Below are 72,089 nucleotides of genomic sequence, written 5' to 3'. Positions count from 1 at the left end.
CTTCCATGCCCTTGCTCCTACCCCTCAATAGTCCCAACGCCCTCTCCACAATCACCTTGACCTTTTCGCCACATAGTGTAACTAGTGGCTAATCAAAATCAATCCTTCAATAACCCAGACAATCATTGTAGGTCATACTACTTGCTCCTTCCAGCCCCTTGACTTTTCCCTTACCATCTGCGCCCATCCTGTCTGCCTCTCCCCCACCCTCATCTACCTTGGACTCACCATTGACTATCACCTCACCTGGATCCCTCATCCAGTCCAAAGCCCACAACCACTTCTGCCTCCAGTTTAAACTACAGACCTATGCCCTTCCTGCCAACTATGTCCATGTGATTGCCTCCTCCCTCTCGGGCCAAACTGGAGGTTGAACCCCTTTACCAGTCTTCTCACCTACAAATGCTTAATCCGTCCCTTCCTCTGTTATACCAATCCTTCCTGCATATCTGACTCCCCACATTCTATAAGTCCCTCCAGATACTCGAGCATCATGCACTCTGCCTCATCTTCCGTATATGCCTCCTGTCCCCCACACAGATCCTCTATGACCTGATTCCTTTCCACAATCTATGCCTTTTCCTTGTACATACCTGCATCCTCTACACCTCCCGCCAACTTAATCCCCCCATCCCCTGGTTGCTCTGCTCCTCTCTGACCTCCACCCAATGCTGCACCTTCACCATTGTGTCCCACCTACCCTCCACCCCTACATCCTTCATTTCCTTTGCCAAGGTGGCTTCCGTCAACTCCCCCTCCAGGTTGACGCTCTCTCTCTCTCTCTCTCTCCATTTATCCCTCCTATCAACTCTGATCCTCACCTCCCCCTCCCTCCCTCTTTCCTTTTCCCAAGCTCCCTCTCCTTCCCCTTCCATCCTGTTTTTCCCTGCCTACCCTCTCTATGACTCCATTCTCTCCCTCAAGTCCTTTTGCTTTCCCCTCCTCTGCCTTCCCCACTCCTACCCTCATCTGCCCTGCCCCTCCCCTTTTATGTGTCCTCTCCCTCCATTGGCTGCCCCCCTTTTCATTTCCTCTCCCCCCTTTTTCTCCCCTTCGTCAGTCCAGGTCATCCCCCCCCCCACCACCACCATCTGCCGTCGTGTCTCCTCTATGGTGCAATTTTGAGTGTGTGGTGTTGTGCGCCCCCTTTCAGTGTTGTGGACAGACACCATACCGTCGCTAGGTGTGTTTTTTTAACTCCTGTGAACAGAAACCAGACTGTCGCCATGTTTTTTAATTGTGCCTGTCTAATTACTGATTTAATCAGCATGACAAACCCTTTGTTTTTTATTTTCACTTCTCAACTTTTCGCCATGTTTCAGTTTTAGCCTGTCACCGTTTTGTTCCCTGCTTTTATTGTTTTATTATCTCCTCATCATGTTTTTAACATCTGTATGCTGCAGAGTGGCGTATTACGCTGCTGCCGGCCCCCCACCCCCTTCCTCTGGGCGGCGGGGATGTAAATTCAATACAGAAAAAAAAGAAAAATCATCATCATCATCATCTGTATACAATCTAAGAGTGCTATTCAGATTTCCTCCAAAACCGTTTATGTAGATCAGGAAGAGCTGGGGACGTAACACTTCTTGGCGACCGATAGATATTACTTCTGTTTTACTCGATGATTTTCCGTCAATTACTACGAACTGTGATCTTTCTGGCAGAAAATCATGAATCCAGTCACACAACTGAGACGATATTTTATAATTACGCAGTTTAATTAGAGGTCGCTTGTGTGTCAAGGTTTTGAAAATCTTTCTAAAAGAATGGAAACAATTTGACATCCCCTGTTAATAGCACTCATTACTTCGTGAGAATTAAGAACTAGTTGTGTTTCACAAGAATCGTATTTTCCAAATCCGCGTTGACTGTTTGTCAATAAATCGTGTTTTTCAAGATAAATCACTATGTTCTAACACAGCATGTTCCAGAATCCTACAGCAAATCGACGTCAGCGATATGCGTTTGTAATTTAGTGATTAATTCCATTCCATTCCTCATGCAACTTCTTAGTTGGTTTCAACCAGCGGTCGCTTGTTTGTGGTTGCTAGATATGGCACTGCTGTATTGACATACTCTGAGACGAACCTAACTAGTATACAATCATGACTGGAGGCCTTGCCTTTATTAAGTGACTTAAGCTGTTTTGCTACCCCGAAGATATCTGCTTCTAAGTTACTCGTGTTGGTAGTCGTTTTTGGATCGAATTCTGGAATATTTTCTTCGTCTTCTTTGATGAAGAAATTTCAGAAAACCATATTTACTAACTCTCCTTTAATGGCTCTGTCATCAGTAGCATCATCATTGTTATCGTGCAGTGAAGGTATTGATTGCATCTTACCGCTGGTGTAATTTACATATAACCAGAATCTCTTTGCATTTTCTGCCAGAATTCGACACAGAGCGTCGATGTGGAAAATATTAAAAGCATCTCGCAATGAAGTTTGCTACGTTTAGAGCTTCTGAGATATATCGCTAATATTGAGGGTTTTGCTTTCTTTTCAATTTGGCAGCCTTTTTTCGCTGTTTCTGCAAGCAGTCTGCCCTGTTTAGTGTACCATAAAGGATCAGTACCATCACTTATTGATGTATTTGGTATATGTCTCGCAATAGCCGTCGATGTTATTTCTTTGAGTTTAAACCACATCTGGTTATGCTTAGATAATCAGATTGGAAGGAGTGGAGACTCTGTTACGAAGACCTCAAGCGGATCTGTATTTGCTTTCTTAAAGAGATGTACTTTGCGCCTATTTTCAGTTGGTTTGGATGTTACGGAATTCAGTCTCACTACAGTAACCTTGCAGTCACTGACTCCGTAAGGCATGGTGCTCCCTATTTTCTCAGGATTATTTGTTCCTAAGAGATCAAGTATGTTTTCTCAATCAGTTCCACTTCCATACTGCAGTCCCTGTGTTATTCAAACTTACAATGCAAATTCGTTCACGAGATAAGGAAGTTTGGGTCTAATCGTGAGTCCTGCTCGGATAACAAAATGGTTGCTGACCGCTCGCAATATGCCGAAATTCCAGGTTCGAGTCCCTGTCGGGCACAAATTTTCACTGCCGTCATTCCATTATACAGCTGCCGGTTGCCCATATTCGTAACTGCGAATACATTTTGTTCATTTACACTTCGAATGGGCTCCTGAACTAAGTGTTCGAAGTTCTGAGAACGCATTCAGAATGATTTTGGACGATGTTTAATGTCTATCTTTTAATGTCTATCTCCGACTTTAAACACATATTTTCACCGACATATCGAGGTTAGATTGATGCCACAACCAATTTTAATTGTACGAGGTGGGGAGGGGGGTACCTGTTTGAATGATACTCAAAATGTTTTTCTTCTTTTTTGAACTGTTCGGCTACAGTACCATATGAGTCGGAGGGGGGGGGGAGGGGAGGTAAAAGGAACCAATTATTAATTTATTCTTGTTGTCAAATGTAATCTGTGCCCATATTAACTCACAGGAACTACTTCGATTTCACTACAAGTTAAACTACGTCTGACAGCAATAAATATCACACCACCAGTTCTATTCAATCTATCTTTCTGATCACGATTACGTCCTTTGTAAGAATTTCGGGTGCGCTTATTTTCTGCTTTAGCCAGCTTACGATATCTATATCTTAGCAGGTGGAGGTCGCAAAGCAACATGCTCTGAGGACGTGCATGAGCTGCTTACCGCCATTTCTCTGGCTTTGAGAAATGTCGAACCACTGGCATGAGGTAACCACTGGCATGAGGTATTGGGAACTTCATACCGTCACATCACACAGAGAGTAGACTATTGTCCAATGAGTCCTGAACGAGTGGTGATGAGACGGACTCAGAACAACAGTGTGGAAGGAACAGCGGGCACAGTTCCTTCCAGAAGAACTACATATGGGATTGTTCGATTGACACTGACGAAAAGAGGGAAGGCAACAGCGGAAATTCGCGCAGAAGGTAGAGCCGGGGTTCCATCAGAAACTGTTGGGGACAGACGACTGGAAACTAGGTTGATATTTCAAGTTGCTTTATGTCGTTTTTGTTGGCACCAAACCACACACAACAGCAACTCTTCCAGTGTTAAGCCAGAATCAACTTGGACTTTGGGTGACGTTCTGTGATGTTCAGCGATGAGTCTTGCTTCAGTCTGTGCTGGTCGGATAGACAACAATGTATCTGTAAACGATATTGTGAAAGGCCGCTGGCAGGAACGATTCTCGGCACTCACAGCTCTCATCTCCTGGAATCATGTTGTGGTGATCTGTTTGATTTGACAACGAAACTCATTTGGTAATTGTTAGAGGGACACTTAACGCTCGCCTGTACGTGATAAGAATGGCAAAATCTGTATTCGCTTCATAATCGGGATACCAAGTGGCATATTCCAGCACGATAATGCAAGATTGCAGTTCACACCACAGTTGCCTTGAGGGATGTACGGATCCTTAACTGGTCTGCCTGGATCCATGCAGTGTCACCTGTCGTGCCTCAGTTCATACATCGTAGGGTCAGTTGGACAGGGGAAGAGACCGTCTATGTGGACTGAGAGGTTGAATGTAGCAGACTGCTAATTGTAGAACTCGTAAGTTCTCTTCCACGGTGTCTCATTCACCTCTTCTTTCGATGTCTTGTACGCCCTCACCTTTAGTTCAGGGACGAAGTTGCGCTGAGATCCACAACGAGGTCAGTCGAGATGGAGCACGTACTCGAACTGTGTAAGGGCGGAGAAAGGGACTGGAGTATCGTTTTCAAGATATCCTTATCGGCATTCGCTTTTATCTATGCAAAGAAACCACGCAGAACTTCCGTATTGATAAGGAGACGAGGATCTGAACTTCCTGCGATAGTATGAAGAGTCTTCACTCCCGACAAATGTGGGTTGGGTATCGCTTGATTAAGAAAAGAAGCGACCGTTGAGAGACAGAAAGCGGTAAGTGTAAATCATTCCAGAATACTTGTAAGGAGTGAATGTGCTGCGTGTCAACAAACAGAGCTATGGTCACGGCCAAAGTGGCAAATGAATGGTGTTGTCCACAAGGAGAAGTCGCAGGAATCTGGTGAAGAACCAGACCATTTCGGGGGTTGAATTTTCTCTTTTCAACGGCCATTGATCTTCCTACTCCTGCCCACTAGCCATTCTCCAACCAAGGATTGCTCAACTTCTTTTTGATAGCACTTTTGTCAAGCGATTTGGTCAGCTGATTCTTGTATGGCGTCCAGTGATGAGGCTGGTGCTTGGCTCAGATCGTTCAAATATCTCTGAGCACTATGGGACTTAACATCGGAAGTCATCAGTCCCCCAGAACGTAGAACTACTGAAATCTAACTAACCTAAATACATCACACACATCCATGCCCGAGGCAGGATTCGAACCTGCGACCGTAGCAGTCGCGCGGTTCCGGACTGAAGCGCCTAGAACCGCTCGGCTTGAAGATTTTCATCCTCGTGTGGTGGTCCTCCTCTTAACGGGACAGGAGACACGCCGAAACCAGGACCTTCATTTGAACTCCTCATAAATAATGTGGTTAAATCAGGATTCATATTTTAACTGACCATTCTACGCAAGATGGCCTCTATCGCTTGTAACCTAGAGACGCTGGTGAGTAAAGACGATCTTCTAAAAGTAGCTTATGATTCTGATTTCCGGATATCATTGTGAAGTTACTTTAGCTGACCATAAGGGTATGAAAAAAACAAAAGAAAAACGTTTTCACAGACCTGCGAAAGGTTTGCAGTCTAGAAAAAATTCCAGTTCTAACGAAAATCGACGTCTCATTCACACTAAATGAAAGAACGTTTGGCCGGCCGGTATGGCCCAGCGGTTCTAGGCGCTTCAGTCTGGAACCGTGCGACCGCTACGGTCGAAGGTTCGAATCCTGCCTCGGGCATGGATGTGTGTGATGTCCTTAGGTTAGTAGTCCTAAAGTTCTAGGGGACTGATGATCTCAGATGTTAAAAGTCCCATAGTGCTCAGAGCGATTTGAACAATTTTTGAAAGAACGTTTCCAAATGCTGATGGTATCTTTTTTCAGCAAGTTGTACCGTTTACAGTCCTGACCAACAGTCTGCAGCATGTCCCATGCTCCTTTGGCGAGGGGTTCTCACATTTACAAATAGCTCTGAGCACTATAGGACTTAACTCCCACATTTACACCTCTATCCCTCTTTTTACCTTCTCTCTCTTCAGTCAAGGCGCAATATATATTTTTGCACATTTGGCACGTGACTTATTTAACCCACACTTCTCAGCAAATATCTTGAAAGAATTTTTCATGTCCAAGATACAGGTTCCGTCGGACAATCTGTTATGTCCTCTATACAGGTTGATCAGAAATTGTGCATTAGGTTTGTAAGGGTGTTGCAGGGTAGGTTGTGCTGAGAAATAATTCTTAAGAAAAAAATAGATACATTGTACAGTTTCCGAATTATTTATCATTGAAGATAGCCTATCAAGTCATCACGCAATCTCAAGCAGCCTGCCAATGGTGGTGTCGCCAAACGTTCTTTTAGTTTGCTTTCCTCCATCCGAAAAAAGCTTAACTAGCTTCAATTGATCACTTCCGAAAACGGCATATTTTAACTGACAATGAACGTCTGAACAAGTTGTAACTCACGAACCACCAGATGTCTGTGCATTACCGCCTACTAGCCCGTTCAAGTGCTTGAATTTCCGCGCGCAACGATCTGATTGGCTAACTTAAATGCTAAATAACGGAAACGGTGCAACATACCTATTTTCTCCTTAACATTTATGACTCACAGCAACCTCCACTGGAACACCATTACAAGATTTACAGACTGTTTTTGACCATTCTGCATATAGAAGGTGTTTCAAAGACTTTTCATCACTCTGTACCTTACCCAAGCTCACTAGCTTATCAAAAGTATGCAGACACCTATTAGACGACATTAATAAGTGCTGTGCTCACCCTTTGCCTTTAGGACGGTTTGAACTTATAAGATGCCCAATGGGATGGTATGGTAATGTGTCCCTCGGCACAGAACCACTCTCAAGAAACACTACTGAAATCTGTGCGCAGTAGACTACGTGAACGCTCATTAATATTACCTGGCACTAGTAATAAACCCTAGTTGACCACTTGTGCGAAAACGATAAATATCATGAAAGATACCACGTAAAAAAACAAAAATTATTAAATGATCAACGTATATTCACTACTGAAATAAGAAAGACAACTCATTGAAACGATTACCATAATATAAATGTGCACTGAATATAACAGAGAAAAACAGATCCAGCAAATCACTTGAAATGATAATTATGTCAATAACAATGGCAAAGCTGCATGACGAGATGGGATTCCCTATATGATACCTGCTTCCGTGTGTATTCGAGAAAATGATGTATGACTACCTTACGTGCCACTGACTGGGAACGGCTAAACTGACAGGGTATGCAACATCCATTAACTGACCAGCCGATGCCGCAAGTGCAAGTGACACGCCACTGGTGGTGTAAAGCAACAAAGGAAAGACTTTATATGTCCGAGCAACCAAGACGCTCGCCATGGACAGCGAATTGTAGTCCGTGAACTCAGTGCTCGCCGCTTTGAAGAATCTGCCCATGACCACGATGCCTGTGCTCAGGCTTGCACTTTGGGCTTCGCCCCGATCGCTGCCCGTGGACGAAACTCTCCTGCACGGCGTCCCCAAACGAACACTTCACCTCGGTGTCCCAGAATAAAGTATACGGTGCGTAAACCGTGCCATCCCAGAATAAACTCCTCACCTTTGTGTCCCGGGATGAACTATATGATGCGTACGCCACACCATCCATGAATGAACCCTCTAATGTTTTCCGAAATCCCCTCTTCCACAAAATGTATCCCACGTGGAGCACCTCTAAAAGCTCATTCCACCAACGGCACGAAGCAAAAATTCTTGCACGTCAATCGTGTAGTCAAATCTCAGCACACAGTCTCCCTTCGAGTACACCAACAGAATGACTTGTCGCCAAAAGTTACTGACGCCACAGGTACGTCTCTGACGCTTATTTTTTTAATACACGTGGTTAACCACTTGCTGTGGGAACCGAATTTTCTGAAAAATGCACCTGCAGCATAGGGCCTGTCTCAGATTCAGAGAAGAAACGTTTTACAATGCTATCACGTAAGCTGCTCTCAGAAAAGGATCTTGGCCATCCGGCCTGCAGACACATCAACTTTTCGAAAAAGTTGCTCTCCCAACAGAGAACAACTTCGAGGACGCTGATCCGTCGCGCGAGACGACTTCAAAACAGCAAACAGCACTCCGGATGGTATTGGGAAGAATACTTAAGATACAAGCCACTGTTGGTGACATGGCTACTCCCTGTGGGCATCGTCCGGGCCCTTGAGCAAACTCCAATGCCGTGAATGCTGTCACTTGCCCCCACGTGCTTTGAGAAATGCTGCCTCTGGTTGTCCGCTTCGCCTTCCCAGAACTGGGCTCATTAAAGTGGCTCTATGGTGGCACTCTCTCCACGTAACGACAGCACAGATATATCACAAATCTTACTCAATAAAGGGAAACACCCATCACCTCCAATTAGCCAGTGCAACTAGATACTAAGGTATGCAATACGCAATCGCTGTCATCCCATCTCATTAAACGTTATGATAGTAATAAAAATGAAATGGAGACAAGTCCTCAGGAGTTTTCTTCTTTCAAACTCTGAGGGGTCACATTCAATGAGGTGTCCAAATGTCTTCCTCAAGACGCAAAACCATAAAAGGTACGGATGTAGGATTCTTGGATCTAGAGCGATGTTGACGATCTAACACATCACATTCGAACTCACGAGAGAATCCTTGCCCTGATTTCTTGTGATGTTGTACAACAACATTCCACAATGATTAACAGACCTTTCGGCCAGTACATGGGGCCTGGCTGCTTAGCTCTAGTTGTTCCTTCTCGTTTCCACAATACCATCAGTGGACCTAAGCAAGTGTAGATGGGTATAAATGACGCTGATGGGTTTGTTACTCAGGTGACATATAATGACTCGTCCATGTTTCAAGTCAATGAGCGTTCCTGACCATCCAGTGCTGGTGTTACTGCTTATTTATTGACAACGCAAACGCCCACCTACTTTTATCCTGGAAGATTTGCCTATGTAACTTCTAGTTGTCAATTTCGCATTACATAAGGGCGTCCAGATACTTTTTGATCAGATAGTGTGCGTCGGCTGCTACTTTAATTCCTATGCGTATTTTATGTGCCTCCAGTGGAAAGTCATTTTTGGAATCGGCCATTACCGACGAAGTCCTATAGCATTCGCGCTACGAGTTGCCTTCTAGAGGTGAGTGTGGCATGTTTTAACGTTTTACAGCAAGGTTAGAGGAAATCTCCATCTCGGCTCCTACAGAGTCTCAGAATTGTTTTAGATTTGGCGAATTTTAAGAAAGACTGCACTCTCATTTTTACGTTTTAATTTCTGCTTTTCAGCATTTTACAAAGGTACAATTTTAAAATTGTGTATACAGATGGCTCCCAATAAGGGGACTCCTTTAGCTATTCGGTCGGTGTATACAAATGGCTCCCAATAAGGGGAATCCCTTAGCTGTTCAGTCGTCTGTCCCGAATATGTCTTTAGGGTTCGCCTTCCCCACATCCATACCGTATTTTCTGCAGATGTCCATGCGATCCCGAAAGCAATAGAGCGATTGAGGCGTCTTCAGGGCAAACTACTTTCATCTGCTTCTACTTCCGCAGAGCCCTCTAGTCTTGCGGCGCACGTACCTAACAGAGAAATTTGTGCAGCTCATACAGGACAAACTGTGCTTCCTACAGCGGCGGAATTGTTATTCTGATAGGTACCAGGGGGCGGGTGAATTTGGGGAAATGAACAAACTGATAAGGCTGCGAACGGAACTACTGGAAAAGGCCGTTACAAATTATGTCATTGGCATGTACGCTACTATAGTATCACTTCTTAACCTGAAATATCGCTTTCGTCTGGGAGAGCGTAGCTTTGTGCATAACATCGTTGGCTTATTAGAGTTCCGTGGATTTTTAACACACTTGTGTATTCCGATTTTTTTTTTATAGTTGACTTGACTACGAAAGGACGTATTTTCAAAGGAGGTGTACTTCTATTGTTAAAAAAGAAACGACAGCTGCCATTGCTGAGAGATATAAGAAAATATTAATTTTTATCAGTATACGCTCTTGTAAGTATGCTGTAATAGTTGATCACTGAGAAGATCGTTTTTATGAAATCATTTTCTCATTTTCTAAGTGAATATTATGCTCATCTTTCCTCTCCTAGTAATTACGAAACAAAGTGCAAGCAAACAGAAGACTTAGGATATTGAATGCTAGGTAGTACTGTGCGATCACCGTTTAATATCACGGTCTTTTGCAATGAACAGATTCTCTTTTGTGAAAAGCGAAAATTTTTGTTACTTACCCTACCGACACAGACTATCACAGTTATTAACTGCTCGAAGAAACGATTCTGAGGTATTCACCGTGATGATACTAACAAATGTGTGCTCTATCCTATCATCCTTTTATATTCTTCTTTATTAATAAAATTGCAACCTTAAATTATTGTTATTTTTAAAAGTATTACTCTTTGTAAATATAGATAAAACAAAAGAAAAGAAAACTGAAAAAAGATCAAACATGATTGCTTCGTATATTGTCAGTAATCCAGTCGTTTGCTTCGAGAGAACGGAGCTAGCCAGAGTTCCTGGTTCACATCTAAAGGTTTTTTTTTTGCTGAAAATCACTACAGTTTACTGAGGTAGGTAGTATGCAATTGTAGCACATGTGGCTGGTAGACCCTGCTTCACTAAGAAAAGATCACTTTTTCGAAACCCCATCCGTGACGCATGACTTTGAAAATTGGCTCAAAAGTTCCTACGTCCTTATTCTGCAAATTGGTGGCACCTCGCAGTATCAACCGCGGACTCGACAGTGATTCAGACAACAAGGCGTCGACACATACGAAAGAAAGGCCCCAATTCAGACATTCGTGTCAGGCATAAGGTAGATTACTGGTGTCATACTGCCACCTTATTTAAAGATAACTGTTCCAAACGTCATCAGGGAGTATCACACAATAGGAAGATCGTCACACCCTGTCTTACCCACCTTCCACCCTTGGTTTTGACGCCTCTGTGATGGAGGTCAGAACCACAACACCCAGCGTTAAAATCAAACGGTTCTCTTATACACACATCAAAAAAGTTTTGCATCACCTCGGTTCCGAGAGTTCCGGAACCTGTACAGAAAACTGGTATAGAGATCAACATAAACAACATTTCCGCTCTTTTTATTGGTCATCAAAACCACACGTTGCATGTTGTACCACCATACAGCGAGGCCTTGAGAGGTGGTGGTCCAGATTGCTGTACACACCGGTACCTCTAATACCCAGTAACACGTCCTCTGGCATTGATGCATGCCTGTATTCGTCGTGGCATCCTATTCACTAGTTCATCATGGCACTGTTGGTCCAGATGTCCCACTCCTCAATGGCGATTCGGCGTAGATCACTCAGAGTGGTTGGCGGGTCACGTCTTCCATTAACAGCCTTTTTCAATCTATCCCAAGCATGTCGATAGGGTTCATGTCTGGAGAACATGCTGGCGACTCTAGTCGAGCGATACTGTTATCCTGAAGGAAGCCATTCACAAGATGTGCACGACGGGAGCGCGAATTGTCGTCCATGAAGACGAATGCCTCGCCAATATGGTGCCGATATAGTTGCACTATCGGTCGGAGGACGGCATTCACGTATCGTACAGCGCTTACGGCAACTTCCATGACCACCAGCGGGGTACGTCGGCCCCACATAATGCCACTCCAAAAAATCAGGGAACCTCTATCTTGCTGCACTCGCTGGACAGTGTGTCTAAGATGTTCAAGCTGACCGGGTTGCCTCCAAACACGTCTTCGATGACTGTCTGGTTGAAGGCATATACGACACTAAACGGTGAAGAGAACGTGATCGGTCCATTCGGCATATTGTTGGGCCCATGTGTACGGCGCTGCATAGTGTCGTGGTTGCAAAGATGTACGTCGCCATTGACGTCGGGAGTGAAGTTGCGCATCTTGCAGCCTATTGTGCACAGTTTGAGTCGTAACACGACGTTCTTGGCTGCACGAAAAGCATTACTGAACATGGTGGCGTTGCTGTCAGGGTTTATCCGAACCATAATCCGTAGATAGCGGCCGTCCACTGCAGTAGTAGCCTTCGGACGGCCTGAGCGATGCATGTCAGCGACCATGTCTCTCTGCACTCCTCCATGTCCGAACAACATCGGTTTGGTTCACTCCGAGACGCCTGGACACTTCTCTTGTTGAGAGCGCTCCTTGGCAGAAAGTAACAATGCGGACGCGATTGACCCGCGGTATTTGACAGCAGTATTGATTGTGTAGGCACGGTTGAATTACAGACAACACGAGCCGTATACCTCCTTGCTGATGGAATGACTGGAACTGATAGGCTGTCGGAACCCCCCCTCCCCCCTGTCTAATAGGCGCTGCTCTTGTATGGTTGTTTACATCTTTGGGCGGTTTTAGTGACATCTGTGAACAGTCAAAGGACTGTGTCTGTGATTCTGTGGAGTCAACGTCTACCTTCAGGAGTTCTGGGAACCGGCGTGAAGCAAAACTTTTTTTGATGTGTGTAGTTTGCAAGGAAAACCTGTCAGACACAGCGCCGCTCGGAATGAACACGAAATTGTTTAGGAGATGGCATAAAGGCCGCCATGAAACCCCCCTTCGGAATTTACTTCCACTCATTTCGTGTTATAAAACTAGACCTTCTCTACGTGATGAGCGACAAGACGACTTGCTTGACTACGTTTCAACTGTTCTATAAGGACATCGTGTGCCAACAACCCCAGTGAACATGATCGCACCCGCTTGGAGAGCAGTGTGACCACAATTTTTGCTTTGGTGTACATGGTGGAACCAAGAGGGGCCGTTCAACACCATCTAACAAAATTTGGACGCGATCCGAAGCAGCAAACTGTGCCTATGTTTCTTCAGCCCATGTACGTCTCTCGCCTCTCTTGCATGATCTCATAGAGGGGCGAAACTTGTGAAGGCATTGCTAATTTCGCATATAAATTTTTTTTTCGTGATTTTCTTTAGATTTCTATTTTTTTCTTTTGTTCATATGGGCATTTCTAATTGTGGTTATGTAACATTCTATTGTGGTTTTTAAATGTAAATATGTAATTGTGATTATTTCGTTTGCCAATGGATAAATATGTTTCTTGCTTTGTACCTGTGGTAAAGTTTGTAAAGTTCTCTTTTGGAATATTATTAATTGTGAGAAATGCAGTCAATAACATTTATAAAGATTTATGTAATTTACGATAACGATATAACATCTATAGACAGGGGAGAGCGATAGTGATATCGATAGTCGAATGGTTGTTGTGTAGGAGAGGGGATGATGGATGGTGTGTCTGTGAAGCGTGCGCGGCAAAATAGTACTGTGTTTTATGAAAAGCATACGTAATTGTATGGACAGTGATACCGAACTATCAGATTGTTAATTCTCTTTACCACTGCGGCATGTATTGCCATCGCCAGCGAACTTTAAGAGCAAATAAACCGGACTGTGAAAGTGCCGCTAACAATACTTTGTTGTGGCCGACACGAACAGTGCTTTTATGCGAATGAACTTTACTGGTATTGGTTTTAGGTGGTGGAACTGTTGTCTATCACATTCTATCAAGCCGTGAAAGTGAAGACTTTAATTAACTGTGCAATATAAATGACTTTCAGAGACGTTGTCGATGTTTGAAATGGGAGAGCAGAGTGGACTTTGTTTACGGTGTGCTTCACACACAAGAACAATTCTATGAACTGTGTATTTGTGGCTAAGACTATATGAATGTGACGAATTGAGTAATTATGCACGATAGCATCACGGACAGTGCATAAAGTATAAAAACGAGTGATGTCTACGTAATGTACTTTGAAAGAGAGGACATGTCAACAACGGTCGTATACTGGCGTCTTGTGGTTTGTTAATCACCACGGGGTTAATGATACAGCTGTGCCGGAACTTTGTTTACGTTTCGCCGGAGAAGATTAACCAGCGGAACTGCCTGCATCCTGCTCTCATCATCGTAACCCGCCGACATCGTGCTGCTCAACGCAACGCTTCGTATGCAACAAAAAGTTAAAGAGATTTCGCCGAACGATATCCTCTGACCTAGAAACTTTCTTTCTCTATTAAAAGTATAAGAATTACAGACCCTATTTAAATAAATTCTTTGTTTAGTTAATGTTTGCTTTCTGCTAACGAAAATAAAATTACAATCAGTGAATAAAAAGTTGCCTGGTAGTCATTGTTGACACACCAGTAAATATAAACTTCTTCCTCTCATTAGAACTAATTCTCCTTGCATGTCAAAGTTATTGTAGTTATTTTATGTAGTTTTATGTATTGTTATGAGACTAGATATATGACAGTGACTAATAAGAGTATTTTGTCACGAAATATAGCGTCGCGCGAAAATTACGGCAACCGCCATAATTGGTTGCGTTCTGACCAATAATGTAAAAGCTGCTATTCCCGTATTGGTGCATTTCCTGACGTGAGCGTGAATTATAAATGTCAGCTGTCAAATCACGTAGGGACTGTTTATCCAGTAATAATAGTTTTTGGTATTGTATTGCTACGAGTCGTAATATTAAGAGACACTGGTTATACTCAAAAGTGGGTAGATGTATGGTGAACCCCCCCAGTGTTCGTGCAATTATTAACAGCATTGTGTGTGATTCACGAAAATTCGTCATTTTTTCTAATTCCTTTCAGATATTGTCTTAGATGTCTTTGAAATTTCAGAGAATATATACACAATTTTGTCGGTTCAGGTTAATTTCAGAGCAGTTTCTCGTGAATATTAGAGTTTTCAGTTCATAAACAAAGTGGGATCGTGATCAATTGAGAAGTATAACAGAGAGTGTGGTTTTCCAACAAGAATTTTCGATGACTTCACAGTCCAGATTTTGATAATTCTTTTTTCCTGTGGGTTGAGGTCATCACAAACTGACACACGCATAGATAAAACTACAAGCGATTAAGGCCCCTCCCACCCCGCAACCCACTTTGGAAATACCAGCGCTGCCATCCGCTCAGCCTTACTTTACCCATCAAAAATGTACCCGACTGAACCCGAGACTAAAGTCCCAGGTACTCGCAGACTGATTACGCAACTGCTCTTGCACCTGCTCGTAGACCATCCGGAAGGGATGGTAATGACGAAGCATCCTATCTGAAAGTGCCTTGGATATCGCCAAAGATTACTCCTGATCAGATACATTTTTATAAAGTGCTCAACGAAGGCGGCTACGTGGCACCAAGAATGTTGCCGAACAGGTTAGCCTTAGTAGAGTCCCTTGCCGTTTTATTGGCCCGTGTTTCGGTGTCATACCTCACTGGGCTACGCCACGGGTGGACGCAAAACAGGAGGGCTGAAAAATCATAAGCACGATTTGCTGCTTGGGGTGGCATTCAAATTTATCTGTATGGTTTTGGAAGGTCCCTAGTTGTTCCAGCCTATAGGCCCTTTCACCAGAGCAAAAATTGCCGTCGTTCTGCGCTCCAAAGCGGTATGATCAAGTTCAGTGGAGTTACTAATCTACGATCTTCTTAGAGAATGTCCGAATTGTCGGAGGAGCATCAGCAGTGACAAAGGTTGTCAAGGACGTCGTCCTGTTGTTCATCAGACTGCAAACCGTCGCTTTCGGCAGGGAAGTCTCTCGGAAACACCACAAGGGAAAGGAGGGTGGCGGTTCATTGACGCCATTTATGATACCACCTAAGGCCTTTACAAGTGGTGGCGTGTCTGAAATGTCTTCCTCGGAATCTCAAGAAAACGGCGTGAGTTCATTGGTCGGCGTCGCGGTTCTGACCTCCATCACAGAGGCGTCGAAACAGGGGGTGAAATGGAAGTGAGACGGAGTGTGACGACCTTCCCATCACGTGACGTTGCGAAGGTTAAATTTGGTGCTAATGTTACGTCATTGACGCAGCCTACATCTCACATGAACTTCTGAGCTGTAGCTCTTTTTTTTCCCCGCATGTGCCGACACCCATTTTGAGCGTCGCCGAACCTAAGGATGACGTCACAGGGCACCACGCTTTTGACCTTCAGAGAGGAAAGATGCAGGCACCTTTGAGTCAGTTTTCAAACTTACCCATCCCATTGGGAATCTATTACGGGGTTTCAAAAAAGTGATCCTTTAGGGCAGTGTACTTCGGCGAAATCTGTGGGTCCAAGGGCTAGCGAATTCAGTAACAAAGACGCCTAGCATCGCTGACAAAAGTTGTTACCTATGACGCGATTAATCACCTTTAAGGGTTTGATGCGAAGCGTTTTGAACGCCATGTATATAACAGTTTTATCTCAACAAAATCTATGTCAGCATTGTGACTTTTCATCCTGAGTACAAGATGGAAACGATCGTATGGCGTCAGTGGCCGGGAGTTCCCAGGTTGGGAAGTCTTATTTAGTGCGACGCCACATTGGGAGACTTGCGAGTCGACAATGGGGATGAAGGATGATGAGGACAGCACAACACCCAGACCCTGAGGGGAGAAAATGTCCCACCACAGCCGGCAGTTGAACTCGGACCCCGGTACGTGGCATTCCAACGCGCTGACCTTTTTTTTTTTATTCTTTATTAAAACAACCATATAAGCACATAAGCACAAAAACAAAGTAATGAAGTACTGAAACTGTTTCAACACGAACTGTATCCTACAATAGCCTGATGAACACATTTCAATATAGTGCCATTTGTAAACTTACAAAACAGAACAAAAATATTGAACTGACAAGAGCATCTTCAGTCCAGACAGAGACATAGAACCAAAACGCAAACATATTAAAGAGAATTACTCGCTCTCTCTCTCTCTCTCTCTCTCTCTCTCTCTATATATATATATATATATATATATATATATATATATATACTTAACTAGAATTGCAGTTCTGTGAATTGACCCACAACCGTCCAAACTCTTCACACGAGGTTATTTGGAGCATACAAACGGATAACAAGGGCATGCACAGGCAACATAAATTACGGAAAACGTCAAATGAAGTTAATAACACCATTGAGAAGTCGGGAGCAGTCCTAGGAACAGTGTAATCCCTTATTCGTTGTGTATTTAGCTCGCTACATAGTCTTGCATGTGATTTGTGTCCTTACCCGCGTCGAGAATTACCCCTCGCCTTGTTTTTAAAAAATTATGTCTAACGTGTTACCAAACATCGTCCTGAAAAAAATGGTTCTGAGCACTATGGGACTCAACTTCTAAGGTCATCAGTCCCCTAGAACTTAGAACTAGTTAAACCTAACTATCCTAAGGACATCACACACATCCATGCCCGAGGCAGGATTCGAACCTGCGACCGTAGCGGTCGCGCGGTTCCAAACTGTAGCGCCTAGAACCGCTCGGCCAACCCGGCCGGCCATCGTCCTGAAATTTGGGTAACGTTTCATCTTCCAACGTACCGTTCTCATATAAGCCTCGAAACTAATCACATTATCTTCACTGTTGTGGATGATGATATATGTCAAAAATTGTCCTAACATCCACATCACGGTGTTGTTCTTGGTAGCGGGAAAATGTTTCGCGTCCGGCCAGAGCAGGATGTCGGTGCAGTGGCTGGCTGGGCTGCTGCGGGTAATCAGGCCCAGCCTCTGCTGCACCCATTTCCAGTTGATGAGATGACCGCCACAAGTGAAGCGATGGCGTAAGGTGTCGACCAGACCACATCGGACGCATTTATCACTGTCACATAAGCCGATTCTATGCAACCTTTCATTAGTGGGTATAACATCATTTACCACTTTATACAATGTGAACGCCCCTTCAACAGTGTGGACGGTTAAACTTATGTTGTCCCAAACTGTCTTCCAATGAACACTCGGGTATTTAAGTTCAATAGGATTCCGGACTGTTGGAGATGTCCATCATTTTAATAACAGGGGCGTCGTCGGTAAACCCTGCGTGAAGTAATGTCCATCAATATAGCGTACTTAAAAAAAAAAACTGCTTGACATGCAGTTTGTAATGCATTTTACCTACATCAATGGGTGGGTGCATATCGGTGGATTTTAAGGTTCGGAAGAGCCAATTGGTTACGCTGAGAGGTTCCTTGTCCAACAAGCTGGTGATTCGTTTAATATATAACGCAGTACACTTTCGGTTAATGTCAGGCATGTTGAGTCCGCCGGCCTTTCTGGAAGACGTCTGCGTGGTGTATGTCACTTTGAACAGATGCCCTTGCCAGATACATCTATTAGAGAGTTTCATCACGTATTTGGCCTGCAACTTGGGGACTGGAAATATTTTGGGCCGTATAGTACGCTTTACTGAATGTATAACTGCTGAAGAGTCATATGCGTTGGAGAATGCTAACGGACCGCCAATTGTTTTCATAGATGGCACCTTGCATTTTATTGGTGACCTGCTTCCAATTTTTTGCATTCATTTTTAGCGGGCATTTGCCGGTAATCATCCTCAGAGTGTGGTGGGCTTCGACACGCTTCGTCCAAGGTACAATAGCTGCGTCGAATCCTCGAATGTTGACAAAGGTGCATTTATCGGCGTTGATTTTAGCACCGGAAGGAAGACAGTACTCGTCTACCGCGGTCTTGAGCGTTGATACGTCTCCGTCGTTGCGCAATAACACTCCGACGTCGTCGGCGTAAGCACGAACCACGGAGGACGTCACGGCGATCGAAAGGTCTGCAAGTTTGTCATGAATAGAGCGTAAGAGCGGCTCGAGCGATAAAACAAATAACATCATGGAGAGAGGACTACCCTGCGGCACTCCTCTTTGGACCTCGATTGGTTAAGTAACCTGTCCATTTACGCTGACTCTGGTTGTAGTGCCCGTGACGAAATGTTGCACGACATTAATAACCCGTTGATCAAAACCACACCGCTGCAGTAGCTGTAGGAGGTACACGTGACGGACGCGATGAAATGCCTTGCAAAAGTCGATAAACAGCAATGCGAGATTCACGTTAGTGACTGACGCTATGGCTATTACATCTCTATATTCCGAAAGGGGCGTCATAATAAAGAGACTGGGGAAGCATTATTGATGGTTGTGAATAACTTGCTTCATTAATGGAGACAATCTGCTGCTGAATGCTCAGATTGAGTAAAGTAATCGGTCAGAAGTTATCTAAGGTTTTCCGGTGTTTGCCTTTTGGTATCAATACAATTCGGCCTTCCTTCATTTCGGCCGGCACGTCACTCCTTCGCATCAATTCATTGAGAACATATGTAAATGTGTGTCCGATTATGGGCCAGAAACACACATAAAGTTCCCGTGGCAAACCATCAGGGCCAGGGGATTTATTCAGTTCAAGGACTTCGTCTGGAGCAAAATCGTGTACGACCGCCGAGTTCTCCGCAGGCGTGACTACGGTGGGCAGAGCACGCACGATATCGCCGCCGTCATCACCATATGTATCGCATTGCGAGTACAGATCCGTGAAGTACCGATAACTGCAGTAAGAAAATGTTCAAATGTGTGTGAAATCTTATGGGACTTAACTGCTAAGGTCATCAGTCAAAAAATGACAAATGTTTGTGAAATCTTTTGGGACTTAACTGCTAAGGTCATCAGTCACTAAGCCTACACACTACATAACCTAAATTATCCTAAGGACAAACACACACACCCATGCCCGTGGGAGGACTCGAACCTCCGCCGGGACCAGCCGCATAGTCCATGACTGTAGCGCCCAAGACCGGTCGGCTAATCCCGCGCGGCAAACTGCAGTAAGAATATCACTCTGTCGGGTCAAACGGAGTCCATCATCTGTGTCCAGCTCCCCGATAAAAGCTCGCTTGCGATTGGCACGATGTTTTATGAGGTGATGGGGGGATGCAAGTTCGTCCTCTTAAAGCGATTTTGCTTTAGATCTGATGTTCAGTCCTTCAAGCTGCGTTCGCTTTATGCCTATAAGCTTCGCCTTTATTTGTTTAATGGTCGTCAGCTGCGTGTTGGTTGGTGACGCAACTCTCGCAGAACTGTCTGGTAAAAGTCAATCGTGCGTTTCACATCTTGCGCCTGTTGCCAACTGTAATTTCTTAAGGGTAACGCATTTTCCGTTTGACCACAACATTCCACCAGGCTATCTTGCTCGGATATCTGCAGCATTGCTTGAGACAATCCGCCCATGTCGTGGAGATGACATCTTATAGCGTGGCATCGGCGAGAATTGAAACCTTTAGGCTCCACGGAATCCTATGCCAGTGAGTATGCTGTTTGGTCACATTTATCGTGACACAGAGAGCGCAGTGGTCGGAGAAACTAGCCGGAATGACATCGGCGTCCAGAACATGTTGGCAAATGGTCTCAGAGATGTACAAACGGTCTAGACGACTACATGTGGTGGCGGTCAGGTATGTGTACTTTACCAGGGTAGGAAATTTTAGTTCCCACGCCTCCTTCAGCTGCAGGTGACACACCAGATCATGTAGTTCCCTACAGTAATTAAAGTTTGGCGATTGATCTTTCCTGTGGATCAAATGGTTCAAATGGCTCTGAGCACTATGGGACTTACTTTCTAAGGTCATCAGTCCCCTAGGACTTACAACTACTTAAACCTAACTAACCTAAGGACATCACACACATCCATGCCCGAGGCAGGATTCGAACCTGCGGCCGTAGCGGTCGCGCGGTTCCAGACTGTAGCGCCTAGAACCGCTCGGCCCTGTGGATCACACACTTAAAATCACCACTAATTATCAGCTGGGTTGGGTTGCGGCGTAAGTAGTAGATGATGTCTTGTTTAAGGAAGTTTGCTCTTTTTGATTTTAGGGTCGTTCCAGATGGAGCATAGATATTGACGAGGGTGACGTCAAAAATTTGGCAAGCTATGCCTCTACCGGAGTCCAACATTTCGATATTGCTCACTGGAACTCCGTCACGTGATAGAATGGCCGTAGCTGTACCCCCGTCCGCCGCGGTGTTTACGATTGTTGCAAATCCTGATACATGAAAACTTTAGATAGACACTTCCTGTAATAGAACTATATCAGCTTCGGACTCATAGATAAACTGCCGTAGCACTGCTAATTTTAAATCTGTCCTAACTTTATTAATGTTCAGAGACAAAAACCTATAAGCTTGACTCATGATTGTCAGAGACGTGTTGGTGTTGGGAAGCTTAGAAAGCCCAGTCCATCTCACCGTCGGACTGCGAACCTACATCCGCAGCTTTTGTACCAGTTTTTGCGCTGACTTTACCTTCTGACTTACTTCTAGCCACGGAGTCATTTGGTTTAACTTTATTTTGCCGTCGCACAGCCATCCGAAGTGCCATAGAAGACGGCGGAGTCGGCGAGTCATGGCTGTAAGCATTGTGTGAAAGTCCTTGCTTCGGAACGGGTGACGGCAAGTCCGAAGACGCGGCTTCAGTAGGCTCACTGTGTTTGTTTGGAGCCGCACTGGCTGTTTGTACACAGCTTTCCGGTTCCTCGCGTTGTTTGGAAACAGTTCCGAGGTGGTGGGTGTTTATGTTGTGCTCTACACCGCGTGCATCATCCTCTGTGTTTACGATTTGTAGTCGACTGACTGCCGCCTCTTGTGTGTTGACCACCTGCTGCGAGTCGAGAAGCGGCATCGGAACGGATTGCTGTAAACACTCGACTGCACTCGTATTGACAGTTTCTGCGCCCGGAGTTTCAATGTGAATTTGGCGGGACGTAACTGAGCCATCCGACATATGCGTGTCCTGTGTGGAGGCCCGTGACTCTGCGTCATCGCTTTGATTTTTTACGACATGGTCACCGGAGCCACTACCGTCACTAGTACGGCGTCGTTTGTTACCGACAGATAATGCAAGACCGGCGGCTAAGGGGTGACTGGCCACGGGTTTCTGAGGTAAGTGTGGGAAGGTGCCGTTACCGAGAGCGTTGTCCTCTGACACAGATGCACTTGATTGGGAGTCAATCACAAAAGGCGCCTGATTTTCAGTTAGGACATCAGCCAGTGTTAATCTCTGTCGTTATTGCAGATTGTTTCGAAGCACGACAACGCACCGTGGGCAATCATCTCGTAAATGCCACTCGTATTAAAGATAAAACAAGTGACTAATTGACCATTGTAAATGACATGAGCCTTATAACCACAAACAATTATATAGGATGGGATATTGACTTTAACGGCCATGTCAACTGAACGAACCCCACTATAACATTGGAGTTTGTGACGGCTCGATCATTTTTCGTTTCTAATCTGTCGGATGTCACCGTATTTGGCGACGACATCTCTAAGAAAACAATTCTCAAACTCAGGTGGAAAATTGAACACTTGCACTTGTTTATAGTCAATGTCAGCGTTAGTTATTGAAATTAGTTATTGAAACTGTAGTCACCGACTGATCACGGTGTCGGAATTCTGCTTTCCCACCAGTATTCACCAAAATTTTCTCCAGTTGTATCTGGACTAAAAAATTCACAAAGAAACAGTATTCCACCATGTTATAATATGCTGTGTGGACCAGGTCGGACGTGATGCCAATAATATTTACTACCCAGTCATGGATTTCTAGAGAACTCGGTTGCACATTCCTGGAAGATTTCTCAAATGGTTCAAATGGCTCTGAGCACTATGGGACTCAACTGCTGTGGTCATAGGTCCCCAAGAACTTAGAACTACTTAAACCTAACTAACCTAAGGACATCACACACATCCATGCCCGAGGATTCGAACCTGCGAGCGTAGCGGTCGTGCGGTTCCAGACTGTAGCGCCTTTAACCGCTCGGAAGATTTCTCAATTGCAAAACACAGGGTATTCTTTCGGGATACACTGGGAGCCATAACTGGATTATATGAGCGGCCGAGACCGCTGTGAGTGAATTAAGATGCTTATGTACGACGGTAGTGAAGAAGCACTGGGAATATCACAGGACACAATCCAAGAATTTCTATAAACACTGCTTGCGGCGCTACGACTACGCGGAAATACCGACACGTCCGGTCGCTGTTGCGTCCCAAGCGGAACTGCGCCGTTCAGCTATTGGGGCGGACAGTACAAGATTATTTTCTCTTAATGGAAGTCATGTAGCTTCTACGGTGTCTGAAGTCCTTCAATCCTATCCTAGGACGCAGAGCGGTAACGACAGCTGTTGCTTGGCTTACAGTTGCTGCGCCAGGGACTCAGAGGTTTCCTCCCGTTACTGCCCCGGCCAGTGTCCACGGCAGCAGGTGATGGACCGCCGCCAGAGTAACGCGACGTCCTCCTCCGGCTGCGGCCGCGGTGCGCGCGATTGGCGCGGCTATCTGGCTAATGAAGACGTATGGCGCGCCAGGCGGCCGCCCCCGGCCTATCGCTCACCGACGCTGCCCCCGCCTGCCGGGGGGCAGCTGCCGGATGCTGCTGGCTGCTGCTCACCCACACCCGACCCACTGTCCGTCTGCTGCCCAGAAAAGCAGGGGACACTTTCGGTACTTTCTACAGGCGCCGCTCATTCTGGCAAAGTGATTGTTTGTGTAAACCGTTGCAGGACGGTAACGACTCCCATATTTCGACATAGAGAACAAGTTCGAAAATCCTCAACCACAAATGCATCCCATCAGTAACTCTTCAGTCACACTCGTTTTCCACCTTCGGATCATCTTCAGGTGTCTGAAAATTATCTATAACTGTTTAGACGGTGATATTAAAACTGTGCCGTCAAATATCACACAATACATCCTATATCACTGCCGTCTACAGGAAAATATGTGGCCCACTGAAAAATGTAGAATCCTGTTGATCTTCGCCTACAGATGACAATGCTGTTTGTACTGAGTCCATAATCCCTCACCCAACGACAATCTGATTTTAGCCTGAAATAGGTCGATGGTACGGAAAATCGATTGCCAAGCGCCGCTAGCGCTGAATGAATGAAGCGTCAGTTCGTCGAGCCTAGCCGGAGCTCGAGTTTGCAATCCGTCGAAGGTGGGCGGAGCTTGAACTACGTGGTGTGTCGCACCGGCTGGGTAAGCTCCACCTCCTTACGTTGACCCTCAGCAAAAGCACTACCGATTCGTGACAAATGATATTTTTTGACGAGTGCCTTAAACGCTTACAGTGTGGCGAATATTCGTGTTTGTTTCAACCGCGCTGACCACGTCTTGGATTGCAGTGAGGACTGTGTGTGGTGACCATTGTGGCAGCGTGTGACGTAATACGAAATAATTTTGACCTGTGATGGAACGAAAGTAGTGTCTTCCTCATGTTGTGTATAAATAGAATACGTAAGTCAGAGTGAAACATTTTGGCACTGGATTCTAAAACCTTTATCTTTGTGTGAACATCGTTGGGCACCCGCACCCTGGCTAGAAACGACTCCCGAAGCAGCTAAATCCGATTGCCGTTTATCTGTTAGCCCACGTGTAGCTAGATTGCTATGTCCGTTAGCAACAATCGACGTCACGTTGATCGGAAGTGTTTCAGGATCGAAATTTTCGTCTGGAGGCACTCATGTATTTTTAATATTGTCATGAATGCTGCTGGGAGTAGTTTTTAAAATACCTGAAGGTCGACACCTATTCTGATAAAGTACTGTTTTATCATCAGCTCTAGTTGAAAAGCTGAAAAATATCAGTTAACACAGATTTTTAGGAAAAGAAATCCGATGTTGTCTGAATACAACATGTCGATTAAATATCTAGGCATAACCATATAAAACTATATAGAGCACATAAACTCGCTACCAGGATAGACGAATCGTCGACTTCGGATTATAGGAGAATCTTAAGAGAGCATGGCAACCGATTTTACGTACCCTGTGAGGCTAAACTGAGATTATCCTTGGGTATGGGATCACGTGTAGAGTCGCGGGTTAAACCCCGAGCGCCGTTTCTTGCAGTAAGATTTGTTACGTCATGACAAACTGTATTGTAAGCCTGCAGTATAGTAGTATCTAGCGGCGGCCTACTTGTGGCCTGCCGATTCCGTCATCTGCCATTCTGGCCGAGCGTGGGAATGCTTTTGTGTGCTACGTATAGAGTCCACTTATTCACCTCACCTAAGAAACTAAATAGGTGTGTTAAATATTATCTGTTTTATTCCAAAAGTGGTACAGGACCTTTGGTTATTCAGACCAACAGTGTGTCAAAATTTGGTACTGCTACCTATAATAGTTTCGGAGATACGAAAAGCCCATTAAAAAAGTACTTAACCAAAACTTAGGAAAGTAAATTCGGACAGCTACCATAACAGTTTATATTTCTTTTGTTATTTGAAAACAGTAATAGCACTCTTAGTATGCCGATTTATTTTATAAAGATTTTCAGTTGTAAACTTTCGATAATTTTTCTTTCGCAATTAAAAGTTAATATTTATATTTTGTGTTAGGGTGAGAGTAAATGAGAGTGAATGTGAGTGCGTATGGAAGACATACGTCAAATTTCAAATTTATATGGTAATACACCATACGTAACTTGCAAGTGCTACGCCATCAGGGTTTCATGAAAATTGTAGATCCCCCTAGCTGGCGGATGACGTATGTCTATCAGTGTTTGCTTATGTAGTAAGGCAGCCAGAAAGTCGGTAACGATATAATCAGTTTTCTAAAGTTATCTCAAGATTAATTTTCGTTTAGTTTCAATTAATAAACATTATAGTAATAATTTTCTTGTTCAAAAATGGTTCAAATGGCTCTGAGCACTATGGGACTTAACATCTGAGGTCATCAGTCTCCTAGAACTCAGAACTACTTAAACCTAACTAACCTAAGGACATCACACACATCCATGCTCGAGTCGGGATTCGAGCCTGCGACAGTAGCAGTCGCGCGGTGCCGGACTGAAGCGCCTAGAACCACTCGGCCACCGCGGCCGGCAATTTTCTTGTCAAAGTGACGCCAAAGAACCTGATTTAGTGATTGGCTCAGAACAGTTTTAGCGCGATTAAGATCTAGCAGGTGTGATCAGATTGGCGGCCCTTTTGGAACAGCCGATCAGAAGTCAGTATGGTTCCCGCGAACTGCGCGATACTTATGTTGCATCAGTAGCTGGAGGGAGAGTCGTGGACTAGCTTTTCAGACGCGACGGTCATGTTAAATGTGTCCGTCCGTAAAGTGTGTAAGATGAAGAAATGTTTGGTCCTTCGCTTTTAGCTGAATTTGAAATGGTAGCTTTTGTTGCTATGAACATTTTGTAAAGTTCGAGAATCGTTGGTTATTGTGTTCGGGAGATATACGGGTGTGACTTGTTGGACTTAGAAAATTCCGCGTGGCGATGTTATGTGTTCTACTACAGAATATATTTGGCGAGCAATGTTTGTGAAATAAATCCACTGAATGATATGTAAGAAATCAACGTTATGTGTAGAAAGTGACTGTACATTCACGTGATTATTTTCGGAATGGACTTAGCAGAATTCTGCCGGCCGGAGTGGCCGAGAGGTTCTAGGCGCTACAGTCTGGAAGCGCGCGACCGCTACGGTCGCAGGTTCCAATCCTGCCTCGGCATGGATGTGTGTGATGTCCTTAGGTTAGTTAGGTTTAAGTAGTTCTAAGTTCTAGGGGACTGATGACCTCAGCAGTTAAGTCCCATAGTGCTGAGAGCCATTTGAACCATTTGCAGAATTCTGGCTGCTTTACGTGTGACATAAACTGGGAACTTGCAACTGCAATTTTGCATATTAAATGTGGGCTGATGACATATTTAAGCAAAGAAAATAAAACTTACTTTTACCAGATCTCCGAACTTTCAATGAAGATCAGGACTCCGTTCATCCACCCAAAAATGTATTATGAATATTTACAGGAACAATCATAAAGAGATTTACGCGGCCTCAGTAATTGTAGATATTAGGTGCTGTTTTCATCAACGCTGCTTTTCATCACGTTGTAAGTATCTATGTTGCAGAGTGAAGGGACACTGAGCAGACGTCGACTGAAGTGTGTGTGCTCCACGCCGCCGTTGGATAAGCAGCTGCAGCAGCAAGTCGTATACCCCTAGCTTACTTATTTGTTACATAGTTTAATTCTCAATTTCTTTGCCTGTTTTTGGGTACTTGCATTGTTTAATTCATAAATTTCTGGCGTATTATAGTATTTGAGAGTTGTAGCCTCGCGCTTTAGTGTTTTTCGAGTCTTAGTTACTGTAATCGTAAATTCAGGCAGATTGTAGCGCAGTCGTTGGGCATTTGTACAGGTTAGTTAATACATTCTTTGCGTGTTCCCTTGCGTTATCTAGGCACTGACTCGTGTTTCAGTAAGTGTTGTTCAACATCGTTTAGAATGGACAGGGACTGTGATTGCTGTGTTCGGATGAGGGCTGAGTTGGCATCCCTTCGCTCACAGCTGCAAGCGGCGCTGACTTCGGTCGCGCAGCTTGAGGCTGTTGCCAATGGGCACCACTGTGGGGAGCCGGACTTGGGTATCACGGGGATGTCAACCTCGTCCCGTCTGTCCCCAGATCGGTCTGTCGCTGTCGTTGCCCCGGTTGCTGCCTGCAGTGGGGCTGAGCCCTCGCATGTGGTTGATTGGGAGGTCGTTCCAAGGCGTGGCAGGCAACGAAAGACGTCCCCGGAGGCTGATCAGAAAGCCTCCCTGGTGCGTCTGACAAACAGGTTTCGGGCACTGTCTCTGGCTGAGCCAGATGCAGCTGCCTGCCCTGTTTCAGAGGATGATTCTCAGTCTTCAAGGTTCGGGCAATCACACAGGGTGGGCTCATTGGTAGTTGGGAGCTCCAATGTTAGGCGCGTAATGGGGCCCCTTAGGGATATGGCGGCTAAGGAGGGGAAGAAATCCAGTGTGCACTCCGTGTGCATTCCGGGTGGAGTCATTCCTGATGTGGAAAGGGTCGTTCCGGATGCCATGAAGAGCACAGGGTGCAGCCAGCTGCAGGTGGTGGCACATGTCGGCACTAATGACGTGTGTCGCTTTGGATCTGAGGAAATTCTCTCTGGATTCCGGCGGCTATCTGATTTGGTGAAGGCTGCCGGTCTTGCTTACGAGATGAAGGCAGAGCTCACCATCTGCAGCATCGTTGACAGAACCGACTGCGGACCTTTGGTGTAGAGCCGGGTGGAGCGTCTGAATCAGAGGCCCAGACGGTTTTGCGACCGTGTTGGCTGCAGATTCCTTTACTTGCGCCATAGGGTGGTGGGGTTTCGGGTTCCGCTGAATAGGTCAGGAATTCACTACACTCAGCTGGCGGCTACACGGGTAGCGGAGGCTGTGTGGCGTGGACTGGGCGGTTTTTTAGTTTAGAAGGCCTCGGAAAAGTACGGGGTGGGCTGCAATCTCAAAGGCTGCATGGCAAATACAGGACGTGCTTGGATCAAGGAACAGTCGGAATTATAGTTGTAAATTGTTGTAGTTGTGCTGGTAAAGTCCCTGAGCTTCAGGCGCTGATAGAGAGCAAAGAGGCTGAAATCGTTAGGGGTACGGAAAGCTGGCTAAAGCCTGAAATAAGTTCTGTAGAAATTTTTACGAAGTCTCAGACGGTGTTCAGGAAAGATAGATTAGGCAGAATTGGTGGTGGAGTGTTTGTGTCTGTCAGTAGTGGTTTATCTTGCAGTGAAGTCGAAGTAGATACTCCGTGCGAATTGGTATGGGTGGAGGTTATACTTAACAGCCAAACTAAGTTAATAATTGGCTCCTTTGACCGACCCCCAGACTCCGATGATATAGTTGCTGAACAGTTCAGAGAAAATTTGAGTCTCGTAACAAATAAATACCCCACTCATACGGTTATAGTTGGTGGGGACTTCAACCTTCCCTCGATAGTTGGCAAGAATACTTGTTCAAAACCGGTGGTAGGAAGAAAACATCTTCCGAGATTGTCCTAAATGCTTTCTCCGAAAATTATTTCGAGCAGTTAGTCCACGAACCCACGCGAATTGTAAATGGTTGCGAAAACACACTTGACCTCTTAGCCACAAACAATCCAGAGCTGATAGAGAGCATCATGACTGATTCAGTGATTAGTGATCACAAGGTCGTAGTAGCTAGGCTCAATACCGTTTCTTCCAAATCCACCAGAAACAAACGCAAAATAATTTTATTTAAAAAAGCGGATAAAGTGTCACTAGAAGCCTTCCTAAGAGACAATCTCCATTCCTTCCGAACTGACTATGCAAATGTAGACGAGATGTGGCTCAAATTCAAAGATATAGTAGCAACAGCAATTGAGAGATTCATACCTCATAAATTGGTAAGAGATGGAACTGATCCCCCGTGGTACACAAAACAGGTCCGAACTCTGTTGCACAGGCAACGGAAAAAGCATGCGAAGTTCAGAAGAACGCGAAATCCCGAAGATTGGCTAAAATTTACAGACGCGCGAAATTTGGCACGGACTTCAATGCGAGATGCCTTTAATAGGTTCCACAACGAAACATTGTCTCGAAATTTGGTAGAAAATCGGAAGAAATTCTGGTAGTATGTAAACTACACAAGCGGCAAGACGCAGTCAATACCTTCGCTGCGCAGTGCCGATGGTACTGTTACCGACGACTGTGCCGCTAAAGCGGAGTTATTGAACGCAGTTTTCCGCAATTCCTTCACCAGGGAAGATGAATGGAATATTCCAGAATCTAAATCACGAACAGCTGCTAGCATGAGTTTTTTAGAAGTAGATACCTTAGGGGTAGCGAAACAACTCAAATCGCTTGATACGGGCAAGTCTTCAGGTCCAGATTGTATACCGATTAGGTTCCTTTCAGATTACGCTGATACAATAGCTCCCTACTTAGCACTCATATACAACCGCTCGCTCACCGATAGATCTGTACCTACAGATTGAAAAATTGCGCAGGTCGCACCAGTGTTTAAGAAGGGTAGTAGGAGTAATCCATCTAACTACAGACCTATATCATTGTCGTTGTTTTGCAGTAGGGTTTTGGAGCATATACTGTATTCAAACATTATGAATCACCTCGAAGGGAACGATCTATTGATACGTAATCAGCATGGCTTCAGAAAACATCGTTCTTGTGCAACGCAGCTGGCTCTTTATTCGCACGAAATAATGGCCGCTATCGACAGGGGATCTCAAGTTGATTCCGTATTTCTAGATTTCCGGAAAGCTTTTGACACCGTTCCTCACAAGAGACTTCTAATCAAGCTGCGGGCCTATGGGGTATCGTTTCAGTTGTGCGACGGGATTCGTGGTTTCCTGTCAGGAAGGTCGCAGTTCTTAGTAAGAGACGGCAAATCATCGAGTAAAACTGAAGTGATATCAGGTGTTCCCCACGGAAGCGTCCTGGGACCTCTGCTGTTCCTGATCTATATAAATGACCTGGGTGACAATCTGAGCAGTCCTCTTAGGTTGTTCGCAGATGATGCTGTAATTTACCGTCTAGTGAGATCATCCGAAGACCAGTGTCAGTTGCAAAGCGATTTAGAAAAGATTGCTGTATGGTGTGGCAGGTGGCAGTTGACGCTAAATAACGAAAAGTGTGAGGTGATCCACATGAGTTCCAAAAGAAATCCGTTGGAATTCGATTACTCGATAAATAAGTCTCAAGGCTGTCAGTTCAACTAAGTACCTGGGTGTTAAAATTACGAACAACTTCAGTTGGAAAGACCATAGATAATACTGTGGGGAAGGCGAGCCAAAGGTTGCGTTTCATTGGCAGGACACTTAGAAGATGCAACAAGTCCACTAAAGAGACAGCTTACACTACACTCGTTCGTCCTCTGTTAGAATATTGCTGCGAGATGTGGGATCCTTACCAGGTGGGATTGACGGAGGACATCGAAAGGGTGCAAAAATGGGCAGCTCGTTTTGTATTATCACGTAGTAGGGGAGAGAGTGTGGCAGATATGATACGCGAATTGGAAGTCATTACAGCAAAGACGTTTTTCGTCGCGGCGAGATCTATGTACGAAATTTCAGTCACCAACTTTCTCTTCCGAATGCGAAAATATTTTTTTGAGCCCATCCTACACAGGTAGGAATGATCATCAAAATAAAATAAGAGAAATCAGAGCTCGAACAGAAAGATTTAGGTGTTCGTTTTTCCCGCGCGATGTTCGGGAGTGGAATGGTAGAGAGATAGTATGATTGTGGTTCGACGAACCCTCTGCCAAGCACTTAAATGTGAATTTCAGAGTAGTCATGTAGATGTAGAGGTAGGTGAATATCAATTTGCAGCTTGCTTCAGTGACAGTGGACTGAGAGACAGTTCCAACTGAGAAGGAGGCACATGCGTGACGGAGTTAACAAACCTTAGTATCAAAAACGAGAGAATCACTGGTCTGCTTAAATTTTAAGAAAATTATCGCCCCTCCCCGCCCCCCCCCCCCCCCATTTAACAGAGAGAGAGTCTGTTTTCCACAGAGCGGGAAGTGCAGGACGGGAACGAGGAAAAAGAACGCTTAGCCTCAAACGGCCCTTGACAATAATGTTTTACTTACACCTCTGCCTGCAACGGAGCAACATTTTCGAGGCGACGAAGATGGCCATGGGGTGAGAGAGACAGACGAATCCAGAATCATAAGCCAAGGGCTGATTGGGTACTTTTAAAATATAACGAGCTCTTACCCCTCTTCCTTTGGTGGATGCGAGAACAGCGTGTGGTTAAGAGGTGGGGGGGGGGGGGGCGGAGACGACGAAGGGGTGCATAATTTCGGACGAGGATGGGAAAAATTACGACAGCAAGCAGCAAGAAGAGACTCTGACTGGTAACTTTCAAATTTAAGTCCTTTTGCTTTCCCCCATTTGTAAGGACTGCAGAATGATCTGAACTGCTTCCGGGATAGTGATGCGCAACTGCGGGACGGCGACGGACGATTATATGCGAGCGCTGTCGTGGCGTTTAATTGTTGGCGGCGAATTCGACGAACAGATTGTGGGAGGTCTTCTGCTTTTCTTGGTAGGACCTAGCTTAGGCCATGATAAGTCGTGTTTTTGCCGTTTTCGTTTTTGCTTACGTGATATAGTAAAATCAGAGAGACATTTGGGGCTGATCTTGTGTCTCGGGATAACTTTGGATCCAAAAAAATAAACCACGATGGTCTGTTTATCGTTAGGGTGTATTCTTTCCTCACTCTGTCAGCAGTGACTGTAACAGTGAGCACTAATTAGCATAATAAGCAGAGAAGCATGCTCCTCAGGCGTTCCTGCAAGACGTGCGGTATAACAATATTTTTCCCTTGTTATGTGCAGTGATTTCCTGATTTTCCTGTTCACGTGAGTAACAGGATGTTCATAAATTAGTTACAAAAAGTTTGCTTCTATTGTGAAAACGGTAAATAACTTACCGATACGTTTGACAGAGCACTGAATTCTGGGTTTTATTCCAGCCTGCCACTGTTAGCTTCCGACGTTCCCGATAGGTGGCATGTGCGAATGAGTTATTCTAATAGGCATCATGGTTCTAGGTATAGGTGCAGAGTATTCACAGTGTTATTGATGGTTTCATGAATCCAGATCTGCTACAACAATTCAGAGATAATGCAGGATTGAATATCGTTTCACCGAAACTGGCTGTGTATCATATAGGACACCAGTTCAGGGTAGGCCTGCAGTCTCTGATACAGCAATTCAACAAATTTGGCATTCCTACAATCGAAGTCCGGGTAAATCAACGAGACTTGCCAGCTTAGAATTGAACACGCTTACAACTGCAGTGTGAAGGTAAGCCTGCCGAAATTGTTCAACTGCTACCGACCCTGACCCAGCGGCGTATGTGATACACAGACACTTTTGCTGAAACGATTGTACCAATTAATAACAATTTGTCTTTGAGGTGGTGCCTTGCGATATTTAGTCCTGAAATGAATAGTCGCCCAAAACAAGGTTGTAACCCCCATTTTCTTAAAAAAGTTGGCCTTTACGTGGAGAAAGGTTGTTAGCAGTACTTGGCACAAGGTACGGATACTGGAACTGCTCTATACAATCTCTTATTTGGAGGCAGATTGGCCGCAAGCTCGTGTAGCGCAGAACAAGGTTGTATCAGTAAGTAACATGGCGGATGCACCAAGTATACCTCTTACAGTCAGTGCTCAAAAACGTATGAACAGAGACAAAAAGCGTAAGCAACGTGTGAATGGCATGATGTAAAACGAAAACAGCTCAGGGTTGCTGGAAAACAATACACGCTGAAGCGCCAAAGAAATTGGTATAGGCATGCTTATTAAAATGCCACGCGGAGTGGCAGCGGCGGTTTGAGGCGTTATGTCACGGACTGCGCGGCCCCTTCCGTCGGAGGTTCGATGTCTCCCATGGGCATGGGTGTGTGTGTTGTTCTTAGCATAAGTTAGTTTAAGTAGTATATAAGTCTAGGGACCGATGACCAGAGCAGTTTGATCCCTTAGGAATTCATACACGCTTATTCAAATAGAGACGAGTGTAAACCGGCAGAAAAAGGCACTGCGGTCAGAAACGCCTGTGCATAAGACAACAAACATCTGGTGCAGTTGTTAGATCGGTTGCTGTTGGTACAATGGCCGGTTATTAAGATTTATGTGAGTTTGAACATGGTGTTATAGTTGGCACACGGGCGGTATGACACAGGGCGTCTCCGAGGTACCAATAAAGTGGGGATTATCCCATACGACCATTTCAAGAGTCTACCGTGAATGTCAGGAATCCAATAAAACATATAATCTCCGACATTGCTGCGGCCGGCAACAGATCGTGCAAGAATGGGACCAATGACGACTGAAGAAAATCGCTCAACGTGACAGAAGTGGAACCCTTCTGTAAATTGCTGATTATTTCAATGCTGGGCCATCAACAAGTGTCAGCATGCGAACTATTCAATGAAAAAGAAAAAAGAAAAAACCTATATGAGCTTCCGGAGCCGGTAATTCGTTTACCCTAGATGACTGCACGACACGAAGCTTTACACCTCTCCGGGCCCGTCAACACCGACATGGGACAGTTGATGACTGGAAACAAGTTGCCTGGCCGGACGAGTCTCGTTTCAAATTGTATCGAGCGGATGGCGTGCACGGGTGCGGAGACAACCTCATGAACGCATAGAACCTGCATGTCAACGGGGGACTATTCAAGCTGGCAGTTGGAGTGACACGTACGTAAGAACCCTGTCTGATCACCTGAATTTATTCATGTCCATTGTGCATTCCGAGCGACCCCCCACGCGTTCAAAATTCCTACAGAGTGGCTTCAGGACTGCTCTTCTGAGTTTAAACACTTCTGTGGCCACCAAAATCCCCAGACATGAATATTATCGAGCATATCCGGGATGTCTTGAAACGTGCTGTTCAGAAGAAATCTTTACCCTCTCGTATTGTTACGGATTTATGGACAGCCCTGCAGGATTCATGGTGTCAGTTCCCGCCAGCACTACTTCAGACATTAGTCGAGTCCATGCCACGTCGTGTTGCGGCACTTCTGCGTACTCGCGGGGTCCCTACACGATGTCAGGCAGGTGTACCAGTTTCTTTCGCCCTTAGTGCATATCAAAAAGAGGGAGAATAATAGTGATACAACCTGCACCAGGTGAGGTACACAGAAGTTGGTAACCCAACATTATACATGTCTGTTTTTCATTGTACTAATATGTTCCCATAATCTTACATCAGTAGCCTAGTTTGTGACTAACGAAGCAAATTACTATGTAGTCATTATTGTGAATTATCACCAAGTAGAGCAAACCGTATCGCAATATGATGAATGGTTTTACAATAAAAAGGTGAAATGAAATGTTGCGTGGCGAGGGCCTCCCGTGGGGTAGACCGGTCGCCTGCTGCAAGCCTTTTTAGCTGACGCCACTTCGGCGACTTGTGTGTCGATAGGGCCGGCCGAAGTGGCCGTGCGGTTAAAGGCGCTGCAGTCTGGAACCGGAAGACCGCTACGGTTGCAGGTTCGAATCCTGCCTCGGGCATGGATGTTTGTGATGTCCTTAGGTTAGTTAGGTTTAACTAGTTCTAAGTTCTGGGGGACTAATAACCTCAGCAGTTGAGTCCCATAGTGCTCAGAGCCATTTGAACCATTTGTGTCGATAGGGATGATATGATGACAGAGGCAACACAACACCCAGTTCCATAGTGGAGAAAACCCCGACCCAGCCGGGAATCGAACCCATGCCCCTCGCATGGTATTCTGCTGAGCTGACCTTTTTGTTTGTAGTTTCACGTATGCCACAGTGCAACAGTAATAATAAGGATCGAAGGATCGAATCCGGGACTCTTTGTACGACGAACTAACGCTCTACTAACTCATTTTTTTGTTTGCCGGGAACAGGGGGAAGTAAACAAAATAGCTTTATTTGTAGAAGCATAAATACAACAAAAATGCCATCCTTCCGCCGGAATCAAGACGAGATACAAAATTCGAGGCATGGCCACTGTGTCCTCGGCACCTCGACCGGGAAGTTTCCAGACGTCACTGGTAGCAGCACAAGTCAGTTGGTGGACATCGTCATCAATGAGGTGGCACAGCGGAGAGTCCGTTATTCAGATGGTGTGAAGACGTTGACTTGTGGCGAATTTCCACATGCGACGTGATACCATGTTGCCCGGACGTTGGAGGGAGGGAAAAGCTAGTGGATATGACGCCAAACCGTTGGCCACCGAGTCGATGGATGTCTGAGTTCGATGTTGTTGCTGGATATGTAACGAAGCAGTGGAGTGGAAAAATCTTTAAGTCGAGTGTTTGTGCATGGTGGACATGTATAAGGACGCCACTGGGACTCGCACATTGACAAGGCCGAGGCCTCCCACTGGCGGGGGGGGGGGGGGGGGGGGGGGAGGGTGAGCATTTCGTAAAGGACATTGAAGAGCGTACCGGCCGTAAGAAAGTATCCGAAAACAGCCTGGAGGCTGCGTCCAATAGTTGATGGCAGCAGGAGTGTCTGTGCAATGTGGACCATTCTGGATGCCACATGTTGACTGAGGTATTGCACACGTTGTAAAGAATCGAGTCGGCGGAGGAGATTTTGTCGCACCGCAGTGCGGATAATTTGGAGTGCACGCCGAAGGTTGATGGCAGCAGAGCGGCGCAAGGTGGAAGTGAAAATGATACCAAGTATCGTAGTTTCTGTACACACGGGAGAGGTGCTAAATCGTCGTGTGAGAGGCTGCGTCCAATGGACATCGCTGTGGATTTAACCACATTCATGTTACTCCCCGCTGCAGTTCCGTACGTTGATATCAAATCAAGCACCCTACGTGTTTCATTCCTTGAGCGGACCAAGAGGAGAAGATCGTCCGCATAAGCACGACACCGAAAACTGTGCTGTCGCGGAGTGATACCAGAAAGGTGGCTCCTCAGACTCCTGACGAGTGGCTCCAGGTTTATGGCATAGCCAGTGAGCAACCTTGCGTTATGGAACGCCGGATCGTCACTGGTTCCGCCAAACGGCCATTGACCTGAATCAGCGATTCGGCGGAGCTGTACAAGGCGCCTGGCGATATCGATAAAGGCGGGTGGAAAACCCATTCGGCTCATTACTGAGAACAGAAAACGATGCCACACTTTGTCGAATGCGTCGTCTAAATCAATGCCAAATACCGCTGCGCGGAGTCTCCACACCGCATCCAGTGCAATTAAATCACGACATTCTCCTGTAGCCATCTGTAGTTAATACTGAACCACCTGGAGTTGTCTGTTTCGCGGATAGAATGCTAGGCAGGATCTTGCGGCATCGCGTCGCCAGAAGTTGTGTAAAAATTTTATAGTCTGCGTTAAGCAGAGTCAGGGAACGGTAATGTGCTATCGTCACTCCAGGTGTCGGTTTGTGGATGGGTATAATAATTCCCGTGACAAAGAACGTCGGTACGGCGTTCCCCAGCGTTATCAGTTCATGAAACATCGTCGTCCACCGTGACGCCATTAGCGTGAGGAAAGCGCGATAAAATTCTATCGGCAATCCATCGACACCAGGTGACTCATACAGGGCACCTTTGTTGATAGCATCGTGAACTTCGTCGCGCGTAACTGGCTCCATGAGCTCGACTGCTTCGTCGCTGGCGAGGGTGCGAGTTAGGTGTGGTAGCCCAAACTCCTCAGCGCCGTTGCTGGTAGTCTCCTCCTGGTACATTGTGCGGTAGTGGTATATAAAGGCGTTGACGATTTTGGCCTGGCAAGTGGCTTTCTGGGCGCGACAGGTGTAGATCTCAGTGAAGAGTCGTTGTCGTCGGTGTTTCCTATCGGAGGTGATACGACGCATGGTGGGATGTTCTTGTTCCGCTGAATCTTGACGTCGGGTCTGCACCATCGTTCCCTGCCGTCTACGGCGTGTCAACGTTACAATTTGTACCATAATCCTGCTGCGGTCTCTCTGGGTTTCAGGGATAGGCGGCTGTGCATCCAGGTCGCGGAGAACGGCGTAGAAATAGTCGGTAGTGTGCCGGCGCCACGCAGCTACTTCGCTACTTCCTTGCCATACTGAATCAAGATACGTCAAATGGCAGGTTTGGCACATTCCAGCCACCAAGTGTAGGTTGTGCAGCACTTAGGTCAGCGACGTTCGCAGGTGGCCCATGTCTCAGTAACGCGTTGAAGACATCAGAGATCATGGAGATGGGAGGTGTTTAGCTTAAACGATTTAAAACCTGCGCCAGATCACTTGTTGTGGGAGGAGAATGTTGCAGATGTAGGCACAGTGGCCCGAAAAGGCCCGCTTGGACTGCAGGTGTGATTTCCCAAGAGACGTAAATCCTATCAAGGCGGCTCGCGGAGTGACTCGTCTGGTAAGTGCGTCCAGATGCGTCGCCGTCCCGATCTTCCCAAGTGTCACGGAGTAACTGATCACGGACGACAATGCGCAGTTCTTGACGTGTGTTGTAGTCGGGCATTTGATCCTTAGGGTGCAGCACGCAATTAAAATCACCCCCAAGCAAGTAATGGTCACAGCGTCCAAGAAACAAAGCGGCGATTTCTTCTGAACAAAAGTGTGCCCTGTCGCGTCTGCGGGTGGAGCCTGACGGAGCGTAAACGTTGGCAATACGCGTCCCCATGACGTTGACGGCCCTGCCCCTGGCGGACGGAAAATATGTGATATCAGCCACCGGAACGCCTTTTCGGGCGTAGATGACTACACCACGCCACAGCTGGTCACCAGGAGAAAGATAAGTGTTACATCCCGCGACGTCTGGAAGTGTGACTAACTGTACTTCCTGCAGTAGCGCTATGTCGACTTCCGATGCCCATATCATCTCTCTCAACAGTTAAATTTTAATGGTGTTAGTGTTGAACATCGCTACGCGGTAGGTTTGGAGTCGTACCCCGCCGTGGAGGGGAACTCCATCAGCGGAGGGTGAAGAGGGGCGTGGCAACGGCGAGTCATGCAGTACGGCATGGCACCTGACGGGGTTACCGACGGCGTAACTAGGCTTCCGATGGGGTAACTCCGTCCCTAGCGTCACTCCACCCCATCGAGGGCGCTGTCGTGATGTTCTTAAGTTGCACCTCGTCCGTACGAGCGGAGGACGTCTCTGTGACAGTCGCAACGGTGGAATCCATTGATTCAGGTGCACGTGGACGAGCCAGCAGAACAGGCAACAGCCGGCTTCATACTGTCGTCATTCGTCTCGTCGTGCAGGTTCTCCGAGGACTCGTCGGGCCGCACGGCCTCTGGAGCCTCAGGGAGAGGTGATCTGTCTCGCTCCGAGACCGTACGGCGCCTCCTCTTGCTTTTTTTTAGTTGAACGTTGTTTGCGTGTTCGTCCCTCTGTGTCGCGGCGTTCTGGGGGAAGGCCGTCGCGGTAACGATAAGTGAAGGGGCGTCCATATCATCGGCCGGGTGGGGATCGGAAGTCGTCGCTGTTGGTAGAGGCGCCGTAGTAGCGTCAGGTTGTGAGCGCGACGCGTCGACCCCCGCGGTATACGCGGCAGTAAGAAGGTTCACCGATACGTGGTCCGACTGACGGCGGCTGGTGGGAGGAGAAGAGATTGCCGATACGTAGATGATCGGTAAACCAGTCTTCGGAGTCGGAGGCGTCACGGTAGCGGCTGGCTATTGGGTGATTCGTCGTTGAAGACCCTCAGACCTGAGGTGGCCTTCTTTGCCGCACCCGGAACAGGTCTTGGGTTGGCCGTCGCGTAAGACGACCGCGTGGCAGCCACTGATCTGCAGGTAAGATGGCACGTGGCGATGCAGATCGATGGTGATCTGTCGTACTCCGTTAAGAACGGGGTACGTCTGGAACTGCGCCCAGCGTTCGGCAGTGTGGCCACGTACAGTGCCATAGGGACGGAAAGCCGCGGTAACGACTTACGCAGGAAGATCGAACGGGAGTTCGAAAACTCGCATGGTGCGCATTCTCAAGCCTGTGTGGTCGACAGTGACCGCACCGATATTTCCGTCGGTGTGATGTCCTTAGGTTAGTTAGGTTTAAGTAGTTCTAAGATCTAGGGGACTGATGACCATAGATGTTAAGTCCCATAGTGCTCAGATCCATTTGAACCAACCGTCGGCGTGGCAGAAGCTCAGTCCGTGTTTGGTGTTCCGAAGTATTCTTTCGCGCACAGCGTCAGTGGCAAGTTTTACGTACACCGTTCTGCTTAATATGGACAAATGGATGATCAAGATGTCGGAATCTAGGATCTTAGCAACGTCAGGTAGGAAGCGTTCCACTTCCAAGACCTTTGGTCGTGTGTAGTCGTTACAGAAGCTGAATCGTAGTGTTGATTTTCTAAAATGGTTGACCGTGGTTCTACTACACGTAAGCGACACGTAAATGACGGCCGCTGAAAGTAAACAACAGCGAGCGCGCGCGCTCCACAGGCGGAAACAACAACACGTCCGCACTGCATGGCAGAGAAAGCCGGACTGGGGTATGGTGGCGGACAATGGAAAGGTTTTGTATCACAGTGCATAATAACGTAGTGACAGGACGCTTGACTCAGACATTAAGACAGCATTATTCTTTAATCATTGTCTTCGACTGGATAAATAACAACAAGCTACAGTGAATTTACAAAAATACTATATTTGTTCAAACATTGTTTGAAAAAGTGATTATCGTTTTCTGTGATTTTAGTCATTTGGATGCAGGTCCACCTATCAATGTAACAAATCACACTGGATATAAAGCACAAACTGTTCAAAGACTTCTACAGTTTGAATTATGGTCAATAGTCAACATTATTAGGAAAAAACTGTGTAAAACTCGAGCACATCAAAAGAGGAGAGGTTGAAGAAGACGTTTCTCGTAGACATTGCAGTTTTTCTTATTTCTTAACAGTACAATGAGGTGAAACTTATCGGGTCTGTCAAAAGGCATTATGTCATTTTTATAATTAACTCCTCGTAGAATACAGAAATTGTAAAAGAAAAGAAAAAGTTCGGAGTCGTTCTGTGACAAGAGGGGCGAACATAAAAATCGACCTTATGCTATACCTGATAATCTAAAGAAACCTACGCGAAATAATATACGACCACTGCCAAAACAGGGACGTCATTATGGTCACCACAAATCTGGAAAAAGTTGCTTGTCTGCTGATCTAAATTTGAAAAAGTTGTTTGATATGTTTAGAGAACAACATCCTGAATATAAATGCAATTAATACATGTATAGAGAGATTTTCCATTCAGATTTCAATCTGCCATTTGGTCTCTTTAGAGCAGATTCCTACTCATACTGCGCTGGGTTGTATTTGGGTATTATGTCAGCAGACATAGATGAAGAGAGAGACAAAGCTTTAATGCGAAATGCCTGAGGGACATGCTGGCACCACATGTGGACAAATGTGGACACCACTTTTGGAACACAGAGGACTTCCTACAAGGTTGAGGCCACTACGCATTGTGGGCTCTGATATCGTGGTCTGTTTAGACGTGGTGTCCCTCTCCACAGGAGTGCCACTGAATGAGTCACTCGATCTTATTGGAGAGAAGTTTGATGAGGATTATTCCAGCACGTACTAGCCTCCACGTGCTTCCTATATGGGGTCACTTTTACGAGCAAACGGACGTAGTAGCCGTGGGTGCTCTCTATCCCCAGTGGTGGCCAGCCTATTCATGGAAAGGTTTGAAGATCGGCCACATATCAATCCAACTGCTTTTTTAGGTACGTAGATGATACCTTTGTCGTCTGGTAGGGAGACGCTAGATGATTTTCTGGAATATGTGAATTCACACCAAAAACTCACGATAAAACTGGAGAAGGATGTAAACTCCCATACCTCGATGTACTAGTCAAGAGGAAGGCAGGTGGCACTTTTGTGCACAGTGTGTACCGCAAACCCACTCACACCGACTTACACCTGGCACAGAAGTGGAGTTCTCGAGCACTTAAAGCAAAACTGAGTTTTCCTCTAGAGACATCCAGAAGGCACTTCGACCTGCCAGTCATCCACGGGATCCAGAAAAAGAACCAGAAGAGGCGAAGAAGATGTCATACCTGCCATATGCTAGACCGATCTATGCCAAGATCAGCAGAATTCTCATGAAACATGACAGCAAGAGCGTATTTAATCCAACCACTAAAGTTAGGACAATGTTGGGGAATGTAATGGATGACTGGACGCTGTGCAAGCCAGATATTTACAACTTCCCCTGTCAGTGTGCGATGCCATACATCCACAATACCACGAGGACTGTGGACATGAGGCATGAAGAAACCTGAGTCACACACTCAGACAGACAACTAAATCAATCACAGCGCAACATTGTCTAGAACTCGGTCGCTCGATGAACCACATTGATACCAAGATTGTCACACAGAACACGAGGTATTGAGACAGTGTCATAAAAGAATCCATCAAGATCAAGCTCACGGAGAATCTCAACAACCGTGACACTGAATATCAGCTCAGCACTGCCTAGGATCCGGGTCCTACGCTTCTGGAAACTCAACGCTGGACATTTCGAGATTTCGCAAGAAACAGAAGTGCAGACCGAAAAGCAGCCCTGAGACAGAGCACTAGCCATTATAGATTGGATTTCACACACTTCAGATGACGACCACAACCCCAGAGGACGGCTGAGACGGGCTCGGACGGCAGACGGACCACCAGCGACCACTGGAGCCGTGCCTGGTCGGAGCGGACCGCAGACGGATCATTCAGCTTGGCGCGGACCACTTACGGAGCGCCCAGTACCCTCCTGGCATAAATACTGGACTCGATCTATTCAAGGACCATTCTCGGGCAGCACCTGAAGAAGACAGCGAGTTATGCCAAAGGAATATTGGCAGATATCCCGATTATTCAACATGTTAACTTAGCGTCGAGAAAGCCTGAGGGATTACAACGACACACTGTTTGCTGCTCTACCCAATGACGGCGTCCAGCGGAAATTCCGATCAGAGAATCCGAGGACGCCGTGATTCATGTAACAGGTTTGCAAATAATGCCCATCAAACGACACAGTAAAATGATTTCCCTCCCGCTCGATGTAACGGCGTACTTTTCATTCAGTCCATCGCAGACCCGTGCAACGATGTGAGCGATCCTATTAGCATCGCCTGTAGCGTCACTCTCGCGTCCCATATTGTTCCATGTGACGGCTAGTAGAATTGTAGGAAACGTGCACAAATCTGGCGAGAGAAATTTAGTTACATAAGCGGAAAAAAATCATATAAGTGCCAGTTAAAGATTACAGATGAAATGAACCTCCTATGTGACCAAAGATATTCATCAATGTAGTTCTGCTCCAATGTATAAGTGGAAAGACTTAGAATATTTTATCGAATAGCTTTGTTCACACAGGATTTCTTGTTCAGTATTATCATAGCTACATTTGCGTTCTGTTTATTTCTGATTCGTTGATGCTCCGTAATCAAATGCACGTAAGACGGCCGGAGTGGCCGTGCGGTTCTAGGCGCTAGAGTCTGGAACCGGGCGACCGCTACGCTTGCAGGTTCGAATCCTGCCTCGGGCATGGATGTGTGTGATGTCCTTAGGTTAGTTAGGTTTAATTAGTTCTAAGTTATAGGCGACTGATGACCTCAGAAGTTAAGTCGCATAGTGCTCAGAGCCATTTGAACCATTTTCAAATGCACGTAAGTTGTTATGTTTCCTGGCACGTATCTCGTAAGGAAACGTAGCTGTGATAATACTGGACAAAAAGTCCTGTGTGAATAAAGGTATTCGATAAAGTATTCTTACTCTTTCCATTGGAGCAGAACTACACTGGTGAATATCTTTGGTCACATAGGAGGCTCATTTCAGTATTCTCGCACAATCATTTGCTTATGATATATGCACAATAAAAACCAAAGAACTTAGAGCAATTCCACCAGTGACCAGTGTGGCCGATTTGTGCAGTATAGTATGTATGCTAAATATACCATGCAGTCAGTACCTCCGCAGCGCACTTTTCGAACGTATGGACTGTGCGAAGAACTAAAAGCGTGGACGGAATAAAAATTAAGCTCTTGCGCACGGTGGTGATTAAATTGGTTTATTTGCAGTATTTTTTTAATTTAATTTTTTTTACTGGCGATCTCGTTTTTACGTTGTACCAAATGGAAACGACAGATTGGAGTAGAACTAATATAAGGAATATTATTGGTAACTTTGGATGATTATTTTCAATCTTCTCATTCTTAAATTCGTTACGGATGAAAGAGCGACAAAATCGAAAGACGTTGGAGAAATTTCCCCATGGGCCACCACTGAATCTGATTCTCGAAATGCGTAGATATTTCATAGCAGGCTTTCTGTTTTTACTAACGATCATGTGGTTTTTTTATGTTTATACAACAGTGCAACATCCGTTAGGTCCGATATGACATAGTCTCAAGTGAACCTTCGAAACCCTTATCATGGAGGTTGCCCTGTTGAATACGCATCGCAGATAAAAGCCTAAAATACAGACAGTTGAAGAAAGTTTAGTCATAAAACACTTGTACGTTTCTCTAGCTCTTTTCTCACGGTAAGTTGATGTGGACTCTTTCGACTCCTAAGAGCACACAGCAGTTCCTACCGTGGATTATCTCTGCTTCAACCAGATTTATACTAAGTGTCACTAATGCTACTAAGCCGTATGATCGCTAATTTCATTCATACTGATAAATCTCCGGTAAAAAAATTTATACCGCATTCGTCACAATATAGCTGTGAGAAGCAGAGAAGAGTTGTCAGGCAACCAGAAGCATCTAAACTCTGAAGACGGTCGCCACGGCACAGCTGGTGATGAGCAGTCAGGACTGAGAACTGTTGAACTATCTCGTGTAATCCTGTGAAGATCATTACTTGTAGGTCCTTACAACCGAAAGTATGAAGAACGCTCAGAAAGTTTTATACATATTTTTTTGCCGGAGCGTGTTGAACAGCACCCAGAGAAGGATATCTTACACAAAAAGTAATTTCAACGCTCTTTACACCCTTTCTACCAAGTCACTTATTTCTTCTAACGTGTAACACGTTGTTGGATACCCTGTGTCATACAGACAACTAATTCATTTTGAAGACCTAGGGTAGCCCAAGTGCAGGCAACAACCAGAACATAATTATAAGTGAAATCAGCTTCAAGAAACGTTTTTGTATTTGACTGTCTCCTATAGGCGAAGACACTGAGAATATTTTATAACCTCCGGAACTTAACAAATACTTCAGCTAAATCTCAATTTCCTCCTGGTGCTCTCTTTCGAACTGCATTTTTCCCCTTCACCTCACTATTTTGCCATTACTTAGATGAGGTTTTATCTCCTGTTAACTATATCTGCAGCAATCCCAAATTGTGACGAAACCAATTTCTTAGGTATGATAGTTATTGTTTCACGTTGATTCTTTCGAGTAGAGTCGCTATGTTCTGTAAACTAACAACGTAAGTAGCGAGCATTAAATGTTGAAACATTTCCACAGAAGTGCAAGATTAATTGTATCTAAAAATAACCTACGTTACCTGTTAAACTTTTTGGATTAATTCCAGCATACGTCCAATAAATCTTTTCCTTCTTCTTTCACACTACGGTAGTGACGCTCCAAAAACAGCGAATACTGATTCAGTTTGTGTGACAAAAATTGTTTCGCTACAATTTCGTCTGTCGTGGCAGTTCAAAGAGTACAAAATTGCTGCTGGAATGTGAATCGCTAATGTGCGCCGATGCTAAATATACCATGCAGTCAGTACCTCCGCAGCGCACTTTTCGAACGTATGGACTGTGCGAAGAACTAAAAGCGTGGACGGAATAAAAATTAAGCTCTTGCGCACGGTGGTGATTAAATTGGTTTATTTAAATCTATATGGCCGTGACGGGCTATTGAACTTACCTCGGCGTTTTATAAGCCAGCGATATTTCGGTTACAGCTGCGGCCGCGGTCCGGCTGGCCATCATTAGCCTTGCAGATAACGGCCGTGGAGCAGATATCAACGGTAGACTCCATGCTAATATTTTGTCCATCTTTTTTATTTTTAAATCCTCTTTTTATTATTTGAGGAAGCGGAGCGTATAATTTTTGCTTCGCGAGGCGCGCTCATCCCTCTGTGGACTATGCCCCAGTGCTGTGACTCTAAAAAGAGCCAGCCGTTACGAGGAAGTGCCTAACATTTACGCGGATATTACGTCGCTCCTGGGATGGGTATCCGCTGCAAACGGTCGGCCCCATCTGTAGCTGACGTTGCTCGAAACGTTTTGGCCATCTGTATGCATCCATAGTCAGCTGCAAAAATTCAACAAGCAACGAGAGGAAGGATAGCTAAATAACTCAGAACGGAACGTTACGTGTAGCTCACAGCTACTACAACAATGACAACTGAAGTTTTTTTAACTACATTGATTTGTAGCGTCTGATGACTATTCTAGAACCTTTTATAACGACCAGAGTAGGGACTAGATTTGCGTACAACCTTTCTGCTTTCGGGTATGGATAGTATTTTGAGTTCCCACACAGCAATAAAAATATATCAGTATTTCATTTAATTTCAAGGACCATATCACTCAATAGCGTCGGTGTCACGTTAAAAAACAGTCGCTTTCCCTAATCGCAATATACGATAGGAAAATCAGGGTGTTGTAGACTTTCCTCAGGATACCGAATTACCAGCAACTAAATCGTGGTCGCCGAAACGTTCGTACCTTCGAGGCGTGAGTCACACGCAGGTAAAAGTTACTCAGTCGTCTCAAGCTCCAGTTACTGCGAATGCTGTCTACCACAAGCGTAGCTCCACGGAACGATAGGACCACTCCATTTCTTTGTACCTGCGATTGAAAGCAGCACCGTGATTCGAAATACCGCGCTTTGTAAGTGGTAGTGAGATGAGCTACTGTTAGTGTTTGAGACACACAAGTACTTCGTAACAAAACTCTTCACCCAGTAAAAAAACTTTAATAAATGTTTTCCCGGTATCTATCAGAGCTAATGACTGCGGGGCCATGGTAGTATTCACATTATCGTGATTGGGCAGTGCATTCAGCGAACGTGCTAAGTGATAAATGGACGAGGGTAAGATTTAAGATATAAAATTGCAATGTCTAATTGTGCTAAACGCTCTCTCTGAAAATTATTTCGAGCTGTTAGTTCATGAGCCCACGCAAGTAGTAAAAGGTTCTGAAAACGCACTTGATCTCCTAGCAACAAATAATCCTGAGATCATAATGAGCATGAAAACGGATACAGGGATTAGTGAATAAAGGGTTGTCGTAATATCCTATATACCTATTCAAGAAAGCATATAAAAATTAAACTGACGCCTTCCTGAGACACGATCTCCACCCCTTCCAAGAAATAAATTAACAAAGGACGGAGCTGATCCACTATGGTATACAAAACAGGTTAGAACACTATTCCAGAAATAACGAAAAAAGCATGCCAAATACAAACGAATGCAAAATCTCCAAGATTGGTGATCTTTTAGACAGGCTCTAAATTTAGCGCAGACTTCAATGCGAGATGCTTCTAATAGCTTTGTCTCGAAACTGGCAGATAAAAAACAGATTCTGGTCGCGTGTAAAGTATACTAGCGAGAAGACACAACAAATGTCTTCTCTGCGCGTTAGCAATGGCAGTGCTGACAAAGCAGATTTACTAAGCACAGCCTCCTGAAATTCCTTCGCCAAAGAAGACAAAGCCAATATTCGAGAATTCGAATCAAAAACAGCTGCCAACATTAGTAACTTAGAAGGAGATACCCCGGAATAATGAAGCAACTTAAATCACTTCATAAAACCACGTCTTCCGGTCCAGGCTGTGTACCAATTACGTTCCTCTTCAAAATGGCTCTGAGCACTATGGGACTTAACGTCTGAAGTCATCAGTCCCCTAGACTTAGAACTACTCAAACCTAACTAACCTAAGGACATCACACACATCCACGCCCGAGGCAGGATTCGAACCTGCGACCGTAGCAGCAGCGCGGTTCCGGACTGAAGCGCCTAGAACCGCTCGGCCACAATGGCCGGCACTACGTTCCTCTCAGAGTATGCTCCATTCTTAACAATCATATACAGCCGCTCGCTCGACTAAAGATACGCACCCAAAGACTGGAAAGATGCTCAAGTCTCACCAATATTCAAGAAAGGTAGTAGGAGTAATCCACAAAAATACAGGCTCATATCATTAACGTCGCTGTACAGCAGGATTCTGGAGCATACATTCTGTTTCAACATCATGAATTACCTCAGAGACAACGGTCTATAGACACACAGTCAACACGGATTTAGAAAACATCGTTCTTGTGAAACCAAACTAGCTCTTTACACACACGAAGTGTTGACTGCTCTTGACAAGGGGCTTTAAATTGATTCCCTATTTCTGGATTTTCAGAAAGCTTTTGACATTATACCACACAAGCGGCTTGTAGTGAAATTGCGTGCTTATGGAATATCGTCTCATTTATGTGACTGTATTCGTGATTTCCTGTCAGAGAAATCAAGTCATCGAGTAAAAAGTTTCTGGCGTTTCCCAAGGTAGTGTCGTAGTACTTCTGCTGTTCCTTACGTATATAAATGATCTAGGAGACAATATGAGCAGCCGTATTAGAATGGTTGCAGATGATTCTATCGTTTGTCTTCTAGTAAAGTCGTCAGAAGATTAAATGATAATGCAGAACGATTTAGAAAAGATATCTGCATGGTGCGAAAATTCGCAACTGATCCTAAATAATGACAAGTGTGAGGCCACCTACATGAGTGCTAAAAGGAATCCCTTAAACTTCTGTTACGCGACAAATCAGTCAAATCTAAAGACCATAAATTCAAATAAATACGTAGGAATTACAATTACCAAATTAAATTGGAAAGAGAAAAATGTTGTGGGGAAGGCAAACCAGGGACTGCGTTTTATTAGCAGAACACTTAGAAAATGTAACAGATTACTGCTGCGCAGTGTGGGACCTCATATCAGACTGTATTAACGGAGTACACCGAGAAAGATCAAAGAAGAGCAGCACGTTTCGTATTATCGCGAAATAAGGGGAAGCGAGTGTCAGTCATACGATACAGTATTAAGTGTGGACAATATTAAAACAATGGCGTTTTTCGTTGCTGCTGAATCTCCTCATAAAATTTCGGTCGCCACATTTCTCCTCCAAATACAAAATATTTTGCTGACGTCGATCTACATGGGGAGAAACGACCATCACAATAAAATAAGGGAAATCAGAGCTCGCACTGAAAGAGATAGATTTTTCTTTTTTCCGCACGCTGTCCGAGATTGGAATAACAGAGAATTATTATGAAAGTGGGTCGATGAATCCTCTGCTAGGCATTTAAGTGTGATTTGTAGAATATCCACGTAGATGTAGAAGTAGACCAATAGAGAAAGTTTTCTGTGCTTTCCTCTACGGCAGTCATTCATTGGAGCCATGAACTAAATTCCGTGATGACTTTCAGAAGAACTTTATTTTAGACTGCTCGAATCTCTCAGGAAGTTAACCAAAGTCCTGTTGTGTTTCAGATGCGTATTCGAAGGCTCTGCACTTCAAATAACCCCATAAGAAATAAACACACGGGTTGAAATCGTGACCATATGTGTGGCTGTTTCACAGAATATACAATGAATGCTAAGGTGTCCAGGGCAACGATCTGGACTCTGAACATACTCAAAAATAAATCGAAGACGTTACAGTACGATGTAAACGTTCTCTAAGCTGTATGCACCACTAGTTTCAGATTATTTTGCCGCGTCATGCATCTGATACAAATTCTTGTTCTGTTATGTGTTTCTCTCCGTTTACACCTGTTGTCTAGGAGTAGCGTCTTTCATTACTAATCAAAACTTTCTCGGTCCCGGGTTCGAGACCTGCCACCGCTTAAACTTTGATTCATAATTAGCGTGGGTGGCCAAAGACTTTCGGCATAAGAGGTCACCCTAATTCTGCCAATGGCTTTGTCAAATAGGGCGGAGGAGCTGACAGAGGTTCAGGGCATTCTCTTGCCCTTGGAGTGGGAAACTGCCCTAAAGGCAGAACAATCAGCAATGATCAACGGCATTAGTATGCAGAAGGCAATGGAAACCACTGCAATGAAGACAGATATCGCGCTCCAGAGAACATGTGGCCTGTAATTGAAAAAGTGTCATGATGCTCTCTCCAATGGCAAAAGATTCCATAATAGTCCTCCATTCGGATCTCCGGCAGAGGAGTGCCAAGGGGGAGGTGACTATGAGAGAAAGATTGAATAACCTATGGGAGGATAACGTTCTACGAGCTGGGCTATGGAATGTCAGAAGCTAGGACATAGTAGGAAAGACTCAACCTAGATACATTAGGGGTCAGTGATGTGAAACGGAAATAAGACAAAGATTTCTAGTCAGACGAGTATAGGGTAATATCAACAGCAGCGGAGAATGTATAACGGGAGTATGGTTTGCTATGAGCAGGAAGGTAGGGCAGACAGAGTGTTACTGTGAACAGTTGAGTGATGAGGTTGTTCTTATCAGAATCGACAGCAAACCAACATCGACAACAATAGTTCAGTTATACATGCCGCCGTCGCAAGCTGAAGATGAAGAGATACAGAAAGTATATGATGATATTGAGAGGGAAATACAGTAGTTGAAGGAGATGAAAATCTAATAGTCACGGGAGACTGGAACACAATTGTAGGGGAAGGATTAAAAGAAATGGGTACAGAAGAATATCGAGTTGGGACAAGAAAGGAGAGAGGAGAAAGAGTAATTGAGTTCTATAATAAATTTCAGCAAGTAATAAAGAATAGTCTTTCAATAATCACAAGAGGAGGAGGTGTACGTGGAAAATTCCGGGTGATATGGGAAGATTTCAGTTAGATTACATCATGGTCAGACGGAGGTTTCGAAATCAGATACTGGTTTGTAAGATACACCTATGAGCAAGATATAGCCTCAGATCACAATTTAGCAGTTATGAAGAGCATGCTGAAGTTCACGAGATTAGGCAGGAAGAATCAGAATGCAAAGAAGTAGGATTCGGAAGTACTGAGGAATGACGAGAAACGCTGGAAGTTCTCTAAGGCTATAGATACAGCAATAAGGAATAGCTCAGTAGGCGGTGTATTTGAAGAGGACTGGACATCTCTAAAAAGGGGAATCGCAGAAGCTGGAAAGAAAAACATAGATACAAAGAAGCTAACTGCAAGGTACCATGGTTAAAAGAAGAAGTACTTCTGCTGATAGATGAAAGGAAGACGTACAAAAATATTCAGGAAATTCAGGGATACAGAAATAAAATCGCTGAGGAATGAAATAGATAGAAAGTGCAGGGAAGGTAAGACAAAATGACTGCTTGAAGAATGTGAAGAAATCAAAAAAGAAATGATTGTCGGTAGGACTGGATCAGCATATAGGAAATTCAAAACGACCTTCGGTGAAATTAAAAGCAAGCCGGGTAATGTTAAGAGGGCAACGGGAATTCCGCTGTTATGTGCAGAGGAGAGGGCGGATAGGTGGAAACAGTACATTGAATGCCTCTATGAGGGGGAAGATTTGTCTGATGTGATAAGTAGACCGCGGATTTTAGGTAAAAACCTGTTTTGTTGCTGAGTTTCTATTTGCATAAAAATTTGTGCTTAGGCGTTTCATGACTATTTACACTTAATAGCGTTAATTGTATAGGACCTAAAAAAGCCTATTTCGACGTTAGTGCCTATTTTTGCCTATTTCGGCTTTAATATCCTAAAAAGTGCCTATTTCATCATATAAGACAGCGGCTACAAGTTTTTCCACACTATACGACAGATGGAAAAAAAAAAAAAATTCTGCCCAGCGTGCAGCAAGGTGGCTAGTTGATATGCGCTCGTGCTTCGTATTTGCCCAACACTTCGGTCTTTTTTAATTTTTTTATATCGCTATCCCTGTTAATACCAAATACTCTATATAGGTGTTTTATTATTCATATGTAAAAAATAGATCACGGATCTTTAGGTTATAACCTATTTCTTTTCCTAAGCTCCAATTTGCGTATACGTTGGTACTTACGCGTTTCATGACTAACTAAACTGAATACCGCTAGTTCTATAGGACCTAAAATTGCGTATTTCGACGTTGACGCCTAATTTTGCTTATTTGGGCATCAAAATCTTAAAAAGTACCTATTTCGTTAATCTGACATAGGGTTCTTGTGTTTTAAAAGATTAGAAAAAGGAAGTAAACTTAGGGTTTTACGTCTCGTCGAAAGCGAAGGTCGTTAGAGACTGTTTCCAATTCCTTTGCTTGCCTTACTACCAACAGCACTCGGCACGGTTAAATGGTAATCCATCCAAGTACGCACCGAGCGAGACAGTGCTTAACTTCGGTGAGTGAATGGGAACCGGTCAAAGATTTGAGTTCCACATTAGAATCGAACGTGGGAGTACTAAATGTTATATTTGAAAATATTTCTTTCGTAGGATTCTGGCCAGCTGTGTATTTTCGCAAAGAAACGGTTTCATAGGCCTTAAGCTGAGCACGGATTAAAAAATCACAATGTTAATCGTAGACGCCCTCTATAGCTAAATTACTGCCCTTCGCGCATTTCCTCGCTGCTGTCTACAGGCAGTCCTATCAACCTACTCTGTTTCGTGAAAGGTGTTATACGTGAATTTTCCGGTTCGAAATTAATTTGCCAGTAGTGAGATGTTTTCATCTGAAACACCGGTAGACTCCATTCGCTTGTTCAGAAGGGGCGGCCATTTGTCAGGTGCCATATGTCCAGCAACGAGTACGGTACTTCCCCTACCGCTCCCATGCACCGCAGTAAGAGAAAAAAAAGGACAGGTCATCGTTCACTTTTTCCCAGCGAAAACAAATCAGTACATTGCGTAGCGACCGACTTGTTAAGTGTTACTGACGTTCTAAGTGCAAAATAAATTCTAGTTTATGTGTGAGAATGCCGAAAACAGCTAGTTCAAAGTCTACTCATATAAGGCAGTGGCTGCAAGATTTTCCGCATTGTACAACAGATGGGAAAATTATTTTCTGCCAAGCATGCAACAAGGAGGTTAGTTGACGTTTATCTTAGACTTATTTTTTTCCTCTCACTTAGGATTCCTTTTTATCGCTATCCTTTAGTAATACGAAATACTCTTTATATGCGATTCAGAACTGCATTTCCCTTTTCTCTCGTATTAGGTTTCGAGTGTTAAGAAATCTCACTTAACTCAGCATGCAGATGGAATCGCACATAAAGCTAATGATGCTAATGCTGAACGAAAGTCAAAATTGAAGCAAACTCTTTTAACCAATAAATCTGAATCCTCCGAAAGAAAAAAGTTCTGCAGTGATTTGTGTCATGCTCTTGTGGCAGCAAACATCCGCTTTCGGAAACTAGAAAACCCTATTTTCAGAGGTTTTCTTGAGAGGTACTGCCATCTGTCTATTCCTGCTGAGCCAACTTTACGTAAGAATTATGTGGATTCAGCTTACAATGCTGCATTGTACAGAATCCGAGAAGATGTTGGAGAATCTTGTATATGGATTTCTGTGGATGAAACTACTGACAGTCTTGGCCGTTACATTGCAAACCTGATTATTGGCAAGCTAGATCCAGATGCTCCATCCAGGGCTCATTTGATTTACTCAAAACAGTTTGCAAAAACTAACCAACAAACAATAGCACAGTATGTGAACAATGGGCTTAAGGTGCTATACCCAAACGGAGAGGATGAGAATAAGGTGTTTCTGGCCGTCACTGATGCTGCTGCATATATAATAGCAGCGTTTCAATTATTAAAAGTATTCTACCCATTGGTGCTGAACGTGACTTGTGTAGGGCATGGGATCAATCGCATAGCAGTGAAAGTAAGGCTACAATTTCCTAAAGTAAATAAAGTAATATCTATGGTGAAGAAAATTTTTGTTAAGGCACCATTAAGAATACAGGCATTCAAAGAACAGCTTCCAGATGGTCCATTGCCGCCAGAGCCTGTTGTCACCCGCTAGGGCACGTGGCTGATAGCAGCAGAATACTATAGCACGTATCTCTCAGCTGTCCAGAAGGTGGTTGAAAATATACCCGAGGATGCTGCATCCGTAACTGCAGCAATGGAGTTACTGAAAGTTTCTCCTTTAAAACGGGACTTACCTTACATTAGGGCCCACTACACAGTTATGGCAAGAATAATTTCACAATTACAAGGCTCAGGGAGACTTATCTACGACAATATTTCTTTGCTTGAAGAAGTCAAAATGAAAATTAATGAAGCGCCAGGTGAAGTAGGTATGGAAATGGAAATGTCGTGTGGCTAGGGCCTCCCGTCGGGTAGACCGTTCGCCTGGTGCAGGTCTTTCGATTTGACGCCACTTCGGCGACCTGCGCGTCGATGAGGATGAAATGATGATGATTAGGACAACACAACACCCAGTCCCTGAGCGGAGAAAATTTCCTACCCAGCCGGGAATCGAACCCGGGCCCTTTGGATTGACAGTCTGTCACGCTGACCACTCAGCTACCGGGGCGGACAGGTGAAGTAGGTGAAAAAGTACGGGCAAAAATGCAAACGGTTTTGCAGAAGAAGACTGACCTGAAGGAGTTGTGTGCAGCTGCCGACATACTTAGTGGAAAATCCAGCACTCCTGACTGCAGCATTCCTGTCCAACATGTGCCGAAAATGAAGTACGCCCCTGTCACATGTGTTGATGTAGAACGTTCTTTTTCAGCGTATAAATTGATTCTGACTGACAAGCGCCACAGTTTTTCACTAGAAAACTTAGAAAAGATTTTGGTTATTTATTGTGAAGCCAACTATGGTCAGAATATGTGAAACTACGAATGTATTAATTAAACCATTGCCACATCTTTTTTTACGGAGATCTTTATCTTGCAGGAACTCAAAAATATTTGGAGTTATGTTGAACATTAATGTTGTAGATTTCTGTGATCTGTAACTGTGTAAATATTCATTCTCCTTGTTTTAATGACTCATAAGATGTTCATACTGTCAACACTGCGTTTTTTAATTTACTTTTATTTTCTCTGCATCATTTTTATTAGAGCCTATTTTGGGTTTTATATAGCTTAAATGAACTATTGAAGGAACCTATTTTAGGTGCGTAAAACACACTTTTTTAAGACCTAAAAATCCGTGGTCTAGTGATAAGAAAAGAAACTGGAGTCGAATTAGAAGAGATAGGGGATCCGGTATTAGAATCAGAATTTAAGAGAGCCTTGGAGGACTTAAGAACAAATAAGGCAGAAGTTATAGATTACATTCTATCAGAATTTCTAGAGTCATTGTGGGAAATGGTACCATAACGAATCCTCAAGTTGGTGTGTAGAATGTATTTACGGAAAAATATCATCCACACAATTCGGAAGACTACTAGAGCTTACAAGTGCGAGAATTATCGCACAGTCAGCCTAACACCTCATGCGTTCAAGTTAGGAACAAGAATAATATACAGGGTGTTACAAAAAGGTACGGCCAAACTTTCAAGAAACATTCCTCACAAACAAACAAAGAAAATATGTTATGTGGACATGTGTCCGGAAACGCTTACTTTCCATGTTAGAGCTCATTTTATTACTTCTCTTCAAATCACATTAATCATGGAATGGAAACACACAGCAACAGAACGTACCAGCGTGACTTCAAACACTTTGTTACAGGAAATGTTCAAAATGTCCTCCGTTAGCGAGGATACATGCATCCACCCTCCGTCGCATGGAATCCCTGATGCGCTGATGCAGCCCTGGAGAATGGCGTATTGTATCACAGCCGTCCACAATACGAACACGAAGAGTCTGTACATTTGGTACTGGGGTTGCGTAGACAAGAACTTTCAAATGCCACCATAAATGAAAATAAAGAGGGTTGAGGTCAGGAGAGCGTGGAGGCCATGGAATTGGTCCGCCTCTACCAATCCATCGGTCACCGAATCTGTTGTTGACAAGCGTACGAACACTTAGCAGGAGCTCCATCGTGCATGAACCACATGTTGTGTCGTACTTGTAAAGGCACATGTTCTAGCAGCACGGGTAGAGTATCCCGTATGAAATCATGGCGGTGAATCGAGGAACTACAGTACATACTGACGAAACTAAAATGAGCTCTAACATGGAAATTAAGCGTTTCCGGACACATGTCCTCATAACATTTTTTCTTTATTTGTGTGTGAGGAATGTTTCCTGAAAGCTTGGCCGGACCTTTTTGTAACACCCTGTATAGAAGTATGGAAAAGAAAGTAGAGGATATATCAGATGACGATCAGTATGGCTTGAGGAAAGGATGCAATTCTGACATTGCGGTTGATAATGGAAGCAAGACTAAGGAAAAATCAAGACACGTTCATAGGTTTGTCGCCCTGAAAAAAAGTGTTCGACGATGTAAAAAGGTGCAAGATGTTCAGGTTTCTGAGAAAAATAGGGGTAAGCTGTAGGGAGAGACAGATAATATACAATATGCACAAGAGCCAAGAGAGGGTAATAAGAGTGGACGGACAAGAACAAAGTGCTCGGATTAAAAAGAGTTTAAGACACGGATGTAGTTTTTCGCCCATACTGTTCAATCAAAATGGGCGTAAGAAAAAGATGTAATCTTTCGCCCCTATTACTCAATCTGTATATCAAAGAAGCAATGATGGAAATAAGAGAATGGTTCGTGAGCTGGATTAAAATTCAATGTGAAAGGATATCAGTGATACGACTCGCTGGTGACATAGTTCTCTTGAGTGAACATGAAGAAGAATTCCATTATCTGCTGAATGGAATGAACAGTCCAATGAGCACAGAATATGGGCTAAGTGTAAATCGAGAAAAGGATAAAGTAATTAGAAGTAGCAGCAAATGAGAACAGCGAGGAACTTAACATCGAGACTGATGCTCACAAGGCAGATGAAGTTAAGGAATTTTGGTACCTTGGCAGAAAAATGACCAATGAAGGACGGAGCATGGAGGACATCAAAAGCAGACTAGCAATGGCTAAAAGGGCATTCCTGGCCCAGAGAAATCTACTAGTATCAAACATAGACCTTAATTTGAGGAAGAAATTTCTGAGAATGTACGTTTAGAGCACATCATTGTATGGTAGTGAAACATGGACTGCGGGGAAACTGAAACGGAAGAGAATCATAGCATCTGTGATGTGGTGATACAGACAATTGTTGAAAATTAAGTGGCCTGGCAGGGTAAGGAACGAGGAGATTCTTAGCAGAATTGGAGAAAAGGAATATGTGGAATACACTGACAAGGAGAAGGGAAGAGAATGGTAGGACATCTGTTAAAACATCAGGGAATGACTTTCATAGTATTAGAGGAGCTGTAGAGGTCAAAAACTGTAGAGAAAGAAAGAGATTGGAATACGTCCAGCAAACAGTTGACTATGTAGTTTGTAAGAGCTACACTGAGATAAAGAGGTTGTCACAGGAGAGGAATTCGTGGCTGGGCGCATCAAACCAGTCACACTGACGACTCAAAACAAACAAAAGTCTGTCTGCTGTGACAGATACCTAATAAAAATGGCCCCAGTAATGCATTGTACACTGAATGCGAACCAGTGTCTTTTTGTTGAAGAGATAAAGCACTAGCTTGAACGTGTGGATTCCCAGTATCTCAGTGACGCCAGTTCTTTTTTTTTTTTTTTTTTCACGCACGAATACAGAGGAAAGTACGTCTCATCACGGAACCAGTCTGTTCTGTATCGACAGAGCCATTTTCAGAGGCCTCATTCATCTCGTTTCCAAAATCATGTCGCTGCCCCAGATCCCTGCACTTCGGAGTCAGGCACCGTTGAATTTTACGGCGGAGAGGATTAAGTTACTCTTTCATTATACTCTGAGGAGACCGTCGCATCAACGTGGGCTGTTGTGCTGCACGACTTCCCGAAGTAGTGGGCTACTCACTGAATAATGGTCGCATTCGTTCCACATTCGCCGAGATTACAACTTAAGCTGGTCGTCCTGACAGACGCTCCCTGAACTCATGTAGGGAGCTTTTCTTTTCAAAACATTTTATAGGCCTATTAAAAAACAAGAAAAACATTGCACAAAATCTTTGTTTGAGGATTTCGACTTCCGTTATGTACTGTAATCTCGCCGAGAAACGGTTATTCGGATGAAAGTGTTCTTGGAGCAAAAGTGCCGTTGAATCGCGTCTCACCATACCGATATGCCTAGAATTTACTTACAATGTCTTTGCCATCAACAAACGCTGTTGCAATGTTAGGACCTCCACTCTGAAACGTGGCCTGAGACATCGATGAATGAGCCACAGAACTTTCAAAGCCACAATGCAACAATATCATAAAGAGACTCGTTTACAGCATACAGTTAAACCACAGCAGGCAAATACTTCCTAAAGCTAATTTTGAGCCGTCCTGTACATTCATATCCTAGGGAAAGGAGGAGAACACATGACAATGAGCATAGTGTGGGATTCATAGGACCCCAGATTATTATTTATTTATTTAATTTTCACATGATAACAACACTACTCGTATTTACAGCCGCGATGCATACTTTGCAATTCAGTTAGGAGTACTTTGTGTGACCAGCACGCTGTTTCTGGCAAAGAAGCCAAAATTGCATAGGAATAAAAGAAAGCGTGTGTCAAGATTTACACGTATGTGTGAAGCTGAACAGTGAATTGTAGCTCCAAACTTCCTTTGCATTAATCCAGAACTTCACACATACGTCAGAAGATGCTATTCGCTTACTTGTCATTACAACTGAGGGGGAAATTTAAAAGGAAACCACTAATTAATGACAATCAACGTAGTCTGAAGAAACGCTAGCATTTACAGTCTTATTATTAGCTATTGGAGACATTTGTATGAATAACTGTTTTGCATTTTACTAGCTGCTGTTACCTCCAATAACGCCTCATGTCAGCAGTGACGTATATAAGGCACTTCAAGTACAGCTGTAATATCAATACAGCACGATTACGTGAGATTCTTCATAAAATCTGCTATATTGTTTGTTAGAGGAGAAATAGCGTGATCGCAGAAAAATGTTTATGTATTCGGGTATTACAGTGAAAACTCTAAAATAACAGTGTTCACTGGTCATTATGCTATCATAAGCGTTAGCGACGCTAATCATTCGTTCTCCATAGATTTTAAATGTTGATCGGCATAACAGATTCTTTTGCGTTTGTTTCATGTCAAGGAAATTTTCAATGCTGTAAATTTTTAAGAGAAAATTGTGATCATTCACTCACTGATGGAAGCATTTCATGAATTTATCGGGTTTCTCACGTCCTCAGTTGTGTCTTTGATTGGTTCAACAGTTACCACAAATCATATTTTGTTTACTTCCGCTTCTGTGCTGTGGCTCACCCAAACACCTATAGTATGTTCCAGGGTTAAAGTAAACGGTAGTAAACACCGGCAAACTCTCTGCAATACTTTTTCTCTAGTGTGTGATTCCATTCGCTTCAACATCTGTGACATCCATCCATTTGATCATGTCTTTGCTTCGTAGTCCAGGTAGATTCGTTACTGGTAGACAAAATGTATGACTATCATATACTTCGTCTACTTGATATGATCTCCAAAGTGCATGTACTCCGCTACAGCGCATAAGAGATTAATTTACATGTCATCTCAGCATAATCGAAACACGAGGCCTCACTTTTGTAATAACGTAGCTATGGCCATCCATAAAACGAAAGCTTCCGTGTACTCAGTCGGCTGATGCTGCTCTCCGCCTCTGGAACTAGCTACCCTGCACTCTGCGCACAATTCCAAATCTCTTGTTATTAAAAAGAAGCTAAAGCACTTAGCTTTTCACTCTCAGAACATGTCCTTAAGAATTAACGTATGCGATCAGTTTATCCCTCTCTCAAACACTAAAGGTAATGCTCCCACCTGCCGCCAGTTATACTTTATCCTCTTAATATATTTCACTCACCTCACTTACTTTTCCGTTGTCTTGATTACTTGCATTTTATCACTTTCGTCTTCTTCCCCGTCTCTAACATTCACTGCTGCTAGCACTCAAATCTTAAAACTACTTTCCCGTAATTCATCTTAGCTGCTGTACTTCTACATCTACATCTACATATCTACTTTGCGGGACACCGTACAGTGCATAGCGGAGGGTACCACTACTAGTCATTTCCTTTAAGCCTGTGTACGAGACTTAAGTTCTATCATCTTACTTTTGTGATATTTCGGCGGATTGTAAGTTGGTGGCAGTAAAATCATTCTGCCGTCGGCCTCAAATGCCGAATCTCTAAATTTCCGCAATACTACCTCGCGAAAAGAGCTTCGTCTTCCCTCCAGAAATTCCCATTTAAGTTCACGAAGCATCTCCGTAATACTTGTCTGCTGATCGAACCTACCGTTAACAAATCTAGTAGTATGCCACTAAATAAGCTCGATGTCTTCCTTTAATCCAGTTTGATGGTGGGGATCCCAAACGCTCGAACACTAATCAAGAACGAGTCGCTGTAGAGTTACGCATTACGTCTACTTCATATATGAGATATATTTTCCCAAAATACTCCTAATGAAAGTCGCCCGCAGGTCTACCAACATGACGTGCTCATTCCATTTCTGTTCATTCCACTTCTCATGAACGAATGTGTACAGTCTTTTCTCTCCGTTACAGTAATTTCTAAAAGTTGTATTCTGTATTAAATATAGCTGATAACGCGCTTATCTTAATGAATGTCATGTAAAATACTTAATATGCCAGGACAGACGCACAAGAGCGTCTGATGGCACTCATCTTGCCTCGTTAAGAAAACACATAACTAAAAAGATTGTTAAATTCAGCCAGATGCTGATTCCAATGAATCATGAAAGTAGAGCTGACAATTAATCTTCTGTAAATGAGAAAGGAAACTTTAGAACATATGTAAACTAAAAGGAGAACGAACTAGGTGTTTCTCTGCCTCGTGATGACTGAGTGTTGTGTGCTGCCCTTAGGTTAGTTGGGTTTAAGTAGTTCTAAGTTCTAGGGGACTGATGACCATAGATGTTAAGTCCCATAGTGCTCAGAGCCATTTGAACCATTTCGAACTAGGTGAGAGATGCTGTTCGAACGATACGTACACAATTTACTAAATTTATAAGGATTATTGTTCTTCGCAGCGGCAAAAAACACATGGATAACTACAGCCTTCGTTTCGGAAACAAATGTCTCCAAGATTATGTTGATCTGCCTGTCTGTAGCTCAGTAATCGGTGTAGCTGACTGTCACGTTGCTGACACGCTTTTGATTCTCGAGACTGTCGGACATTTTTCTTTGGTCAGTGGACTGGAACAGGCTGCACTCAGCCTAGTATTGGTAACTGAGGAGCCACCGTTGTGGAAATGACCTGCTAATGAAATTACTGCAAAAGAACTGACTTCTTCTATAAGAAACGCATTTTGATGATAAATATGAACACAAAACGGTTTCATCATAACATGACCTCACATTGTTATTATTCCCGCATGTATAGAGAAGCTATAGAGATCTACAAGCACGAAAATAATTTTAATAAAAAAGAAGAAGGATTATAACTAGACATGGCGGTCGACTCTGTATCAACGAAGTGACTATCGATTACCTATAATCGAGGGAGTGGCACTAGCAAGAGATATTTTTAAAGTCGAAAGCACCTGATGAGTGATGAGTGGTGGTGCCATCTAAGCGCTCTATATAAGCGGGACCTCCAGCGCCTAGCAGCCAGTCGCCGACTCACCTCAGAAGATGTTGCCTGCAGTAGGCAACGAAACGTCAGGAAGGAGAAGCAGTTTTACATATGGACCACGGCAATTCAGCCCGGAAGTTTTAATTAATGAAGACGCCGGCCGTAAAAGCTTTCATAACGGTTTGCTTCAATACGGCACTCACCATGGTGCAGCTGATCCACTAAAACGTCGGCAAATAATTATTTCCAAAAACCAGGTGAATAAACTTTGTGCCATGTATAGGTGATTCTATTAACACATTTATTGAATGGACGTTCTTACATGAACACCGATTTTCTCCTTTTTCTAACATGATACTGTTACTAATGTACTAATGCCAATCAGTGACACAGAAATTCAGACGTTCACCAGTAAACTCTATCACCAAAAAACAAATTAAAGAAGGTTCTAAAGACTTTCGTCTTCAAATCCTAATAGTGAAGCTGAACCTCTGCTGGCGTGATTCACGACGGTTGTCGTGTCACATACACTGAAACAGTAGTGAAAGCTGTCTATAACAACAACTAAGTATCTAGACAGGCAGGGCCACACCCTGAATAATTTAAATCTTAACGAATAGATCTATGTACAGCTAAGCCTATTTGCTCGTCCACTGGTTTCACCCCCTTTCCATGCACACGGACTGCGCTGCTCTTGGGCACCTCCGTCGTTTCTCTGGATGCCGCTAAGTGTGAGGTAATGGTCCACATCTATTGGCAGGTGGCTTTCGTACTGCCTGAAACTGTAAAGTTTCCAGCTGAGGCAACAGGTAATCGTCAAATCCTCCACCACAAGCATGGCCTCTTCCCGTGGTCGTAACAGAGTATCAGTTTATTAATTTCACTCCAGATTCACATCTCCCTCCAGTAAACATTTGTACGGGTCCCTGTTTTCTTTTTATTCAATAAATTAGATGGCTCACTGTGGTTACTACTATTATCACGAATTTGTCGTCTTTTCTGCCCCAAGGTTATGTGTGTCCGTTCGATCACTCTTCTCTCCATGTGTGTCAGGTGTGAAGCGCCGATCGTTTTACGTAATATTGCCAGCATACTGTCACTAGCGCTACGGCCAGCTCCTCAGATAGGCCCCAAGCACCCATACTATCTCGCTACCTAACAAGCTTAACAAATTAAACTGAACGTCTTAAGCCTGTGTGCAAACAGAACGGATATCCTACGAAACAGCTTCTGGGCAAGGACAGATTGAGCCACAGCTGAAGATACGTTAAATTAAATGTTCAGCAATTAAGTTCCTTGCGCGCACTGGCATCTTTTTCACGTGCTGGTGGAACGGGTGGAACTTAAAAATAATTCAAATAACAATACGATTCGTCGAATAGTTAGCACCTAGATTCTCTGTTGGATCCGTTATAAAGACGTGACTTACAAAACCGTCGTTCGGTTGATTTTTTTATATCATTCGTTCGTTGTTCGTTGTTAGGTAAGATCGCCAAAATAGACCGAAAATCGTTGAGAGAACAGCATTGCGTTTGGTCATGAATTATGTTTATTAAGCGCAGGAGTTTTCCATAGATGTTGATCCATCACCTAGACAAACACTACGAGAGAGGCGATGTGCGTCAAGGATGGCTTTGCACTTAGAAATCTAACAGCGAACGTTCAAAGAAGAATGGAGCAATGTATGACTTCTCGCCACAAATATACGGCGAATTATCCTGGATAGTAAAACGAGACAAAATCGAGCTCAGAATAGTCTGTTATTCCCATGAACAGTTCTCGTATGAGGGAGGAAATGAGGGGAATGGTGATGATACATGAAATACCTGCCGTCGCTTTCCGTAAGGAGGTTCGCAAACTGCAAGTGTAATTTTAAATTAAACCATAAGAGCGACTCAAATCCGTTACGATTAACAAAACAGCTTCAGCACCTGGCCTCCCGCTTTCAAGATCCCTAACGAAAAAGCTTTGATCATTTTACGCGAATAGTGAGTGAGATACCTTCTTCTCCCAAAGTCCCCGATCTCATCCCGTCGACACACGGCAGTAAGAGCCAATGTTGCTCCGTACAACCGCGGTGCCAGCTCGCCGCTGCCTCTTGAGACAACTGCTGGGTCGGCGCGGCCTGCCAGTCTGCATCCCAGGTGAGTGCTCACGCAGCGCGTCGAGTGCGTGCAGCCCGCGCGCACACGTACAGGCGAACGCACATGCGTGCGCAGAGGTGCGGCAACCCCAGCGGCTCGCCGTTCCCGTGTCCGAGCCTTTAATTACGCGGGCGCGCTCGCTTTGATGTGCCGGGACGCGCCGCGGCTGGCTGACTACACGGCTATGTGTGTGTGTGTGTGTGTGTGTGTGTGTGTGTGTGTGTGTGTGTGTGAGTGCGAGTGTGCGTGGGTGGGTGTGTGTTGCCGCGCGAGCCCGCAGTCTGTTTGCCTGTGCTCCGCAGAAATGAACAGCGCGTCCTCTGGGCGTAATCCTGCGATATGCTCCTCCGCGGTGGAGCCCTGCTTAAGGATGCGTGGGCAGCACATTTTTTTTACGTTTTCCAAAAGAGAATACAAGATACCTCCACTGCCAGCCTAAACGCGGTGCGTAGTCTAGAAATTAGCTGCCCGCATCAGTGTTAGAGCTTCCAACCATTTTACGCTGCATTACGCCACATTAGTCTCTGTAAAACCTCTTTCACACCAAAACTTCACGGACAAAATTTCTTGAAAGAATCCATAACCAGATGTAAATCATCTGGCAAAGCTTTCACTCTCTTTCGTGATCATTTTCAAATTAATTTTAGCTACAGTGATCAGATTTTGCTACTAGTAAATTTCCAGCATGGTTCAAACGCTAATCATTTCTGCATAGCATACTAGTGTACATGTCCTGTGAATATGAACGTCCAATCTCTAGTCGTTGAAGGAGTTCTGATTTTTTTCTGAAAGCAAGTGCATTTATGATTCGAAAAATTATTTTCTAGTGTTTACGTAGATCAAGGTGCCACAGACTTGAAATTGTCTGCAAGATTTGGATGATGTGCTGCAATGAGGAGGATTTACAAACGATGCTAGAAATGTCTCTGTTCGTGGTTGGATACAAACAGTTTTGTACTGAGAAGAAAAATTTAAGTTAATTATTTAATGTGACGAGGTTAGGAGCTTCCGGTCCTGTAATATGGAACCAATGATTAAAGCATACAGTAATTTTTACGTCATTGTTAAGAGCGATAGTAATTTTAATATGATAAATTCATTGCCTGACAAAATAATAAAGCATCCAGAAGACACGGTCGGATATCAATGTAACTTTGTATGCCTACACACTAACAGCGGGTATACAAATGATTAGTGTTACAGTACTCTGTGGCAGGTAGGTAAGGTATATAAGGCTGGTAAGGTATATAATGGGCTTGAACAGCATCACATTAGTCAGTTACATAATTCATACATTCCTTAACACTTGTTTTATCTGAATTTTGTGGAAAGACTGTATTAATGAACATATAAGCCTTTAGTCATGCAGCTATATTTAAATACTAGGTATCATTTTTTTAACAGGCTGCCAGTTTTTTTAATGAAACTTTGAAGGAGCTATCCAGGAGAAATGAGTTTAGTTTTAAAACTTCCTTTACCATCTTCAGATAATTTACGGTCTTGGGAACATTATCAAAAATTGCATATTCATATCTTTTCTGCGACAGCGACAGGTTTCATGACGGATAATAAATGCCTTTCTTCCTTTAATGTTATGGATATGGTCATCCCTGTTCTTCTTAAATTCTGATGAGTTTGATGTGTATAGACTGAAGCAGCGAGTGAAAATTTGAACCAAGACTGGGAATTGAACCTGCTTACTAGGCAGGTGCATTAGCCGCTAAGCGACCCTGGCACAGCAGTTCGCACAAGTGCACAGATTACCTCGGCACACCACACTCCTCGATCCAAATTCTCTTGTGTAAGGGAGAATTTAAACTGCCTAAGTCCTACATGACGAACTGTACTGAACTGCTCGCTTTTGTGGAATCAGTGCTTTCTTTCTAACTCATTCGTTACTCCAGAAAATTATTCCATAAGACATTATTGAGTGTAAATGTACTAAATATGCGACGAGGTTGATTCATTTCTTTCCAAGACTAACAACTGTATGAAGAGTGAAGGTAGCTGAACTTAATCGTTTGAGGAACTCAGCAAAAGTTCTTTCCGGTTCATCTTACCATCAATATACATCCCAAACTCTTAGAGCATTCTATACTGGCTACTGACTCCCGTTCGTGTGATATGTCAGTAGTTGGTATATCTCTATTAGTATTACAGAACTGAATAAAGTGCGCTATCTAAAAACCAAGCGAGAGTCCATTCTCACAAAACACTTAATAATTCTTCGAAAAATATAATTAAGAATCTCTTCTGTTCATTTTCCTTTAATGGTATTTATTAAAACACTAGTATCGCCTCCAGAAGTACAAATTCTGTCTGTGGAATCTTATTTGGAAGGTCATCCTCATAAATAAGGGAAATTGAACCTTGATAAACTCTATTGCGATTTCTCCCCACTCACTAAACTTAAATATCATTTTAATGTTTTGCGTAAAACCATCAGTTTCCTAAAACGTAATTTTTTCTGAGATAGTAACATGATCTAAACAATCACAAGCTTTGTAAAGATGGCAAGAAACCCCAACTAGCGATGATCTATTGTTTGACGCTTCGATGAGTCTCAGCAACCTTTCTGGAAATCAAGCTATGATAATTCTAAGTAAGTTGTTTCTACTTCAATGTGAGACTACTGTTGAGTACATTACTTTTTCAGATATTTTGAAAACAGATGGCAGTAAGCAAATTATTTAACTATTCATTGTCACATTTCTTATAAAGGTTTTTAAATTTGAATATTATAGTAAGTTTGAAAAAATTCGCTGTGCTAGTGATCCATTACGTATATTACTAAGGATGCTTCTAGAATAACTTCCCCAGTTCTTTTTGAAATTCCACCAACACCATACGAGCGTCTGCTTTCTTAACTTTTTACAATAACATTTATTTCAGCGAAGGATGCTGTTGCTACTCCTAGTTACTTACAGTTTTATGGTATGACTTTTTTAATATATCCTCTGGATTCTGCAATTGAGCAGTTAATTTTATATTTACTGCTAAGTTTATAAAGCAATTGTTATAAATACTTGCAGCTTGTGAATTATCAGCCACAGCATTGTCATTTAGTTTAACTGTTGTGGTGACTTGTACACTATCTGGTATGATTTTTTTTTCAGTAATTTATTTGAAAGCTTTGTTGCTTTCGTAAAAATAAAATTGGTTCTTTTTGTCGTGACAGAATAAATTACTATTAATCACACCAGATTTGTCGGAGAACAGCAGCACCATGTGTAATTGATCCAGCTTTAAGAAATTCTATTACCTTTTAGCGGAAAATTCGTGCGGTACTCTCCGACGTTAGAAAAGTCGTGGTGTTCCGTTAAGAGCAGGAGGCGGCTGTCTTTTCTCATTCGCGATATCGAAAATTACTAAAAAAAAATGAACAGAAATTATTTTCGGAGGAAGATCGCGCGGAGAAAACAGACGGAAGTTACATGAAAGAAACCTAAGGGACCAACTAATTGGATTTGTACGAACATATAAACGGAACTGAAAGAACTTGGAATAAATACTATAACGATGTCGTCACGACAGCCTCCTGTTCCGACAGAACACACGCTGGATCATAAGCTGCATAAATCTTTTAAACAGGAAAGATTATCACAAGTATAATTAATGAAAATAAGGTTGAGAGATTTTCTTTGAAATTAAATAAACTTCAAGACTTCAAGTATTATATTATGAAACGGAAACTTACATGAACATGGCCACCCATTGTGGCGGTGGAGCGAATTTTCGTGATATACATTCTCGCTTGTTTGTGGCTACATATATTTTTTAATCACTTAAACTCTTAAGGTTACAATAAAATGATTATATCAGTATGGAGCAAAATACTTTTGCGTCCGACTCGCAACACATTCACAGAACAGCTAGAGAGCGGCGCGGCTCCCTGCAGAAGTAAAAATTGGCAATTGTTATTTTGAAACATAGGTGCATCGTTTTTTTTTTTTTACTGATCGACAGCAACGTATAACAGTTTATAGCTATCGTGATATTCTGCGCTTTTCAGGAGCGCGGCAAAGATATCTGGTTACAACATTCATTGGTATATGTTAAAAGTTCGCACATACTGACGCGAATACCGAAAAAAAACTTTTACATGTTAAAAATCGCAGTGATAACGGCTGTAATGTCACAATGCCTCCCATGTGAGGCATGATAATTCCGGAAGGATCATCAGGACTCACATGTAGTTTCAAGACATTACTGTGTTTTATCATCTGTTTACTTTCGTTCCAACATAAAATTGGAATGAGTTTGTCATCTAGTTATTTTATGCTTCCAGTACAGTTATGAAAACAAATAGTCTTTCAGTGTCTTTTGTACACTTTGGCACTTCTCTCAGTTCATTGTAAGGTGTCCTTGCACTGTTATCTTAATTGCTGTTACTGTGAAACAAAATATGACAAAAAACAATCTTAAGTCTAACACACACAAAGATAAATGAATAATACTCTATATAGAAGACAAAACATGTCAGTAGACAAACATACACAGATACATTGAAATAATTACTTAAACAGTCCTCTAAAATTGTCTGTGACCTGTTTGGTCTCGTAATGTTTTTTATCCGTTTCATTAGATTCTTTTAGAATGTCGTTGTTAATCAGGACGTTTCACTTGACACTACACTGTACACTTTTATTTGTCACGCGCTCACTTAACTGGAGTCTGCAACGTCTATTCTCGTTCGGTGAGCGGCGTCGTCCGAGAGGTCACGACCCTGGGTAGCGTCATTTTTGTGTTCGCTCGTGTTGCCTCTCTAGTGTCTCGCATCAAGCGTCATGTCGTTTACATGCAAATAAACAGAAAGAAACCTGTGTTAGGTTCGTGCTATAATGTAGACTTACAGGTAAAGGTTTTATAGGATTCTGGACAGGATTGATAACCTTCCCTTCCAGTTAACGTTTCAGTGCTCAGTAATGCCTTGTCTTTATTTAACTATCTATCGCAAAATATCCGACGTGACTGATTAAATGGAAATTAATTTGAAGCTAAGACTTCTCTTTTTGCAGAATAAATAAAGTTCATAATTAAGTTTCACTGTGATAGCTTTAGCAATGTCTCTTGCGTAGTTGTGAGACGGAAAACATTCTAAGGTCAATGACACGCCTCCACAGCGCGCGCGTCGGTTGTGTTTCAAATGTTAATTGTTGAGTCCAACTGCAAGCAGGTCCGCGCTGTTGCCGGTTACTAGTCCAGTGCAACAAGCGCTCGTGTATGCTCGTATGAAGTTTAACGTGTGTCACTCACGCTCTGCTAAAATGAGAACACGCGGAAAACACACGTCTAGTGTCCTTTCTCCATCGTCGATCGGCGTATCGAAAACTTGGGTAGAAAATACCACCGTCTGTTTCGAGGATTTCACACGACAGTCCCTGCGACCTGCCATGCTGCTTACGCACAGTTAAGTGAAGCCAACGTTTTACATATAGTTTGCAAAATGCTTTGCTGTGATCGCTGTCACTACCTGCACTTGCGTGTACACATGTCACTGCACACGTATTTTGTACACTTTATCACTCGCATTTTGTTTAGAACGTCTTAGAGTGTCTGCAAATTCACATCTCCCATCTCACATTGTGATTTCAAAGTTCACAGTTCAAGTTACTCACAGGTAAATACATTACAAGATTTAACAATGTCCATAAATTACATACATACATACATTTCTTAAGTTTGCTTACAGTCACAAAATTCTGTTAACCTTTTCAGTCACGCCACGCCGGATTAGCGTATTGAATACCACTACTTGTGCATCAAGGCACGATTATTTCGGTTACTCTCCCTCCCTTTTACAAAGGTAAATTTTTTTTAAACAAATCTTTTAAGCAGCTTGTTATTTCGTTTCTCTTCAAAATTTAGTGTCACTGTTTATGTAGAGCACAGATTGAACAAATTCTGTCTCTACTGGTCGAGCATACTCATGCATTTCTCTCCGGAAGATTCATGCTTCATAAAGTTACTGGCTGCAAGTACTACTCGCGGAATGTATTATAATCTCTCAACATTGCTACTCGCGATTAGAACAAAACTTCCGCTAACGGATCTCGCCCACAAATTTCGTTTCCACTTCAACCGTCTAAAGAGCACTCAGATGAGCCTGTCAAATTCTAATCCTCACTTTTTTTTAATGGGATAGGATGGGGAAGTGGAAGAGGAGAGGATCAAATATGAACATAAATACACTATATACATATACAAATTCTAGTACAACTACACTAGGATATTTTTGTGACCTTAGATGCATGACATGCGTCACGTGTGCCTTCAAGTGGCTATTCTTTAATCTAATATCAGATCTTAGTTTTATTATCATAATGTGAGTCATATCTGGTGACAGCTTTCTAGTTTCTCACGCTTCCTTCTGGGCGATTGTGGGGCTTGGCTGTGAAATAGCTAATTACTTTAGTGCATCTTACATGTTTAAAGAAGAAACGTTTACCATCAGGAATACTTCAGACTTGTCAGTACGACGTATATGTTTCCATGTAGTGGCACTCTCGACTACATGACCTAACAGCTGTTGTAAAACAGAATAAAGGAAATGCTTAGTTGCTTAGCTATTAAATCTTTATGAGGCTTACTGTTCGTAGATGATACTTTGAATCTGAGATTGAATCTCCTGAAAACTATCAAATACTACGTGATACTCTCTCTCTGTTATTTACTGCTTTTGACAGTTCAAACACTTGGCTACACAAATCTGTTTAATTCTGAAGATCGCGCTAACAAAAGGTATAGTTCATGGCGGTGTTACAATAACGCACAGTTTACACACAATAGGCTGTACTCTGTACACTTAAAGACTAACATTCCATCTTGTGGGCCGAAAAAGAAACTGCTTAACCTAATATTTCACATACATATATATTCATTGGAGTTGGAAGGTGGCAATCTGCTACTTCCTTCCGTATCTCCCTTCACCAATAACGGCATTTCTCAATGCCAACAGCCAACTTGGACTGCTTACACCTATGACTAACTTAAAACTAACCGAGAATCTGTCCTCTCAAATGGAATGTGCTTTCTTTTTCGTATGCCATAATAAATCAAATCTTCAATTACCTCCATAGTTTTTCGCCAGAGTGTGAGTACTCGTATTGGTGTGTTTGAATACCGAAGTGTTTCACAGGTTAACCCTTAGGCTAATGTTCCTTTGCTTGTTACTTTGCCTCGTTATACTTCTTGAGATCCTGGTGGTGATACAATTCTTTAATTCTGCCAGATGCTGGATCCGCTATTAGATAACATCCTGTATGTGGTTTTCTAATTACTACAAATGGTCCGTCGTACAATAGCCTCCATTTCCGATTTCTTTTCAACAACTTCGATGGCTTAAAATGTGTCCTTAAAAGCACCTTTTCATTAATATCATATGTAAGAGCCTTAGATACTTTCTTGTCATAAGACTTCTTGCGTGGATTCGCCTGTACAGCTAAGGATATCAATGCTTGCCCAAGTTTTGCATCTAAATCTAATTCTGGTTCTACAATTTTAGGTGTGGGATCTAACCATTCATTTCTTTCCCGATGACTCGTCATTAATTCCGCAGGTGTAAATCCAGTTGAGAAGTGTGGAAGATTGTTGACAATCTGCTCGAATGAAGATAAAAAGTCAATCCAATGGGTTTGTCGATTAGGTATGTAGGTTCGAATGAATCTATTGAACTCTTTGAAGATACGTTCGGTGGGATTAGATTGCGGTCTGAAACGAGATATAAGTATTTGTTTGATGCCATGTCTGGCAAGAAAATTGCGCCATTGTCTGCCAGTGAAATTCGATGCATTATCTGATAGAATGGCCTCCGGCTTGCCAAATCGCGGAAAATAGTCTTGTTCGAAAATGGTTCAAATGGCTCTGAGCACTATGGGACTCAACTGCTGAGGTCATTAGTCCCCTAGAACTTAGAACTAGTTAAACCTAACTAACCTAAGGACATCACAAACATCCATGCCCGAGGCAGGATTCGAACCTGCGACCGTAGCGGTATTGCGGTTCCAGACTGCAGCGCCTTTAACCGCACGGCCACTTCGGCCGGCCAGTCTTGTTCGATTCGACGGATGATCGGAAGTGCACTGGATGATTTCACTGCATAAAGTCTCACATGTTTTGTGAAAAGACCCATCAATGCGACTAGGTATTTCACCCCTCCCCTCCCTTGCGGCAGGGGGCCGGCGAGATCAAGGGCCAGAACTTGATTTGGTCTCTCAGTAATAATTGGATTCAGAGGAATTAGGTTCGAATGGTTGAAGGGTTTTGCCTTCTGGCAGATAAGACATGTACTTAACAACTTGTGGATTCGATGGTGCAAGTTTGGTACATAGCAATATGCAGAAATCTTTCGTTTGCATTTTTCAGGTCCATAATGACCCCAGGAAAGATGTGTGTACCAGATAAGGTGTTCAACGTATGCGTGTGGTACACATACACACCATCTACCAGAGAGGAGAGAAGTTCGATGGAATAAAACATCGTTGTGTAGTTTATAAAATTTGGACAAGTGGTGATCGGGTTTTGTTAGAAGAAGTTGTTTGACCTTACGCCATTTGGGATCTGTTTCTTGGAGTATACGCATCTGCTTGCAGAGCTGAAGGAAATACTTTCTATGTAGTGGGTCTTTCATTAGAAGAATTCGGTAGTTAGACATCTGCTCGATAAGTTCACTGGACTCCTTGCGGCATGCGTGACAAAGCATCCGCAATAATGTTGTTTTTACCCTTGATGTATACTATTTCGAAATCATACTCTTGCAAGAAGAGACTCCATCGTGTAAGACGAGGATGAAGAAGTTTACACGAGAGCAAGAAACTAAGAGCTTGGTGATCAGAAAAGACCTTAATTTTCCGACCATGGATGTAGTAATTGAACCTTTTAAAGGACCATACAATGGCCAGAGCCTCCAACTCTGTCACCGAGTATGACCTCTCACATTCTGTGAGAACCCTACTTGCAAAGCTGATAACTCTTACTCTTCTTTTCCATCAATTACTTCCATTTGAAACAAACAAGAACCAAGCCCCTGAAATGAAGCATCTGACGAAATACAGAATTCTTTATCCATGTCTGGATGGAACAAAATATTGCTGTTAAGAAGTGCTTGTTTAATGCGATCAAAATCTGCCTGACACTCTGGCGTCCAATGCCAGTGA

The sequence above is a fragment of the Schistocerca piceifrons genome, chromosome 1 (genome assembly GCF_021461385.2).
Source record: "Schistocerca piceifrons isolate TAMUIC-IGC-003096 chromosome 1, iqSchPice1.1, whole genome shotgun sequence".
NCBI classification, from domain to species: domain Eukaryota; kingdom Metazoa; phylum Arthropoda; class Insecta; order Orthoptera; family Acrididae; genus Schistocerca; species Schistocerca piceifrons.
The sequence above is the reverse complement of the archived record's forward strand: the minus strand, read 5'-3'. Positions refer to the sequence as shown.